We start from the raw sequence: 72,089 nt of genomic DNA, 5'->3' as shown, positions 1-72,089 counted from the left end.
TGCCTGGATGAAAAATATGCTGTGGAACTGAAGTCCAAAATGACCAAGAACCTGCCTACAGTAAAAAATGGCTCACATGGCTGTGAACCAGGAGTTGCACCAATGGCCTACATGGTTTAGAACAGAAAAAGGTCCAACCTCTCAAAAGATAGAGGACAAAAAAATAAAAACAAACAACAACCTTGTAAAAAGGTCTGCTCTCTTTTTCAACTCCCTCGTGCAATAAACACTAGATTTGAGAAGGGGGAAAAGAGAGACAGTCATTACCATCCAGTTGATGTACATCTGAGAAGCTGTGGGGGTGGAAAGGAAGGTGGATTTGGTATTTCCTCTTTCTTATAGACTGGGATCAGCTGTTGCTGAATCCACATTATTACTACAGAAAGCCATATTCAGCTTATCCAGGATGCTTCACAAACCAACCGATTTCCTTCCTACCAGACAAAACATTTTCTGCTGACACCTCTGAATTAGAATTTCTGGATTCCAAGTTCTGACTTCTTTAAATCCAGAACAGATTGCCAACTCCCCTTTCTTTTTGCAAAATAATCACTCTAGAAAAGTAGCTATTACAATGAGCAAAGAGCGCCTCTGTAGCTCCCAGGAACATCTGAAATCTAAGCAGACACTTGCAGGCAAATCCTTGAAAAAAGATGGGCTAAGCACTGCAAGGCAGTAACACAACTATCAGAATTTCACAGCCACTGTTGATTCCCTGCAACAAGTCAGAACCCACCATCAATAAGGAATGTCCCAGTATGGTCCCAAGAAGAGTGAACACCAACATAAGAAAAACAAGAAAATGAAGTGTGAACTACATCTGACTCATCAGTGTGCACTCAGTGCTTGCTGCCTGGAAAAATTCTGCTTGGTCAAAAGAACTGGAACCCAATTATGTTCTGCTATAGAATGCAGGCCACATTGCTCACATTTCCCTAAATTGAAACTGCATCCACTGCAAGGAAATTGCTCGTGATTTATGACTGACAGCAAATGGAGAATTGAGGTTTCTTTCTCAAAATTGGTGGACAGATGCCATCATCTACTAGCTTTAGAAATCACCAAGGCATGTAGGATTTCAGCAATCCAAGTTTTAAATAGTGAGAGGCTACCACGTAGAACATGTGCGAATCTCTAAACAAACTAGAGCTCTGAAATCAGAAAGAAATATCACCATATGAAAACGCAGCAGACATACAAGTTTTATTGGCTTAAATGCCCTACTGTCTGCACTTACCAAAGCCTGAAGGGATGACTGCTCAGGCTGGAGAAGCAACCAGATAATTACTGGCAATGCACAGCAAAAACACATTGCCCTGTAGTTCAAGAATCTGCACAGCTTCAAGAAATAACAGGATTATTTTACATTCAGGCAATTTTTCTTTTTAATAGAACCTAGAAGACCATGCCATCCCCAGAGCAGCTCTGCCTAACAGCATTTGTTCCAGTTTAAAAGAGTAAGAAACCAAGCCTGTTTTAGACGAGGATGCTAAAGAGTGGCCACACGGGTCAGCGGATCTGACACTTGACAACATATTACTTAAGGTGGAATTTTAAAAGGGCTGTAAAAACTATTCTAAGATGGTGAGAACAAAAAAAAAGAAGGAATACGCTGCTTGCTGGTCAGTGCAGCTGAAACGTGATATAGTCCTTTCTTCCATTTTAAGAGAAACAGTACCGCAGACTCTGTTACAAAAAGCAAGGTTTTCTTTAACCCTCGTTAAGTAAACTCAAAATAAATTCTCCTTTGCTCTTAAAAAATAAAGCCTGTGTAAGAAGTCCAGAAAGCTCCATGAAAACAGTGCCAAGCGAGACCAAATCTCATGGCAAAATTGACAAATACATTTAAGGCAGACTAGGTTTCACCTTACAGAAACACAAGCTGCATTAACTTCAACTTCTCAGACTCCCACCCACTTACCAATATCTATCCTTCCATCAACCTAGCAGTGCAGTCATCTGCCTTCAGAGAAATCCAAAGTGGTACAGAAAAACAACATAACAGAGAAAAAAGGTAAGTAAAGAACTTTTGCACAAGAGCATGCATGGATTCCCACTAATTCATCTGCAACTATCTTACAAAGCAGCTTTCTAGCACAGAAATTATTTCCAGTCCCAACCATTCATATACCAACAACTAAGACAGGTAAATTCTCCCCAGATTCAGAAATCTACTCCTCAGAACAAGTAACAGCAAACAAGCCAACCCTGAAACACTAACTTTTAAAAGCAAGTTTATTTTAAACCATAATCTAGACTTCATGGCTGAAAGACAAAATTAAGCACTCCTCAACAAGTTTATCATTTTGTTTGTTTTAAACTAATCTACATTTTACTCTGAAAAAAAAAAAGAAAAACTAACACTTTTCAGATATAGCAGCTCTGCTGATAAGCATGCCACTAGCAGAGCATGGAAGACAAAAGCTGAGGTACTATCCTTTTTGGAAGGAGCACAGACAGACTGATATTAAGAAGGTCACCGACAGCTAGGTCAGAGAGGGATACCACTGTTTTATCTTTTTTTTTTGGCTGTGACAGATGCACTGTGACATCTGACTTAGTCACCACTACTGCGTATCTGAAAGATTACCTTATTTTATGGTTTACTCTGATTTCTTCTTCTATTTATATATCTCTACTAGTGCACCAACTTGACGAAACCTTTAAGCTCATTCTGAGTCAAGCCAGTTGTGACCTTGCTGGCAATTACGCAAATACATGCTCAAAAAAAAAAAAAAAAAAAAGATGGAAATGCTTGCATGTGCCTCCAGCTGCCAGGAAATGTTCCATCTTTTATTAATAATTACTTCAATACATTCCAAACACCACCTGTACTTGTAAAATGTAAGATCCTTCACCTCCTCTTAGAACTACAGATCAGGTATTTTATAGAAAAAAGTACAATATCAGTGTAATATCTTTATTTCTGTCACAGGATCAAATACCCTATCCACACCAAAGTTTATCCAGCAAGGAAAATTGCACCTCCACGTATAGATTTGCAAAAGAGTTCTAGAAGAGGACGAAAGAGGATTCTAGTCTGTTTCCAAAACGTTATATCAGCCCTGCAAACCACAAAGCCTGCTCAGCTATCCCTTTGTGCAGCTGAATGACTCAATAACTAGGTTTGAGTGCTATGCCCCTTTTTGTCTGGTTTCACCTAGGAGAAACTGCCTTCTCCACATTATTTCGTATTATGACACACTTCTGGAAAATGCAGGTACAGACCTGAGCATTTTCAGACTGAGGAAAGAACAGTAACCAAGTCTCGCTTCCTCAGGAAGGGTTCTCCATTACAATAAATGCATCTTCTTTGTAAAAGAGAAAACCCTATCACACTAAAAGTCTACCCACAGAAAGATGGATCAGAGCTGTGGATTCTCATTGTACCTGCTGCCCATACACGAGAAATTCAGTCATATTACTCTGCTAGTATGCCCATTTTAGCCATGTAGAAGACACAACGTAATACAGGATGAGTGAGCTTTAAATGTTACTTTAAAGGTTAGAGCAGTACAGAACCATCAAACTGGTTTCCTGAGCTGCAAGTGCCTTATCAGCCACCTCCAGGGCAGCACCTGCCCTTCCAGAAAGGCTTTCCTCAACCACAAACTTCACAGGAAACATACCAAGAAAACATCACAGCTGGCAATGAAAAGCAGGACAGCAGAAAGCAAGCATCGGTTATTCTAACCAAATTACTCAAGATGCATCAAACAAGGGACAATAAAACATCACTAAGCACACACATCTATTTTCAGACTGATAAACTTCTGAAAAGGCCCAGAAGAATCCCAAAGCTGTCATCAGAAACTAAAAAATCAGTAATTCTCATGCACAAATTCTTAAGCCTTAGCTAGGAATAATTATTAAGACAGCGACAGAATCTGCTCTATTCTGCATCCTTGTGAATTGGCAATAATTCTGGTGAAGTTAATGAGCAATTGATGGTGGAGAATGGGCTTTTGTTCAGTGTTCGGAGACACAAAGTAGAAGAATCATATGCAGTGACAAGTCACTCGGAGTCTCCCATACTTAAAGCTCAGATGCATTTATATTCAGTATGTCTGTATAAGGGAGAAGCATATGTTAGACAAATGTCTATTTTAGTCTCCACAAACTTACCAGTGTGCCTGTTACGGGCCTCCTTGTACAAGCCAAACCAGAGTTTGTCTCAAAAATCAGGCTAGGAAGATAGCTGGCCCAGCAGAAAGGGATGTAGCACACAACTCTCATTATACAAGATAACCAGAGGGCAGCTGCCATGGGAAAAATATGCCTTTGTGTCCCACGATCAGATAGAAAGTATCTGAGAGTTAAGTGCCATGCTGTCACTGAGTCAACATAGATGACACCAACGATACTTCTCATCTACAGCTACAACAAGAGGGAAAATGCTGAAGGTCAGCCCAGGAACGCTCACATCGTGCTCCTGTTACACACTGATACAGCAGCAACAGAGTGTTAAGCACTAATGAAAAATGTGTCTATAAGCAAACAAACTGCAATTTGTCAGTAACTTCCCCAGGTACCAGAGAGCAGTGCTAAAGAAGGCCTCCCCTCTAAACAGATTACATAGAAGAGGGCAATGGATTAAAATTTAATAGAATTTGAGTATGAACCAGAAGATACTGCAAAGTCATTTCAAATTTCTGCCAAATGAATATCAGTGATATTCAACCTACTAATACATACTTCTAACTGAATGCTTCCACGTACAAGATGAAAACAAAACGTTTTATAGCAAGGTAAAGTTTTAGATGAACACTTGTTACTCGTGCAGCTTAAAAAATAAAAATAGAAAATCTCTAATCGTGCGTCACTACAACAAGGCTAAGAACAAGGTTAAATATTCTGAACAGTAATCTGTTTAAAAATCAATCTAATACCGAGGTGCAAGTAATGCAATCATTAAAAGATACTTTAATAAACACGGTATTTCACTCTAGTCATAGAATACGGCAAGAGAGTAAGTTCATTTTCTTACATAAAACCAAGCAATTTTAGCTATGTTTGTGGCATTTTTCTTCCACTTTCATCAACATTTGCAGACTTGATCTTCTACAGCCCTTTAAGGAAAGAGAGTTTTGAAAATAAGTGAATGTGTTCAAGCTGCACATCACACATGCATCCTTGTGAAAATGGTGATTTTCCCATACCTTCTCAGGGACTTTAGTCAGAAGCAGAAGCTGAAATGGTATTGAGTTGAGTGTTTCATCAGTAATATTCCAGATACTGGCAAGAAAGCTAGATGGATCACTCAACACATACGCTACTGAAAGCCTTTAAATTACCTTTATTTAGCACAAAGTATGATTTTGTTTTAAATAAGCATTTTTATCGGACTGCTTCTAAAAGAGGATTGAATTAATTCCTTTTGACGTGTAGCTGTTGCTAAAATGTAAGCCACGCTACATTCTAAGGGCACAAGTAGTAATTCCCTTCAGAAGCACTCTTCACGAGGGAGGTGCCATCAGCAAGCTTCTCAGCGAAGCCATCAACTCGGTGCGATCATGCAGTGACACCTAGCGAGAACTTGCAGTTAGGGAAAGCTGCTCCTCCTTGTCTAATCGCCCGAGCAGGACAAATGTCACCACTACAATTATGCCGACAAGATGCTTCACGTACTATGTTTTCCTTCTAATTAGAGACCTTAAGATGTGTGGGATTTATTGTACAAGAGCACGAAAGCGCACATACAGTACAGAAAAATGTTTCCATCCCCATAAAGCGGTCACTACCTCATTGCTTCCCGCCCACCAGGACAGCCTGGTGAGGAGCACACAGCACAGTAACAAAGCCAAGGCACACGCTCTCACTGATGGCACACGTCTGGAAATCTCCTTCACTGCTCAGGGCTCCACGGCGACTCCCCACAGCAAATGGTTTTGTTTCCATTACGCAGCAGATGGTGACAGAGATGATCTGAAAAGCCCGTAAATGTGAACAGCAGAGATGGCAGCTGGAGGATTTACAGCCAAGAACGACCCAGGGTGTCACTGCCCTGCCTCCAGTGTGCCTCAGGAGAGGCATCTGCTGGCTGCATGGCCTCCGCACCCAGGGCTCCACAGTCACCAGCCACACAGCCTCAACACGTACAATGGAAAAGATGTGAGACCACAACTCACAGCTCCTCTCATTTGTTAACTGCATTTAAGGGATGCCCTCTCCCAAACTTCAAGCATTTCTCAAGCCTAATGCCCAAGCAATCACCTTCTCTTGCAAAAGTCCACAAATTGTGAAGGACTCCAATGCCTGGCATGACAAGCAAAACCAGGCAGACAGATCTCACAATAAGCTTTCACATTCACACAAATGAGCTGAGGTGGGGAGCAGTGGCAGACATGGTATGCAATGCACTGCCAGATGCTACTTGTCACCATGCACAGCTGCACACTCATTGCCATAATTTGTACATCTCAGATCTGTCTGAAACCCCAGATGTGAAGATGCCCATACACCAAGCAAAGCATCCTGAACGATACACTTTTGCAGACTAGGAACTGTTGTTCAACATCAGTGCTCTGCTGATTTAAAAGTTTTTCTTTGTGAGAAGGATAGCACAGAGAGCCAAGCTACATGCCTCTACCTCATTTAATCTACCTCCTAGAAAGGAAAAAGAAGAAAAACTCAGCACTTTTGGGGCAGCTCAAGCTTCACTTGTAAAACCCGGGATCATCTCACGCTTCAATGCACCCGTGTAGCACCAGCAAGAGGCTTTCTACAGATGGATGTTTGGGTGAAGTTATTGCCCAAACACTGGGTTGCTGTTCTCCTTACAACAAAACAAAAACCGCACACAGCTGGACAAGCAGCTTTGGCTGCAAAGTTCAAAGCAGCACAGCTCCATTGCCATGGTTCCATAAAAACCCTGCATGCCTGGTGATGGAGGAAAGGAGAGACTGTGGACTCCCAGCACAGACCATGTAAAAAACAGCTGGTCTCTGGGAACTGCCTTTGCTGCTAATGCATTCTGAGATTGCCTTTCAGACACACAAAGACCTCACAAAGACCTGTAGTATTCAGAGGATTTTACAACACAATTTGCACACGCTGCTTCCTTCAATAACCACATCATTCCTATTTTCTTCTTCATCACTTACCAAAAGGGGAGGGGAAAGGATCACAAGAGATGTGTGGGGAGCCCAGTAAGTTAGAAATGGATCCTTTTTTGGAACAGGTTCTCAAAAAAAAGAAGTGGGAAACAACCCCAATTGTGAGAGAAGATGTAACTGTGAGCAAGTCACCAAAGAATTTATCAGACTCCTTGACAGACTCTATCACTGTGAAACCCTGGGAGTGTGGAGTGTAAGACAGAGAGCAAAGGTATCTGTTTGTGTCTAGGGGTAAAAAGGAGGTTCTGTTTGTATGCACTGTTAATCTTATCACACTTAAGAAACCTTTCATCCTTTACCACTGTTGTTTGGGACAAGCTATGCCCAATTAACCGATTAGAGGGACAGGAAATCCTTGTAAGTGAATGGTATATAAGATGTATGTTGAACACAATAAATTAGAACTATTCTGAGGCTACAAGAAACTGTGAGAGCTCTCTAACTCGACTGAGTGTCAACACCCGACATCCCATGTAACCAGCAGAGGAGCAGCTGTGGAGGAAGACATGATGCTCCAACTTCCATCACTGCACCAGCACTGCTGGGAGGGCAGCTCCGCATGAGATGGGCTCAGTAGGTCCAACGCTCTGACCGCAACCCCAGGCCCCACCCCACCTTCATCAGTTCTGGGCAAAATCATTAACACTTTCATTTGAATAGGCCAGTAGTCAGCACGCACATGAAAAACCACATTACTGCAACTGTTACAAATTTCTGTGCATGGGTTAGAATGTTGATATTCTTGTGTTAAAATGCGTAAGCCCATTTTAACATGTGTTGGAAATCATGTCCAGCAAGTCAAAGCAAAATGTGCAGCAGCCAATGCAAATCCTGAGCAACTCTACTCACAGTGTTTTACGTGTATACATGTAAATGTTTACATTGTTTACAGCTGAGGCCCTTTCTGCCCACCTGGAAGCAGCAGGTTTCTCACATAATTACAGTGAGCCTTAACCAATTTTCTACCATACAACGTCAAAAATTAAAGCTAGCCCAGCCAAAGAAAAATTTGCTTTTCCATGTCATCTTACAAACAAGATGCAGATTATTAAAAGGGGGATGGGATGAGGCGAGGACACGAGGGAGCTTGCCCAGCTCCTTTCTGCATCAAAATAGCATCTGCAATAAAGGGAATGTACAGCTCCTCAAACCGTATACAGCGTTCTGTTTTGCAGATCAAAAATCCCTGTTGCCATGGGAACTGCAGAACGAGTCCATCACGGCACAGCCAGGCAGGAAAAGGAACCTCTGCCAGGCTACCACCGCCCCTGGGCTTCTCTGCACAAGCGCTCACAAGTGCTCAGCCTGAAAGCAAAAGGCTCCCTCAAATCTCATTCACAAACCTCCTCCCACAGATACCTGGCAAATCTTCAGGATAAATAAGTGACATATCTGTCATTTATACGGAGTAAGGCAAGCAAACGAGAGTTTAAAACAGAGGTATTATGAGCAATACAGGAATATCAACTTATGTATGCCTCCCAGATAAGCTTGGTACAAAACATGCACCAACAGCTCATACTGTGCCCATAGATGCATGTGCCAATAAACAGATCTTAAATAAAAGACTAAAGTGCTTGAGACATATAGCAAAAAAGAGCACTGCATAAGACAGATTACATAAAACAAGACTTAAAATGCAATTGTTTAAAGCAGCATTTCAGGATTAGTTATACACACAGCCTGCCCTCTGTGCGTCTGTGCCTGTTCTCACCCAGTAACAAAAGAGGAGCCACCCCTTTGGGACAGCTGCTAGCACTGCAGACCGAGGTTAGGGACCAGCACCAGGCCGCACCACACGATCCCCAGCTGAACACAAGCTGCTCCCACAGGTGTGAGTAACAAGCAGCAAAACAAATGCCAATCGAAAGATCCCCACAACAGCACAGAATCACCACACAACCAAACACACCTGTTGCAGCACTCCACTGCCTTCAGAGTCCACTCCACTAGTCCTTCAGAGAAGCTAGACTTATTTTTCTGTTAAATATGTACAATGGCACCAAATGTCTGAAGAATGCAGAAATCAGTTCGTTAATCTTCCCAAACACCTCTTGCTTATCAGACAGCGCGCGCCCCTGCCCGAAGCGGTGACTGCGGCTCGCTCTCCGCACCACCCACCCCACGTGCGGCTCAGGGCAGCTGCCGCAGCTCGACTGCGCCCCTCCTCCGGGCCGAGGCCGCCCCGCTGCAGGGAGCCGCTCCGGCAAAGCGCCCGACAACAGCTGGGCGGGTCGGAGTAAAAGAAACAGCGACGGCCAGTTTGCAAAAACTACAAATATATTTAAGCTGTGCTGGAGGTCAAGCGATTTACAACAACGGAGTGATGGAGTTCTGTGTGCAACGCTTCGAAGGGTGACGTTTTATAAACGTAATGGTGTGTTCATTTGATCATTTTTCAGAATTAGCAAAAATAGAAGCGTCTCTGCCCCAGTCGTGACAGTGAGGAATAGGGCTGCTCAGTAAGAGAGCGCCTCACATAATGCCACAAATCATACCACAAACTGTAAAAACAGAACCAAACCAAAGCAGGAAAATATTTACTCTTTCAGATCGTCTTACCCGCACCTATCAGTCCTTCACATGAAGCTCATTTCTCAGATTCACACAAGCACCAGCAGACACCAGGGCCACCAGCTGTCCTTCTCTCAGGCCCGTTATCCCAAATTTAGTCACTACTGACCACCTGTAAAGACTCCCCTACTTACATTTCACTATTAAAAAAAAGGGAAAGAGGCCAGGGCAAAGCATAGCCCCGCTCTGTCCCTCTCCACCCAGAGCACACACACACACGGTGACCGCAGGAACACATGTCCTTGCAGGACGGAAGCTGCTGCTGTGCCATCAGTGCCACCCGTACCAACTCATGCTGTGCCCTCTCTACAAGGCATCTTGGTTTTCAATTGCAGCAATTAACAGTAGCGGATGTGTTACAACAACACATCTACGATCTCTCACAGTTGTTGCTTATTTCTGAAATTGCTATGCAACGAGAAAGGCAAGAAATAATTTAGCAGAGCCCCGGGCAGATCGTGCTCACGTGCCTCACGCCCGGGAGGTGCGCCGTGGCTGGGAGCCTCAACCCCACTGCACACAGACCGCCCCCTCCAGCCAGGGAAGCTCCGCTCTTAGCAGAAAGCCGTGTTCTTTTCAGGTCAAAAGAGTACACACGTTCAACCAGCTGAATTTGAGACACCCATAAATAAGGGCTTGTGTAGTTACAAAGATAAATATAAGCCACCTCTGCAGGCTCTGATTTTCTTGTTTCGCAGTGCACTCCCTGTTCTAAACAAGTAGGGGTCAAAGTGTTTGGTGACTTATCCTCAACTAGCAAAGCGTGCTGCCGGGCCGACCCGAACCACGCTTGGTACCAAACAAAGGAGCAGCGGAGCAGCCGCGCGGCCACCGGTCAGCACGGCAGGGCCGCCCAGCGCCATGGAGCTGCGGCTCACGGGGTGCGCTGGACGCGAACACCTTCATTCCCGTGCATTTATTTCCTCCCCGGAGTAGCAGCAATAACACCCACCAGCTTTACAGCTAGTTTTCCTCGTACGCCCTGATTTAAAATCCCACTCTCCCGTCGGCACACCGAGAAAAAAAGAGGCTCGCCGCTCTCACCTGGCGGCCATTTGCGGCGGCCGGCTGCAGACGCCTCTGCCCGATGCCCCGCACTGCCGAAGGGACGCGCACGCAGAGTCCCCGCACCGCGGCCGGCGCAGCTCCGCGCCGTGAGGCAGCGAACGCGGCGCCCGGCGCCCCGCGGCCACCCGCGCGCCCGCCCCGAGCAGCCGAGGCCTCCAAAGGCGCTCCGGTGAAGAGCTACGCGCGGCTCCGCACAGCCGCCCCCGAGCGCTCCGGGCACCGAACGGCGGCCACCCACATAGCCGCCCGGGAGCTCCTGGCGGAACGCGACTCGCCCAGCTTTCACACCAGGAAGCGTTCGGCGCATCTCTGGCCGTCGCCTCCTGCGTGAACGCGCGACACATCTGCAGGTCCTCACCGAATCCACCAGCCTCGCGCCGCTGTTACGTCCCACGCAGCCACGCCGAGCGGCTCCCGCAGGCCGCCGCCTGCGCCGGGCGGCCGTTGTGCTCGAGCCGCCGCTCTGAGGCCGCCCGCGGGCGTGTGCGGCGCCCGCCTCCTCCGCCCGAGCTCGCGGCCGCCTTCCGCCGCGCGCCGCTCACCTGGCCCTACGGCCGCCGGCTTCTGCTACCTGCCCGCCGCGTGCCGCTCTGAGCGCCGCGCTCCATGCGCGATGGGGCGGCGCGACTGCAGCGCGAGGAGCGGCCGCGGGACGGCGCCGTGGTGCGGGGCGGGTGGCGCCGGAGCGCTGCCGCGACCCCAGGGGGAGCGCGCGAGGTGCCTCGGTGCGATGGCGGTGTGGCTGCAGCGAGGGTGCGGGTGTACAGGCAAGGCGGGGGTCCTCGAGCGAAAGCGAGCCTACTTGTATTTTTATTGGTCCTAGGCTTCTAGTAAAGAGCCCAGGTTGTTTCTAAATGCGGTAACTCATATGACACGTGCCTTTTTTATCATACCTCCCCTGCCACAAAACCAACCAGCCAGAACTTTAAGGTGTTGCCCATATTTCCCAGCTTTTAACGTGCTTAAGGCAGCACTTCACAGTTACAGCAGAGCAAATTTCTTTTCAGGAACAGCACTCGAGTGCAATCACTACCTCAAAATTTGGCTCTTTGGCTTTTGCTATTGCAAAAAAAAAAAAAAACTTTTTTCAGAACTACAGAGGACTTCGCAAGGATGTACACTAACACTCATTTTAATGCACTCAGAGAATGGTCATACCTTGCAATCAGAATAAAGCCTCACGACAGTATCTGGTTCCTCCACTGTACAGAAAACAGCTCTGTTTCTGTACAGGCTCCACGGGTAGTCTGGTTATAAAGACCTTGATCCAAGGCACAAATTCTTAAAACAAGAGCAATTGCAAATAAATGACCAAGCACTTAGGAATTGTCAGGTAACTGTTATTTTTTTCCTTATAAATGTGTCACTAGTGTTTTAATGCCAAATTTGAACTTTTCTTCAGATTGTAAGAATTGACATCATGGGACTGGCTGCAAACAACTGAGATTAGTTTCCATAACCAGTTCAAACTCCGAAAGCTTTTTCTGGTGAGTAACTTTATGAGACCTTGAGCAATTTAATTATCCCATGCCTTGCTTCTCCATTAAAGAAAAAAAGCAATCAAATACCTTATTGTTACTTATCCCACAGTTGCGCTCTTAGTGATAAAAAGAACAAAGTATGTGCGACACCGCCAGCTGGAGAGGACCTGCCCAATCATTTGGAAAATTATTTTCCAAAACTGTTAGTAACAAAAAAAAGTTATAATGGCAAATGGAAATTAAGAAAATTTAAGTCTCATATGAACTTCACATTTCTGTTTATGTCTAAGTAACAGCAGTAGGTGGATGGGAAAGTACTATTTCTTCTGATATCCTATCACTTGAACTTATAAAAAAGTCCCTCAGATAGGAAAAGTTTAAACAAGCTAGCATTATTTTCGTATACACAAAGCAGTTAAAAGCCATTTATTCCTCTTCTCATCTTGATGGATCCAATCTCTTGATGGATTCCATAAAGCTGAGACACAATGAGGAAATCTGCATGACAAGACTGATGCCATCAATGCACTTTTTTTCCTCAATTCCATTGCCACCCCATCTGTTTAATGCCTGCCTCCTACATCCCCATACCAGTGCTCCCACAAGCATGTGCTCAACACCCGGTATGTATGCCAGCTCCTTGGCAGCACCATGTATAAATTCACCATAGAAACATCACATTATAGTATTTTTATTCATTCTAATTCCATTCAGCACCCTAAGATTTAATTTTGTCCTTCACCAGAAGTTCAAACGAAGCTTCTGCTGGCTTCCACCCTAACCTGCCTTGAAGTGAAAGAACTATAACTATTTACAAAACAAGATCTTCCTTATAATGCAAAGATAATTAGTGACTTCAAATGTAAAATATCACTGAAATACATGGAATATCACTGAAATGATACATACTGTTCTGTAGTGTTGGTCGCTGGTTCCTTTAACATCTGTTTTCCTAGTTCTCTCAGAACACCTGACATAAAAAAGGGTTTAACATATCAGGCACATAATGTCATCCTATCCTAGAACAGATTTGAAAGGATTAATAAGCCAGTGAGTCAAAGTGCAAATCATATTAGAGATCTTTCTGAAAGCATACAGCTTCAACCTTTTACTTTCCACAGCGTTGTTATTAAAATAGTTTTAATCAGTATTTCTTACTTCTAACTTTTACATATTCATATCTTATTGTCGCAGCACCTCTTGATAGCCATAATTGGTAGTGATGAAAACAAAGACAGAACAATTGAATACAATAAAAAATGAAATCTTTATTCTTTTGGCTCAACTGTAATGTGGTTTACTGGTCTTTATGGTATAGCATTTTCCTGCATGCAGTTCACTGACACACAAGTCAATAATTTTTTGTAAAAGGAGGAGTCAACATCGAATTTTTGCTTGTGTAAGAAACACAAAATGTCCTGATGTGATCAGTTATACAAGTTTGCTATTCAATTCCTGTGGAAAAAAGAAACATATTGTGGATCCCATATTATATTTAGAACAGTTCTAGTGCAGCATGAATCAACAAGAATAAGAATAGTTTATGTAAACAAACACTGGTAAAGATTTCATGAATAAAAAGACTACCTTGAAACTTCTGATGCAGGCAGTGCTAGAATTTTAAACAAACCTTCCCCACCACATTTCAATTACAAGTTATACCTATTTGGAAGCAAGTGCATTTTGGACTCAGTTTGAAACTTCACATTAAAATATGTGCAAAAATACAGTACTAATAAAAAAGCAGAAACCTAAAGCTACCCCATCCTCTCCTTTGTTTCTTATTTTGTGAAGTTCTTCAATTAAAAAGTGCTATGGATAGAAAGTAACAAAAGTGACGGTGACATCAACCTGAAGATAATTATAATTTCTTATTATATATACAAAACACTGAAAAAAAAAATAAAATGATATTTTTACAATATTTATATTTTCTTAGAAAATTCTATCCATGTATTTCATCAGATTCAGCAGTTTGCAACAAATCCTGTACAGTCCGACTATACACCGTACAGTACTCACTTAACATTTTAGAATGCAAAGCAAGAAGCTCTTGAGTAGCTGCAAACTATTGCTTGATGTCATGAAGGAATGATGTCTGACTGAACAATTTGTTTCACTTAACCACTGAGATATGGCTTCCCATATTCAACTTTTAACAGTGGAAGGAATAAAATTACAGCAGCAAAGGCAAGATAAACATGCATCAGTGATAGCTTCCAAACTATCTATTATGGTACAGAATATTTCATCTTAGTTCTTGAAAGCTTGCAAACTACACTTATTGTGGTACATATTTGATGCAATAAATATTGTGCATGGGTCATTATTTGTTTGCTCAAACATGCACCACAGGATAAAATAACTATTTACATAGACGGTACTTTTTTAATCAATACATACAATGTCAACCTTGCTGAGAGCAGAAGATGGCTAAACGATACTGCAGGGTGAGGCAGAACAACTTCATAATCCTTAAGTTTTGTGGGGTTTGGTAAATTCAATTTCCCAAGTTCAGGTAAGATTTTTTTTTACAGAAGAATACTTAAAAATGGACTCCAAGTCTCTCACTAAATTTTGTATGCAGAGTTCATTCAACTACACTTAAGTGACTTATGAAAAAATAAAACATCTGTTCTATTCTTGTAGACTATGGGAATTTACAGGCACATTAAGATCTGTCTGGATGAGATACTGGATGTATACTGTTTTTAAGCACCTCAAAATATAGAGCCATCCTGAAACATGGAAGTAGTCAGACTCTGCTGCTTTGTGCGACGTCATGTTTTTCCATGCATGAACTACAAGTGCAGCATGCCTTCATGCAGATCACTTCTGTCTGTACATATAGAGAATCCGAGAGTAGAACACCTGGTTCTCGTACCCCCTTCCCCAACATAAAACCCATTTACAAAAATAGTCACATATAATAGTAAACAACCTGTGAATTAAAAAATGATAAGTTCACCAACACTGATTTTTGTAAAAATATGGCAGATGTGGCTGTTGAAATGCAAACAGTGGATACAATTTTTGTACTGAGTGTTTTACGTTAAACACAGAGATTCCTAGGTCCGCACCTTTTTTAAAACCAGTCCCTACAGTCTGATTGGCCATTTTATCTTCTCTTCAGCAGTGTCAGCTGGTAATAAAAACAACAACCTCCTGTCAAGATGTTACCCTGTTTTACAGAGTTGCAGTTTGATGACGAGGGGTCACTGTCTTGTTATAGGCACTGACCTTCTTTATATATATATATATGTAATTATATATATATTTATATATGTAAAAACTGTCAGTTTGGCATGTACCTCCTACAGGAGTCCTGTGGACACAAATACATATTTTCTTAGGCTGTAAACAGTTTATCGCAAACAGAATTATGTGTTACTTTTTACTTTCCCTGCTGTCTTTACCTTTATCTTCTTTTTCTGATTTGTCTTTTTCATATTTATCCTTGTCTGGCTTTGTTACACTATCATAGGATGGTGGGGAGGTTGTGGATGGGGTCATATCTGTTTTCTCTGGAGTGGAGTTCTCATTTAATTTATCCATAATCATATCTTCTTTCATGGGCAGATCATCCTCATCTTTACCTTTATCCTGATTAAATATACATGAAACTTTTTTTACTTTCTGCCTTAAAAGGTGACGCCTGAAAGCACGTTGAATAACAACAGCAGATACCTCCTCCTGTTTCCGTTTTAATGTGGTTGTGATTGGTTCATAGGAGACTTTGGAAGGATTGGCTGCCATAAATCGGTCTTCCATCTGTATTCTGAGGGCATCCATCTCCCCACTTTCCCCTAACACACGCTTTGTGAAAGCAAACAGGATGTCAAGGCAGTGAATTCTGTCACCGCTTACCATGGGCAGATCCATTGCAATCAGCTGGACCTTGTTTGGTTTTGCTATGAGAAGAGGAGGATCTAATGAAGCTGCAAAATCTGATAGTTTACTGAACTCTATGAATTGTGTTGCATCTGGATCAAACTTCTCCCAGACTTCATAGAACATCTCAAAGTCATCCTCGCTCAAGGGCTCGGCACTTTCTTCAGTTGCAACACTGAAGTTCTCCAGAATGACAGCAATGTACATGTTCACCACCACCAGAAAGGATATGATGATGTAGCTGACAAAGAAGAAAATCCCAACCGAAGGGTTGCCACAGTCACCTTTAACAGAGCTCCCTGGGTGATCTTTATGAGGGTCACAGTCTGGCTCCCCGCTGTTAAGAATTGGGGCTAACAAGCCATCCCAGCCAGCAGATGTGGTAATTTGAAATAGGCAGATCATGCTGTTGCCAAATGTTTCAAAGTTGAACATGTCATCAATTCCAACTTCCCTCTTAACGTAGGCAAAGTTGGACATGCCAAATATGGCATAGATAAACATGACCAAGAAGAGCAGCAGGCCAATGTTGAACAAAGCAGGAAGAGACATCATCAGAGCAAAAAGCAGAGTGCGGATTCCCTTTGCGCCTTTAATGAGACGCAGGATGCGACCTATTCTGGCAAGTCGGATGACTCGGAACAAAGTAGGGGACACAAAATATTTCTCAATCATCTCAGCTAAAAACATTCCTGTTGAAAAACAAGTCATATTAGTCAATGATACTATTATATTTCAGTTTCCCCAGAATTAGCCATTTCATGAAAATGAGTTGTTCTTACCTACTATGGAAAGAATGACAACTACAAAATCAAAAATATTCCAGCCGATGGTGAAGTAGTAATGGCGAAGTGAAATCAATTTCAAGACAAATTCTCCAGTGAAAAGTACAATAAACACAAGGTTAATCCAATATAAAATGTTTTCCATGTCTTCACTCTGGTCATCTGTTTCTACCATCATTGTGACCATGTTAAGGCAGATAAGTATCATGATACTGATATCAAATGCTTGTTTTGTTACAAAGTCAAAGACCATGCCTTGGAATTTGTTCTGGGAAGGAAAAAAAAAAAACAAACAAAGTTGCATTACGTTATGCATGGGGTAAAATTTCTTTCTTTTTTTCCAAATTTCTACAAATTAATTAAATCTAGCATGTAAGGGGATTTCATGTCTTCCATAGTCTTCCATTTGTATGAATTTTCCAGTTTGCACATGTAAACACAAATCAATCAGAAATGCAAATACTATGTCTATAAGCATTAACAGTTAGATTTCAAAATACTCATGGTAGTTTTTAAAGTTGCGAAGGTCAATTTTCTATCTCAAACAAGTTCACTGTAAGATTTTGTGTCACAATATTAAATGAAGTCTTAACCTGGCAAAAGTTGGGGAAAAAAAAAAAAAAAAAAAAAAAAGAAGTGTAAAGAGGCTCAGAGTTAACAGCACTTCATTTGTCCTAAATCTTAAGGAAACACAGAAAAATTTCAAGCCCAAGTTCAGTGTTCTTCATGTTACCAAAATAACCTTTACTACACCTTGCATTTTCAGCTATAGAGAATTTACTGATAGCTGAGTGGGCATCTCAGCTGGTTCCACAGTCCAAAGTAGAACTGCAGAGCTGGAATCACTGCACCATCTAAACTTTGCTCTGAAGTGCCACGGGAGGGCTGGAGGAAAAAAAATTGTATGGATTGTGCAGCAGGAATGAATGTGAGAGGTAAAAGGATGTTTTTTTTCAGGCAATAATATTGTAACTTGCTTCCAGTCTTCCTTGATGACTGAAAAGGCCTATGCCCTAAAACTTTCACATATTTTGACAAATATATTGTCAGAGTTCATTGTTTTAGTCTTTGTTTTGAAAAAATGTCACATATAATGTCACTGCCATTTGTAAAGAGAAAATGAAGGGGAAAAAAGGAAAGGTTAAGAGTGCTTCATGTTGAGGCTACAAAAGATAAATATTCTGTATTTCAGATGAATAAGACTTTTTTATATCTTTTTGTTTGTTTGTTTCAGGTTACAACTTAATTCAGTCTAAGACATACCCAAAACAGTTCTTAAATAAATGTAAAAAGAGAAGGTTTTTATTCTTACTGCTGGTCGTGGTATAGGCTTCTGTGGTTTCTTTGAACCCAACTTTTTCATTGCATTGTAGTATTTCTTCTGTTCTTCTGTCATAAAAATATCTTGACCTCCAAAGTAAAGCGAAGAGACAAAAACTGGTTAAAATCACATATTTCTATTGATTACTTATAAACAGGAATACATATTAATAATAATCACTCTCATTCTAATCTGTGGGAAAATTAGAATAGACATCTAAGTTCCCGTTTATCTTGATTATTAGTATATGAGTAACAAAAAAATTGCTTTATAAATGTCACTTTCAAAGTTTAGGATATTTTTTGAAAGATTCTTGAACTTTAAATGATAGATTTCTTGTTTTTATTTGGGTGATACAGGTAATAAGAACCTTCAGGAAGGAGAAGTGCTTTTTCTTTGTTCTGCTGAAGTTATTATGGAGACACGAATGAACAAAACATTCCAATCCTGTGCTCTTGTTTTTCCTTTTGAGTAAATTTTGGCAAAATATTAGAATTGACTTCTATGATACCAAAGGAAGATGAGAAGTTAGTCATGCAATTAAATCTCACAACTTTTATTTTCTAACCACAAATGCAGGACTTGGAGCAGAAGATCCTGGAACTATTACATGGATTGAGAAGGAAAAAAAAGCCAATTTCTCTCCATCTCAACAAATTTCAATACATGACTCCAGCAGCATTTCCACCAGTTCATTGTCCTTCCAGACAATTTAATTCAGTTTTGTTGCTGAAACACTGCTGCCTTTTGAGGCAGTGTTGACAAAATAAGATGACTAAAGGGAGGACAAATAAATTTATTAAAATACTTACTATTACAGCTCAGAAATCTAGGCTGCTGAGCTCAGAGATTTGACAATAACACAACTAAGAGGTTTTATAGCTGCATTTAAGTATTTCAGTGATTATTTTTTTTTATAATCTTGTTAAAGATTCCAATCTGAAATCCACATCTTTACATCAGTATTGAATATTTCACTAACCATGGAAAGACTTCTGTTGTCACTTGTCTGTCAAACAACATTTATCAAGACAAACTGTACTGCTTTATATCAACTTTATGTATTTAATATGCAAAGTGGGTTATCTTAAAATGAAGCCTGAAAAGAAAATAAAGTTACTGTTTGTGGACCAAAAGGATCAACTGTTAGCTTTCTTTTCTGAGTAACGATGAAATACTTATCTTTTTTTTCTGTTGGTTGAAATTGTCTATGATGACACCAATGAAAAGGTTCAAGGTAAAGAATGATCCAAAGATTATAAAGATGACAAAGTAAAGATACATGTATAGGTTATCTTCATACTTAGGCTGATCCAAAACCTGCAGAAAGGCATAGACACTAAGCCTTAGTTTAAATGTGGACACAGAGCTGAATAGCTGCTGAGTATTTATAAAGTAATATTCTTGACAAAAGACTTTGCTATTGAACTTGATACTTCATTTTCCAAAACTCTTACTCACTATATTATGTAAACATTGAAGTCACAATTTTTTTTAAACTAGGATTACCATCCATTTGAATCTGTACACAACCAGAAACATCAACTTTTAAAGCTGTGAAGATCTTAGTGTATCTTGTGAGAAGCCACCAGTGTAGGCTTGTAGAGCTTCACTACTACAGGCACTAAGTAAGCTTCCCTGGATTTTACTATTTGTTACATATTAATTTTGTACAACTTCTTTTCTTACTGTTTTACATCTCACTGCAATCTACCCTAATTTTAACCTGAGTTTTAACTCAAAAACCTGACCAATGCAGGTTACAACACATGTTCTTTGCAGTGGCCTCGGTAGGCTAAAGAAAGGCATCCAAACAATGTTTAGAGTGAGCATGTTTTTTTGGTACAGCTGTGAACATTTATTATATTATAACAGATCTCCTGCTGTGAGTGTAGCTTACAAAAAACTTGGAGTTTCACCACTATAGTTTATTTAGTTGTTTACTTACAATTAGAGCACAATTTGCACCAAGGAAGGAAGGGGAAGACAAAACAGTATGAAAATTCGCAGGCCAAGTTAAGAATAGAAACTGTGTCCTGAAGAAAAATCAGGCTGTTTGCAGAAGATAGTGAAAATCTCACCTTTAAAAAAAGATTAGTGGTACAAACCATAATCTCTAAGCTGTGTATCCATGCCTGTTTCCAAATGTAATTAAAACCTCAATACACACAATGAGAGGAGGAAAAGGCATTTCATGGCAACAGTTCAGTCTGCTGCGGAATTAAGGAATTTTGGTCCAACTGCACCACAGAGAATTTGGACCTTTTAGGACTGCTCCTCTGTTTTTTTATGTCTCTTGTATTTTTCCTATGGCTTCAATTTTCTCTAACTATAAAACTGCAATAACCCCTTGTTCTCTCGCTTTTACTGTTATTTCTAAAAGATGGTGTTAAAGTTATGTTCTTAAGTCTTACAGCTCATACAGTCAAACTGATGGAATTGAGGGAGTATACTTACATTACGAGAATCCACAGCAGCATACATGATATCCATCCATCCTTTAAATGTAGCCTATAAACAGAACACTGGTGTTTACCTCACGCTTTTTCTGGGAAACGGCTTGTCAGAAACATTTAAGAGCTAAAGACTAGCCACGTTTAAAAATTTAATCCAAAACACCAGCTCAGTGTAATATTAATAGGCAATAAAACATTGTACGTTTTATTCATATATGGGAATCACAAGCAAATTGTAATGTTTGACTATAAAGGACACAACCTGTATTAAATTAAGAACTTTTATATATAATGAGTAACACACGATACAAATTATTTTCTGTGTATGAGCAAAGTAGGTACACTTGATATCGATTCAACACATCCTGGGTAAATTTAATTGCTTGTTTTTCTTATGTTAGTCCCTACAGCCTCTACATTGGTATTATTTATGTAGTGTCACAGACTTATCCACACATAAGAGTTATCCCCAGCTCTTGGCTCTAATGGATGACTCTTATAAACTGTTGAGGTGATATACCACAGAATTTTTGAGCAAGAATTCAAATTTATTTGACTTTATAGCTCACAGAAATGAATACCTCTCTGGATCAGGAATAACTATTTATCCTCTGTACATGACAACAAATTTGTCATGATTAATTAACACTAATTAGAAATAATACAGCCAGGAAGAAATAGCTTGTATTTATGATGAAGGACCTCCCTAAAATGCACTGCACTGTATAAGCATGGGTGATCCCAAATCTAAAGAACATATTTAAATGCTAATAATCAGAAAGATAAGAGAAATATATTTAATTTGGAACATATGAATTCACAGGATTCTTAAAATTGCTGACAAAGTATCTTGGGAAGCATGTTTTCTACAGCAGTTTTAAGTTAGAACCTTGTAAAATATAGTAAGAATTTTAATTATATGTAAATACAATTTTAGAGAGACTTTACAAACAGAAATATATCATTAAAAGTTATCTTTAAGATAAGAGATCTTTATCTCTGCTGTGAGAATTCTGAAAGTATCAAACTTTCACATATGCCCCTGCAAGTTCATCTCTTTTAAAACCAAGCTCAACGTCCAACAAGTAGAATCATACTATATACGTAATCAAACAGAAAAGCAAGGCTGATCTATAATCGGAAGAAACGAGATGCAAGGCTGATATACATTTGAAGAAAGGTTAAAAAAAAAAAAAACAAAACACTCTATATATGTTAAAAATCCACTTCTGCTTACAGTTTTCCACACAGACGCATTTATATGCACACATATATATGTATATATTTTTAAAACACATACTCCACAATTTACTTAAGGATTTTTATAGGCATAATGCCAAACAAAGAAGCAAGGAAAAGTATTTCTACCTGAAAGAAGTGAATAGAAATAACTTTTTCTGTTAGAAGTAAACCACAGAGATATAAAAAGAGAAATAGACATTCAGGAGTGGTGACTTACCACTTGAAGTAAAGAAAGGTAACCAAGGCCTACATTATCAAAGTTAACTTTCACATTCTTCCATCTGGCAGTTTCATTGTTTTTAATGAGCTCCTCACATTGGCTGTAATTGTTGATTTGGCTGATATCAAATCTCTCATCAGTTGTAGTGTTAACACAGTAGTAAAATTTTCCAGCAAATAGATTTACGCCCATGATACTGAAGATCAGCCAGAATATAAGGCAAACAAGAAGCACATTCATAATGGATGGAATTGCTCCCAAGAGGGCATTTACAACCACCTGGTGTACAAATGAAACCAGATACAGTGTAAGAACACAAACACTACAATCTTCATTAGACTGACTTAAATGTACCTCTCTGTTTCAATTCAGTATTAATCTGTATTATAATTTTGGATTATAATACTATACAAATTTTGAAGAAAGATAAAGTATCAGCATAATTAGAAGGAAAACCATACAAACAGAAGCAAATGGAAGCTTTAAGTAATGGGGAAAAAAAAGAAGAAAATATAAAATGAACTTTAAAAACAAAGAGCATTAATCAATAATTTTAAAAATATGTACTTAATATATGTCTACAAAATTGTATCTGTAATATTTCTAATGACTGACTGCATCAAGCACAAAAAAAATTTTCTCTATTACATTTTTATTGGATAAACAATCCTAATCAATGTTTTTATTGGATAAACAGTCCTAATCAATGTTATTGAGCACATTTTTACTTGAAAGTAATTTTAAGACTTCTTTTAAATAAAACTGGGAGATGTATCCATGTTCATTTGGATGGCTATATATAAAAGCAGAAAAGCAGCCATGTTCAAACAGCAGGCTATCTGAACACAAAAATGCTGGTTGTGAAAGCAGCAGATAAGACTTAAAGTAGACTTAATTTATTTAATGCTGAAATTGATGAACTCCTAAATCAGGTAGCTTTGGTCTTAAGCTTTTTTGTAATAACTACGGAACAACTCTGTCCACTTTTCCAAAAAAAAAACCTGAATCAGTTCCATAGAATCTAACACAGATTTTGTTTTTAAAAAATGCAGGATATGAGGTATTACATAGATGTGATTATAGATGACCTGACTCAGGTTATATGACATAGGTACTACAACAGATCTGATAGTACATTAGTCTGTTTCTAATTGTAAAAAATGCTGGCCTTATGTTTATGTTTCATGGGTTTCACAGAATTCATTACTTGCAAAATTAGTCATCTAAGCAAATCAACTTTCATTCATATCTATTTTATATGACTGAAAACCTTCAAATGTTACAGTAGGTGAAGATCTACCATCCTGTACAACATATAGTAGACACGGCCTGAAGAAAAGAAGAAATACCTCTTTGACTTTCAGAGCTCCTTTTATGTCAAAATAATACCTCTTTGAGGTAATCCACACTTTGGACAACGTTATAAATTTCCTATGACATCAATTAAACTCATGTTATGTTAAATTTAGATGCTGGAACAAATTAGAATTAACATAAGCTATTCTCTGATTCCATTAAGGCACAGAACATTAGATGAACTCTCCCATGCTTCTTGAACATTTGATTTTTTTATTTTTTTTTTTGCACAAACTTTAAGTCACGTATTGCAATAAATATTTATCTCTAACAGGGACATTTTAATAATCAAAATAATCTGTTAAACATAATAAAATATGCTTAGCAATATTTATTATAAACCAGTAAGCAACAACAATACAGCATTTTATCACTCATGAGCAGGGAAGAGATCAATGATTAATCTATTCTCACTATTTCAGCAGTGCTCTCTTATGCTGACTTGTATCCATAGATTTGTCAATGATGTGCCTTTGCAGGGCTGTGAGAAGCAGGCCTACATAAAGAAACTATTACCTTAATAATAATGTTGAATTAATTTGAATTGGAGATCTAGGAAGTTATTGATTAAAACTGGAAGTCTGACGGGAATAATGAACGGCTACAGATTTTTTTTCCAATTTTCCAAACATTTTCCAAAAATCTATTAGCTAAGAAAATATTATTTTTATTTAAGGTTATCTCAATTATTCCTAAAAAATACAATTAAAAATATAATTAGAATCTTTAGCTGTAGAAGTATTGTTTATTAAAAATAAATATTGAAATATAAAGAGATAGATAATGAAAATATTTGTTTTCTAGTTTTCAGTCTCATTACACCTGAGAATGCTGTTCCTCGTTCTACTTTGCAGGTCAAGTCATGTTATTCTTTCTATTACTGCTAAATTTCACAAGCGACATACTTTCTCTGGTATTGTCTGAGTCCTGAAGCTATAGCAGAACCAGGTTAAAATATGTATCATTTGAAGACACTCAAAATATAATTTTGAGTATTATGAGAAAAGCTTCTAGATAGCTCCAGGCTCGCATTGAAAGTAGGGGCACAAGAAAGGAGGACAAGTGAAAAGAAAAAAAAAGAAATAATTAAAAAGAGATTTAAGAGCATCCTTTGCTTATTTAAATAAATAAATAAATAAATAAATAAATAAAAAAGTAGTATGGGCCTAGCACTATATAGCAGTGAGTGACAGCACTCAGGACAGAACAGACAGATCATGTCTCACTGTAATTCTCAACTCCCACAGTCCAGTTTCCTGAAGCTTCACATGCAAATTAAAACTTACTTCCATTATCAAGAGTGATGGGAAGATGCAGTGGAAACATCACATGCTACCATTAATTAGAAATAGAGGAATATTTTCTATTAATTATTAATTTGGGTAGGCACAACAAACCATGATCCTAGAGAATACTACAGTGGATTAAAACTTTTAGATACGTAGAAAAGAATTTCTTGTATCTATATAGGAACTATAGTCATAGAATAAAATCATAGAATGGCCTAGGTTGGAAGGACCTCAAAGATCATCTACTTCCAAGCCCTCTGCTGCAGGCAGGGTTGCCAACAACTAAATCAAGCACCAGATCATGTTGTCCAGGGCCATATCCAACCTGGCCTTGAACTCCTCCAGGGATGGAACATCCACAGCTTATCTGTGCAGCTTATTCTAGCATCTCACCATCATATGAGTGAAAAATTTCCCCCTGACATTTAATCTAAATTTTTCGTCTCTTGTCCTATCACTTTCTGTATAAAAAGAAGTTGATTTCCTTCCTGCTTATAAGCTCCCTTTAAGTATTTTGAAAGCCAGTATCTGGTCTACCCTGGGCCTTTTCTCAAAGTTCAACTGTCTCAGCCTGCCTTTGTAGGAGAGGTGCTTTAGTCCTCAGATCATCTCTGTACCCATTCCAGAAGCTCCACATCTTGTGCTCAGTGGAAGTAATTTTAAGTGCCCATGAAAATATGTACACCATACTATAGCGTTATATTTTCAGTTCAAAGAAATTAATATATTATGAAGAGATATCTTGAATTTCCAGGTATCAGATCTTAAAATCATTTTGTAATTAATTCCTTCGCCAACTTGAGCTACTTAGCTTTATAACCTTAAGACTGAGGATTTTTTAAATAATCCAAAATTCTTTATATCCATAAAAATGTTATTCCAATAGTTAATTGCTTAAATAACAAAAACATGTTTATTTTTATTCTAAAGTTAACTTCATGCACTACTTATTATTATATCTATTCCTAAAGTCATAGATCTCCTTCTTATTCAGATGATTTACTAAGAGATACAGTCAGCAGATCCAGATCAAATCTGTAGGCAAAGCATCACCATGAAATTTATGAGATGGAAAATAACTCCCAAATCTTTACAAAATGCACTACTTTTTTTTTTCTTTCCACACTAAATTTCCACTTCATGAATTTGCTACAAAGTTGTGTTCTCAATTTTTTTGCTAATTGTTCTGATTAAAAAGCAACAATTAATGTGTTTTTTAGAAAGATATTTTACACAGGCCCTTTATTTGATAAAACATCCCAAATGTTGACATTTTTCTCAGCATAGTTCTGAAGGATTTTTTTTTTTAACTGAAAATCCTGAATTGTGCCTATTTTAACCTAAATACAGAAGATAAAGAACTATGAAAACTTTACTTTCTTTGCAATTTTCAAAACAAATATTTTTTTTTCAGTTCAGAAGAGAGAATACAGCGGCTGTTCTGAAAGTAATGCCTCTTATTTTATTATGCTGTCCTACAACATAAGGGGCAGATGTTGGGTTTATGGCAGTATAGGCTGAACCTTCCCACTAATATTCCAATACATGTAGTTGCCGTATGACAGATGGCAGCAGAGGGGCAGTTTGACAAAATGATGTGAAGTCTCATGTGCAAGTGCGGATGAAGCAAAGGGGTGTCACTGTATTCCTGTGTAAGGAAAACATTGCAGCCACTGACATTCATTAATGCTTCTTGAATGTTTATGGAGACCAAACAGTGGATGTTAGACAAGCCATGTTCCAGATGGCCATGCAGATTTCTACAAGCGCGGCATGCAGGCTCTTGTTCATCAATGGCAAAAATGCATAGCCAATCTTAGTGACTACGCCGATAAACAGTGTTTGTAGCTGAGAATATGCTCCATCAAATAGAGTTATTGTGCTATTTGTATCTCTTGTAGTTTACATGGAAATAAATAGGAGGTATTACTTTCAGAGCGACCTACGCACAGGTAGCTACTTAGAGCACAGGCATTCTAACTTGTTCAAAAATGCTATAGGAAAAAAAACATATTACGCTGAGGAAATCTATGAGAATTCATATTCTGATGAGGGCTCTCTCAAAATGGTAGTGTTGTGCAGACTAAATTTCAGAAAAAAAAAGAAAAATTAAACTTAATTACTAAGCAGGATAGAAATCTACATTTACTAAGAATAAGGCAAAATACTTTTTAAAGCATGGCAAAAATTTTGTGTGAAAAGTTTTTTTTATGTAATTTTAACAGGCCTTTCCTGTAACTTATCACTGTGGAATTGTTAAGAACAGATGTGGTAGAGTACCAAAGCAAATGTAGAGTGGCTAGACAGCCCACCAAGAAAGCATCTGTGAGATTCAGAAATTTGTTAGAGGCAAGTGCATGGTATTTTCCACTTGAATATCAAAACCTATTTCCTTTTTAGTTGGAAGTCTTTTGATTTCCATCATATTTTCTCTAGAAAATCAAGAAGCTGTAGTTGACTTAAAAATGTACTAATAAGCTTTTAAACCAAGGTCTCAAAGATCAGTGATCACAGCAGGTAGATCACACAAGGACCCTTTTTAATTCATCAATAAGTTTTCAACTCAGGTACATTTGCTGATTAGACTTATAGCTATGTGTTTCAGTTAGACATATAGACCCTGAATGAATATGTCAGACATCTTGTGGCTGGAACTGAAATGCCTTTTATCTCCAGTTGTTGACTACTGCCTATAAGAGAAACATTTCTAGAGTTTTCATATCATAGCAGAATATGTAAGGTCTTTGTCCATTCCAGTATACTGAAGAAATTATTTGAACTAATCACTAATCTGACTTTGCACTAAAATACACTGAGAGCCAATTAGGGCAAATCAGGGTCTCAGCTTTGGTAACTGTTACAGCAATAACTACTGTAGATAGTAACTTCTCAAACTTATCCAGCTCTGCCAGCAAAAATGTCTTCCCATATGTTTTCAGCCTTCTTAGTGCTCTGCAGATTACAATCAACATTTTAAAGTCAATACAGAAAGCAGTAAACAATCAGTTTAAGCCAGAAATCATAAAAGAAAACATCAGCTCCATCTTCAGCGTGCTACAAATGCTGTTTCAAGTAGAATGCAATAGTCATCTACTCTGAAGGAGTGAAGGCATTTTATCACTGCCAATTTTCTTACATATGGATTCATAACAAAGCTTTTAATTTGTAACAGAAATTGCCAATTAATATTTTCATAATAGTATGTTAAAAGATTTTTGATGGACTATGGATATGACATTCTATACTTGTAGGAAAACACATGTATGCATATATATGTATATGTGCTCATACTTTTATGAGGAAACGTTGATTTTTTTAAACTATAGCTGTAAGAGGATTTAATCACATAGGATAAATTCAGTCATGTAGTAAAATTCCAGAGATCCATGCAGTTGATAAACCCTTGGGCCTTCAGGAAAACATGAAATTTGCTGAAAGGCCAGCAAACTTAAATAAATGTTACAATGTGTGCAATAACACATGAATTCATATAAGCAGATGAAGTCTTTTGCTTATATGTTAGTGATAAATGTAAAATATATAAGATGATGGTGCAGCATTTTTGCATGGATTTGTCATTGATTATTCTGCATGCATTGCTTCTGTGTATGCATGCATTACTTCAAATTCTTTCATTTTTTCTTACCCTCATCCCTTCAAATCGCGACAAGGCTCTCAGAGGTCTCAAAGCTCTTAGTGTCCTAAGGGATTTAATCGCACCAAGTTCTGAGTAGCCCAAGGCATTAGCTGTTAAGCTAACCAAAGAGACCTACACAAAAACAGAAAGGCAATAGTGCTCATTCATCTTGTATATCCTTTGATACATATGGTGGGATGACATGTGCCCTGAACTTCAAAGAAGATTCAAGGGTAGACCTCTTTCTCTAGGAATCCTTCTGTAATGCAGAAAGTTTTTAAGTCAGACAAAGCAGAATAAAAGTATATCCTAGGTACCTGTTGATGAAATCATCTTTGTAGAATGGTATACAAATGTCTTCTAAATTCACATAAACCAGCCAATATTTGGTGGTATTTAATGAAAAATGAAGTCGCATGCAAAAAGAAAATTTGCAGAAGTTGGGTGAATTGGAATGCTCAATTTAGGACAAGACTTTCCATGTTATCTTCAGAACTTGAGAATGTAAAAGCTCTCAAAAACTACATCCAGACCTGGCCTTTGGTCAAACGTAAATTTCTAGTGTCCAGAAAATCTTATACAACAGCTGTAGCTACCAGTGCTGCTCAGATTTAGCAAGACTAATCAAAACTGATAACCAACTGTTAGATGATGGTAGGGAACTTCACTGTTAGGCATATCCACACTTCATTACATTCCCTGTGAATCCTTTAACAACTTCATCAATTTTGACTTGTGTAACGCTGACACGGGTCTGCAGACAGATGATTAAATAAAACAGAATAGCTGTAAAATAAATAATACAATTACCTTTCATCAGTAATCCTTAAAAATGTATTTATAGTAGACCATTTGGAAGGAATGGTCCCAGTAAAGAAAATTTTTTAACATCTACTGTAATTTAATGCCTCTTTCGGCCTTCCTGTTCTCTCATTTCTGTCATTTCCACATTAACCTCTTTGCTTAGTTATTTCACTCCTCCAACGTAACACTTGAAAAAAATACTCTGGAAATTGTTGTGGTTTTGGTTTTTTTTTTTTTTTTTTTTTTTTCCATGCAAACAATTGCTATAGAGAAAGATTCCCATGAAAATCTCAGAAAGATATTCATAAAGTTCACTGCAGTAACTAAACCAGAGATTATCAAATAAGAATTGAATAATTTTGATAAATACAGTGAACATAGAGTGACAATGTAAAGTACAAAGCCTCTGTAGAACACTACTGATTGATGATTTACATAATCTTATGCCATTAAATATTTCACAGGGGTTTACTCAACCACAGCATTCTAACATGGCACCTAGACATATTTTAGCATAGGATCTCTAGGGATGGTATGGATATAAAATTAGAATGTTTGCCAAGCTCTGTGTAATAAACACTTCTTGGTCTATCATACTGTAATACTAGGGAGGTATGCAGTGGTTTCTACAGAATTCTGCTGCTGATCAGAACAAGTGAACAAGAGAGTCAAGACACGCTCTTACCTTGCATTCTATGGGAATTTCACATGCAGAACTGAGTGATGCCCTTTTAGCACAGACAGATGTAGTCAGGATATTGAGGATGGAAGGGAAATGGATGTCTGCTACATGGCTAAAGATCTGTAGTCTTCCATTTTTTGCTACCCAGTAATATGCATACACTGTTTGGCAGTTAAGACTTGAAATTACAATACTCTGTGTACTAGGTCCTTCAGAAAATGTGATCTGCTTGGTGGTGCAGCATTTTGAAAATCTCTGGAGTACCCATTTCAAGGGAGCTCAGCTATAGCTCTCTAAGTGACTCTTTAAGGTTGCATGTGTGATACAGTTAAAAGCACAAAAGTACTGAGTAGTACTGAGAGTTCCTAGCAGTATTTTTCTTTCATCACACTAAGTGATAGGATACACACTAAAGCAGTAGAAAGTTAGAAACTTTCAAATCAATTGCTTTCAAATACTCAAATTCCACATAGAGTTAAAACTCATGAAGATCAGCAACATCCATTCCATACAGCAGAATTACCAAAAAAGCATACTTTCAATAAAGCTCAATAACTTCATAAAACTACAGAATATCAGAAAAAAAATATCTAGAATAAGAAGTACATCTGTATAATTTTTCTTTTCCAAACAGAATTATAAAGCAAATCACAACAGCAATTTTAAAACAGAACTTCCTTTGGCTAGAGCAGTATGTTTATCTGAACACGTAATCCTGTGATTTTTAGAGCTTGTGGTACATGATATGGAAAAGAATACATACATCAACAATCAGGAAGTCCAGCCAGCACCATGCATTAGTGAAATAGGTTTGAAAGCCATAAGCCACCCATTTTAAAAGCATTTCCAGAATGAAGATGTAAGTAAAAACTTTGTCAGCATATTCCAGCATGGTCTTGATAGTTTTACGTTGTTCTATGTATATATCTTCAAATGCCTGTGAAAAAGATTTTTGAGGATATAATTAAATGACTTCCTAATTTGAAATGCAGGATATAGTACCCAACAGAGTATTTGAGTTGAAAAGATATACGTGATGATTAGCCACATATTCTTACCAAAATTCTTACCAAAATCCTTTCACTTAATACCATAGTCTTCATAACACTGTAGTACTCATCTTTCAGCTGAGCTGGACAATGGTTCATGAAACTTACTGTAATACTATTCTCCAAATCACATTTTCATTCGTTTCCATGAATAGCAATAGCTTATTGGCATAAGGATTTCCCTTTGACAGTTCCAACTTTGTATCAAAACTTTATATCAAAATTATTCATATTACATTAGAAATTTAATAATGCCTTGTGATATATAATTTTGAGAAATGAGTAATTGAACCCGAACTATACGCACAACCCACAAAGCAATTCTAAACAGAAATTTCAAAAGGAAAGATCTACATCAACAGTGAATCACTGCAACCTGAAATGCAAGTGTAGCAAGTGCACTGTATTTTGCTCCTGCTATGAGACTAATTGCTTCTCTACTTACTCAGTGTACCTGATTTAAGGTCAATTTGGCAAAAAAAACCTGATTGAATCATTATCATACCTTACATCTCATTTTGCAATTCAAGTTGCTGTTCATATCTTCCTAGCTCTGCAATCAAATCATACTCTATGCATCTCTTCTGAGAAAAAAGAGTTACTAGTATATAAAAAGAATATGGAGATGTGAGCACCAGACTCATGTAGCTGATTTCTTATTCTCATGAACAGTAGCTACATTTTTAACTCATCTAACAATTTCTTTCATAGCCTGAGAGAAAACTTACAAGTTCACCACAACATATGCCAAATATTTGTTCAAATACATTGGCATTAGAACATCACTGAATTGGATATCAAATTCTGATGTTTACTGTAGCTATAAAAATGAATTGTAACTCCAAATGCTTGCTAAAATAGACATAGTTGTTCCATCTTAACTTACCAGCGCACCACTGCTGAGGAGAATCATGAAGACAATGAAGGTCTCAAACCAGTTGTGTTCAACAATCTTATAGCATGTTTTCCTAAGATTCCACCAGATTTTCCCTTTCCCATCTTCTACACTGACTTGACAGCACTTGAATCTTCGCACACAGCCTAAGTGTGATAATAAATTGAGATGTCAAAAAAAAGGCTAATATTTATTAGGAATTACAGATGAACAAAAGCAATTTGGCTCATTTCAGAATTACTGCAATAGATGGCTGCAAATAAGTATCTTTCTGAATATTTGAGGGCCTTACTTTCAATATTTGAAATAGAAGTTCTGTAGCTTTTATAATATCTATCAAGGAGAAAGGGAGCACTACAACAGCACCTATGAAGGAGATACTCATACAAAAAAAAATATAATTGTAATCACAAGTCAGCTTATTGATTTTAACTGAGAATAGAACCCAGCCCACACCAACAAAATTAGACCTTATCATGTGAATATATTTTGCTTTTCCTACCTTCTGTAAAACAAGCCTCAGGTTCCAGAGATTCTTCAGGTTCTACTTCTGGCTGCTCTCCTTCTGGAGGTAGTCCAATATCAACTGTGCTACCTTCTGATGAACTGGAGGCATTTAATTTCTGTGAATTAAAACCCACATATACCATTATTTTTTCAAATTTAAATTATTTTGAATAGACATTAATGTTTGAAATGCATATCAAAATATTTTGCATGTATTTCATGCTCTGAAATTAAAATAATAATTTTGATATACAATATATAATGCCAAATTGCTCTACTACAGGTGAGGTCACAAGATTAGAAAAATTGTATTATGTATTCCCCCTCAATGAAATATTTTCATGTTTTCATATAAGGAATTGCTGAAATAATTAGACTACTATTCTGAGCCACATACAAGAAATCTTAAAAAAAATTCCTATAAGTTAGGAATGGGTGCCTTCCACAGTTTGTACTGCTTTATTATTCCAATCGTGTGGCTGCATTTTAGATCACACTTCATATAGTTTGTGTTAATACAAATAACTTTTCCAAAGTCATGACCAAACCAAGAACAAGCTGTATAGATGTATTTTCATGTCCCAAGTAAATGTTATTCTATCAAAACTGTATAATCTAAAAAGTTGGAATATTAACTTTTAATTATCATTGACATGAAAACACATATTATGAATTGTACAGGATAAATTTCTATTTCTAAAAGAGCATCACATTAATTTAAGAGCAGTAGCTGTTATTTTGCATTCTCTATTGCCAATGCATTTTCTGATTTTATTGTGCACTTTGAAACTACTTATTACTTTGTTACAGTACACATACATGTCCAGTAACTATAAAACAACAAAAAAAAACTTTTGGAGGATTCAAGTGAAAACAAATGCTTTAAAAACAATACTGTTATAATACAATACTGAACCAATTAATCATACTGATAATCCAAATCTTCTCTTTCACACCATGATATTGTGTTGGCAACAGACAAATATGAGTACTATAATAAGTAAAAGTAGTTTGATCATGGCATTCTATGACTCTTCTAATGTTATCACTATGTGAAGTATAACATCAGTAAAATGGCTGCACTGATAAGTAGCTAATTTTTAAAGGGAATGATGTAAGCAGAGTTAAAATACATTCTGTGGGGAAATAATATTAGACAGAGGTAAGATCCACGGAAACATTAAAGACATGTTTGCTGACAGTTAAAACTTAAGTTAGAGGCATTATTCCTTTAAAACATGTTCAAGAAGCTCTAACTTCTAAAGGTTTTGTAAAGGAAATGTATACAGTAATAGTATGTGAATACAGAATGTAAAACTTTAAGGTAATTTTACGCTGCCACCCAGATTCAGTACATTCTTTAATCAAAGAAAAAATTGTTTCTTACTCATTCTGAATTTATCAAAAGACACTTGACAATATATCATGATTTTGACATAGGCTTAACTATGATTTCTGTGTACCATGGTACACTCATAGACCACATTTTAGAGAAGGAAGACAAAGCAAACCAAAACATTTATTGTATGGTATATTATGCAGGTAATTGCAGCGATATCCACACCCTTTTCATTTCTTTGAAACGTTTACATATTCATGTCTTAAGTCTGTGCATAAGCATATAGCATCTGTAAGTTTATTTTTTTTAAGTACATGCATGGATGCACACTTTTTTTGCAGATTAGCATTTAAAAGTCTCCCATTGCAATCTAATTCAAACCTGCAGGCAACACATGGCAGTTTGGTCATTATGGAATACTGCCTCTACAATGGTGAAGATGGAAAGTATGGGATAAATACTTATTCCGTAATTAAGGACCACAGCATATAAAAATAAGTGGAAGTCAATCATCAGTTTGAGAAAAGGGCAAAAACACTGTAAACTCAAGGTACATTCCAAATAAATGTACATATGGTATCAAAATTAATGCTTATCAATACTATACAATAAATCACTTTTAAACTGAGAAGCGACTATCTCCTTGTAAACTTTTCTTAAAATATTGCTTGCATCATTCCAGTCTGGACAGCATTTTTAGCAGAATGCTGCAGTAGTAGCAGAGCAAACAAAAATCATGATCTGTTTAAAATATAAATTTGAAGGACCTACTGTCCTGTCCATTCTTTTACAGGAAAAAGGAAGAATTTAGTAACTCAGATATTACGCAGTAAGCTTAATCAACATGTTAATTTTAAGTAGGAATAATGAATTCCTATTATTGAAAACGCTCAAGACTAATACATAACTCAATATGAAAAATTAGGAGGGATCAAAATGATCAGGAAGAAAAGCTAGAAAATGAGACAGTAGAACAGTCAATTATCAGGTACATCAGAAAGCCATCTTTATTTCTGTGGGGCAGTATCTATGGTGAATTTTATCTTACAAGCCTCTTCTCATTGAAAATCTGGTATGCTTCTTGTAAAGAGCTGCAATAATAATCACAGAAATTAAGCTAAACAGAAAAATGCTAAATTAAATCAGCAGCTGATATTTGAAACACAACAATAAAATGCCTTTTCCCACCAACAATTCTGTTAAATCTTCCATTGTTGCTGTAACAATATTTCTTTAGCACGCTGTTCTTGTACACCTGAATTTAAATCCACACAGATCAATAGATGAATGAGTAGACTACAAATATTATTCAATAAATTCAGTAATAATTAAGTATCACGTAGGGAAGAAAAACAGTTATTTTTTTCAACATAAATGGTTATTTTTTTGTTTTTGTTTTAAAACTAAATTCATTATGCAGCATTTTGTATAATTATAAAAAAATGTATGCATTATAAACAGCTCTGAAGGTTCTATGATATTATATCTTAAGATCTCACCAAATCAATTGAGGTCAGTGTGCCTAAAAGAGTTGTCAGTAATAATCATATATTTCCACAGCCAATTTCTCTTCTGTTATAGAGCAACTTACCAAGGGACACTGCACTGATTTCTATGTATTTAATAAAGACTCACCTGGGAATAAGTCATGTTATTGTTGATTATGTCTTGTCCATATGCTTTAGCACATAAAAAGACTTTTTATTTCACTGAACTGGAATTTCAGTGTCCACACAATAAAAAAAAAATCAGCTGTCCTCAGTGGCAGACCCTGAAATGTTGGGTATTTAGCATATGCCCCAGCTCTTCACCAGAACATATCTCAAAGTTACCTTTGCACCCAGTAAACTCTTTTCTTTGCTCAGCAGCATTACAAAGACTGGATTTTGGCAATGCTATACACCACATATGTATACAGCTTTTCAAAAGAATGAACCTGTAAGAACAAGATAATCATCAATACCAAAGTTTACCTTTGATAATGCTAGCAAGTCCTTTCTGAGCCTTTTTTGATACCATGCCTCTAGATTTCAAAAGTATTTAGTCACTCAGAATATAGGATATTTATCAACTATTAGACACTCTTCGAGTACTATGATGCTAGATTATTAAAAAAAAAAAAAAAAAAAAAAAAAGGTTTTCTGGAGAGCATGATAAGGAAATTATTCTCAGAGGAATCTACTTTTCAAAAACTCAGAATCTACTTTGTGTCTTCACAGAAGACAGTAACACATGGTTCAAAAGCAGCGATATACTGATTATCATAGCTACACATATCTTTTATGTCACGCTTACCAATAGCATTGCCAGTCATGCTTTCATCAGCAATACAGTACAGGATGAGAGAGAGTTTTTAGTTTAGCTTTCAAGATAGAAACTAAAAGTGGAAAGCAGCTTGCCTAACAGAGAAGCATTGCAAAAAGCAGCAGCCAAGTTTAGGTCAGGAAGTTTTTGAAATAAATTACTTTCTGAACCTTCACAACATCCCATAGCATCATACAATTCTGCTTCACTTACAGCCAGGCCACTTTGAGCTTCTAATATCTCTTTCTTTATTTCCATGATAATTATCACAGAGAAGTTAAACAGCTCTTAGATAAACTCTTTTAATGAAGCCTGAAATTTCATGATTGGCCAGAATGCAACTAATAGCTGTTAAAATTAAAATTTAAGTGACAGAAGGAGCAAAGAGCAGAATAGACAGAAGCAGTAAGATGGCATTAAGGGAAACCTCTATTTTTGCTTTGCATTAATTTCCATTCCTCCCAAACCTCTGAAAATGTTAAATAATGGGAAATACATGTTTTTATTGCTATTTGTACTATTTGTATGTCACTATAAAGATGAGATGATCTCTGTCTTGTATAGTAATATGATGTTCAAACGTACACAGTCTGTTTCCCGTACAGCTACATAACCTACAAAAATGGCCAGGTGGCTAAATATCATTGTAGTTCCACTGGTATAGCTAAGTAGAATTTGGATGTCACTGTTTCTAATGCTTATACAGTAAGGCATAATAACTCCATCAGTTCAAGAAAACCCAGAACGTTGTGAATCAAGGCTTAATGATTATGTGCTGATTTTGCAAATACTGCAGAAAAGCATGATCCTTAAATTACAGGTCCTCTCTGAATTGTAGTGATATTCATATTTACTTTATCCTACTCATTCATGAGCACTGATAAATGAAGATATTTGCAAGGGTGTTCAGTGAAGGCAAAAGTATCATAAGTAACAGTGCAAATATTTGCAAAAGCAGACCTGTTGTTCCACAAATAGTGGAAGGATATTTCTGAAACAGCATGGAACTGCTGTCTATAAAGATTAATTAAGCTAACTACAAGGTGAAACAATATCTCACAATTTAATATCATTCCCTATGACACATAATATGACAGTGGGATGTGATCAGTTCATAAACAAACCAAAGACTTAATTTTTCAGAGTAGGAAAGAATTTTGAATAATGAGTATTTGTAAATCAAAGTATGATTAATCATGTAAATTATCATTACAAAAGAGAAGATAAAAAGCTATTTAATAAGTGCATTTTAACTCTACTTTTTTACCAAACTGAAAGCAACATTATATTGCACCACGGTGTTATAAATGTTAGGATCACATTTAATATGTGAGATACAAATCATACTGAAACTGAAGACCTTTTGGTCCGAACACTGCAACTCACTCACTGGACTGCTGTATTTGTTACCCGTAAGGTAAGAATAACCTTAAGTTTCTCGGGGCAGACAATTTTAGATGTCTGGGGAGGTAGTCTTTTGTAAGCATAAATTAAAGAGCTATGGAAAGACTGAATTGGGTCAGATTTTTGTCATCAGTTTTCTCTTTGCACCTCTACACTTGTAAGTGTGGGTGTAAGTAAGAGCAGAACTGACCTCTGAATGTTTGACCAGCCAAACACCCATTTAGTATAAGCTTTTTTTTTTTTTTTTTTTAAACAAATGATGGTCACATGCTTTGACTGTGGAAATTAAATGATTTCATGCTTAATGGTGCTTCAAGTAGTGTATATTAACCTCCAAACTAAATAAATGCTTACATGACTACTGAAAAAAAGCATTTCTAAGGAAACTTGTAAAAAAATAATGACGGCTATCATGAGCTTGCAAGTTACCAACGTTACAATCTAGAATACAATATTATGAAAGTTTTCCAAATCAATTAACAGCTCTTCATTATCAACACAATTTACAAATGGTCTTATTAAGATTCTTAAGAGAAAGTTGGTGAATTATATACCCTGTCTTCCTATGAAAGGAAAGAAAACCCTTCAAAACTAGAATCCTGAAAATTTTACCAACAAGATTGGCAAAGGTACATAGCATGCACTGCCAAATACAGTCAGAATATAATGAAAAGTATGGCATCTAAACCGTAGAAATGTTGGGGCTGCCAGTCTCGCCTGACCATGCTGTGATGCAAGTCCTGTGGCTCAGCAGAGAGCAGCTGTGCATGTTTGTACTTTATTGCAATGAATGGGACAGGTTAGCTGAAAAACATGCAGGCCAGTCAATATCCATTAAAAAGTGATTATATAACATATATATGTATAATTTGCTTAGGTAACCTGTGTAAAATTGGTGACACGATGCTCTGCCTCGACTAAAAGTACCAGAGCTGCACTCTTGACTGATCCAGCTTGGTTCTACTCCTGTGAGAAGTAAGAATGGTAGGAAATGAAGTTCAGGACACAGCACCTCTGCGGGTTTTTTTGCGCTGGAAATTCTTATACAATTATATTGGCTGAGTAAAGATCCAATACATTTACTTTTCAGTAGTTCAGAATAATATGAATATATGTGAGAATACAAGACACTAAGTATCTTTTAGATTACTGAATGCTGCCTAAAGTAAAATATACACTATTGTGATGTCTGCAACAGAACTAGGAGATATCACATTCTTTAAGGCATTTAAAAATACCTTGTAATTCTGCACACCATAATTGTGAGCCTGAAAGTTATACTAAGAATAAAAATCTAACTATTACACAAAATACATGCACTTCAAAATTTTCTACATATACCATCCCCATAGTACTTAAAAAGCTAAAAATGAAAAAATATATTTATAGCTTTTATGCTGGAAAGCAGCAGGGCGTCTCAAGTCTACATAGTTTCATGAGCAGGATAACAGTCTCAGCATAATGCCCCATATATGCTAATGAGCCTACTTTTATGATAATGGTTTATTTAGGGTGTGTTCATTATTGCAATGTATTCAACCAGTAAAGTTCCTATGGACACAATGTTTTCATAATTATTTCTTTTTAGGTTTCAAATGCAATCTTCTAGAAAATTCTGGTCAGCTTTTCATAACGTAAATTCATACCTACTGGCATATACAATATTGTATGTATTGTTTCTAGAAGGGTATAAGCAAGTTTTTATTTTCATCAAAATATTAGAAAAGATGTATGTTATGACAATGATTCACCAAACGTTAACACGCTTAATTAAAACTTGCTAATAAATTATAATTATTCTGTAGAAATTCATCTTATTGCCCTACATCACAAGGAATACATGTATGCATGTTTATATACAGACACGCATAAAAGCAAACAGACACTCTCTCTCATCAGGATCTGGCCAGATGACCTTGCAGCCTTTAGTTAGGTATTCTGCTAACTGAAGGCGGTTTGGTGCCAATTTCTATCTTGAGCACCTCTAATTTGCATATGTAAGCAATAAGGTGTCTGCAGATCAACAGTCAGCAACAGCAGATTCACATAAATGGGATCACATGAGAGGGCACGTTAGGGCACATGAAGGCACATCATGGCATGACAAAAAACATGAGGTCTTGACCAAAAAGTCATTTGCTATCACTTTTTCATTTAAAAAAAAGAGTCATCTTTTACTAATGTCATGACCAGAGCTTTAGTTGTGTAATTAATACGTCTCTATTCTTCTCATCACCAAAAAACATAGCTGATAAGAATCATCTAGTGAAGAGTAGGAATTAGAATTGAGATAAAAAACTGCAGTATTTTATCTACTATTTGATGTTAAAATTTTAAAAACAGAATTTGTAGCAGAGAAAGATTTATTTCTCAAAACAGATGTCAGTGTTTACTGGCACTGCCATAAGTCATGTTCCTTCTTGCTCAGTGAATCACAGATCATTTTCTGTGCAATAGTTGCAGATTCAACATGGAGAATACTTCCCTACATTTTCAAAAGTAGATTTCAGATTTCATAAAAATAATTTAATAATCACTAATGAAAATGTTTAAAGTACTTCTTCCTGTTATTGGAATGACAGAGAGTATTTAATTAGTGCAATTCAACTACATTTCCAAATTACTTTTCACAGAGAAGTAGTCAATTAAAAATTATCAGAGCTATAATTCATTTTGATAATATTTCAGCTACTATGTACACAGCTTCAGAACCTTAAAAAGAACAAGTGCAGGGAAAGCATTACAGCACACCTTAAATAATGGTTTACTAATACGAGGATGTGGGCGGGAGAGCACAGAAGTGAGGAGAGGGGAGTTTAGACTAATGTTTTCCTGAGTGCAAGCTTCTGATCCTATCAGGACTTAGCAGTTAACATCTCAATACTACACCTGTCAGAAAATTTTCTTTCAGTGCCATCATGCAATAATATCATCTGAAGCGTCACTGTCAGTTACAACATATCTGCAAAATAAACTAACAATATCTTCTTCATACTTTCTAACTGCAATATTTAGAATATTCTATCAATAATGTCTTAGTCTACCATCACTGTTGAAATGGATTGAAATACTACGCTAACTTTACAAACCACTGCAGAATACAGTCTAATATTTGTTACTCCACTAAGGTAGCAATAAATATTTCTTCTTGTGATGAAGAAATCCAAAGTATTACATTTCCTAGTACTGAAATTTAACTTACGGCCCTTTATTCCCAAACTTTCAGTACATCCTCTGGATATCACTAGTTGTTAAGCAATGAAAAGACTGAAAATCATAGATCTACTTGAAGATGATAAGAAAGACAAAAAAAAAAAAAAAAAAAAAAAACCCAGAAGGTAAAGGCCTGTGCCAAGAAACTACATGATTTACAAGAGAGAAAAATAACCTGTGCCATTATTATGACATGCAAACATAATAGGAAATCTCACTGTCAGGCAGAATTTAATTACATTGGAAGTGGAATTTGCTGTTCCTTAGTCAGCAGTAAAGTTTGAAATGCTAACAATGGAGAAAGGAATGACAGAACAATATGCTAGCCCTATTTCTCATAAGGTGCCTGAAAAAGATTCTGTTTTTCATCCTAAACAGGATAGAATGGAATCTTTGATACTAGACTGAAGACCAAGAACTTTTTCCATAATCAACCTCTTTATTACACAAAATAACTAAAGGCCAAACTAAAAGAACTGTTCTGTTGTACATGCAATGCATGGTTATGAAAAGTAAGATAGACAGTAATGCAGACAATCTGTAAAAAAATATTTTTCAAAGAACAATAAAGAATAGTCTGAAGAGAGACAAAAAAATATGACTAAATGTGTGATGCAGACAGTGCAAGAATCTTGGAGTAAGAACTAATAGAATCTTATCCATATTCATATCCTTGCATTCAAATGTGAAGAAATCCGTTATGAACATCTTTCTGTTTGTTTGTGTCTATATCACAGCATGCAGTACTGTTCAAAAATGCCCATGCTAATCCTGAATGAACTAGCATTAGTACTGAGCATAGCACAAACTAATTACAGTTGACGTGGTGTGCCTCCACCATACACAACTGCACAGAGCACTGGGTTAAAACAGTAATGAAAGCTTTGACATCCTCTGCTACTCACTAAATGTTAGCTTGGAGTCATCCATTGGGCACCATGTTGTGCCACAGGTGCCTTTTATTATTTTCACAGTAGGTAACAGATGCAAACATGTTAAAGTTTAAAAAATGAGAGTGAGTGGATATATGAAAGGATACTGTACTGAGAAATAAAGCTTTATAACTTTTCAATGCAAGAACATCACTTCTTCAGCAGCTCAGCTACTGTCAGATGGTTATTAGTGATACATATCTAATGATGTCAGTCCAGAGCAGCAATATGATGTATCCAAACGGTTGTGTTTTTTTTTTTTTAATTGTATCAAAAAGGTTAAAAGCATCAGAATAAACTATTAATTTGATAGGAAGCTCTCCAGAAAGCAGGAAGAAGCAAATAACTATACTGATTAAGTAAATATGGAGAAACTTGCACAACTCTTTCCAACATTTTGTAAGACTTCCGTTATCCAAGGCTATTAAATTGGTCCTTGTTCTTCTTAGTGAATAAATACAATAAAATAGGGGGAAAAAGAAAATATTATTGAAAATATATATATCTTAGCTTGATTTTTAAGCTAAGTACAATACTGCACTATCATTCAAAATTTGCAGTCTTAACATCAGTTTATCTCAAATACATTTACAAGTGTTCATACTCTTATGTACAGTAATTAAGTATAGATTTTTATTCAACACTAGTAATTTTAGGAAACTAACATGAATCAGAGAATTTTTAAGATAGAAGTAGTCTTACCTCTTTGCTTTCTTCCAGGTCTGACTCGCTGCTAAACTCCTCTGTATTTAAATTTTCAAAATCAGATTCCCCAACAGCAATTGGTACTGTCACAGTGAGACTTGGGTTGTTTATGAAGGACATGTAATCACTTTCATCAACAACATATTTTTCCACACTGCTGCCTATGCCACTGGTAGTTCCATTCCCTTCTTTAAGGTAGGCAAGGTTTTTTCCTATTTCTACTATCGTGTGGTTGGAAATACAGCTGTCTTTTTTGTTGTTTAGGTCTTCAAGAGGTTTGATTTCATCTAAAACTTTCTGCTTTCTAACAAAGGCTTTTTGGATGAATTCACGCACTTTTCTCTTCACAAAATCTATTCCCTTCTGAATCCTTGCCACAGCAATCTGGAGATTGTTCATCTCATTATCATCATCTGTAGCTGCAAGGTTGTCTGAACTAAAGGAGCTCAGGAGCAAGGCCAGAAACAGGTTGAGTACCTGAAAGACAGTAAGGATATAATATTTTGAATCTCTTATTTTTAAGTCATAAAATAATTTGACTAAGCGTTATTTGATATGACAATTTATATATCACAACAAGCACTTTATCCAATCCACATTCTTGCTACTCTTATCTCTGGTATTTTTTTATAACTTGCTGAAAATATTTTTAAATTACATATCTTGATCAATATAGGTGAAAATTTAACCCTCGAATTTCTCCTTTCTACTCCACACTGGAAGACTTGCATGTATGCTCTCTAAAACGCCATAAGGAAAAAGGATATAACATGATGTAGTATGCAAGAGATGCAAGTTATTTCTTCAGCAGTGTTCACAGACAAGGGGAATGTAGGCAGACTCCAGTCTTCTACAGTTCAGAAGACCATAATTTCAGTTTCCTAAATTCAGGATACAACAAAATATACATTTGTCCTGAATACTTGTACCATATCATTTTTGTTTTGTGCCAGAAAACTGCCTACAAGGTAAAGAATCCTTAGATATACCTTGGTCTTAGGAAGCTTTTTCATACTGTCATTACACAATACAAACACAGCAGACGAATTTGGGCTATATGTAATTATGTTAGAATAAGTGAAAACTACACTAAAAACGATAGTTACAAATATTTATCAATTATTTCTGTTCAGTTTTGCTGTATGTTTAGAAGGTATGACATAGGAGTCTCAAATTAGTCTGATTAAACTCGGTATTTTGGTATCTCTGTGAAAAAGCATATTTATAAAATTTAATACATATTTATAAATTTTTTTGCATGGTATCAAAGAGAGAAGTGATGGTACTACTCAATAAGAAAATACTACAATTAGGAATAACTAGGGCAAGCTGCTTTTTACTCAAAACCAGTATGTCATTTAATGACATACATTAAATATTGGAAATGTTGGTAGGAAATGTTGGGTAGGAAAAATAAAACATAAGTATATACAGAAGGGTTAAAAGCTAGCAAGGCAGAAGTGCTGCAGAAATAGACATATAGAGTGCATCAGGAAAGCAATACCAGTGCTGAAATGTCATTTGGGGATATATAATGAGGAATGTTGTGTGTAAGACACGGAGTGGAACTATTCCATACTATTTAATACTTGTGTCTCTAGAATGCTATTTGGGAGTAATTAAAAGGCCAGCAGTGAAAGAAATAATTGATGACTTCTAAACTACTTATGAGAAAAAATTGAACAGCCACGTTATTTTGATTCAGAAACAAGACTGAAATTGGAAGAAGCCGTCCAGCAATATAAATATTATCATGACCAACTATTTCTCATAACTGTTTGAGACTAGGCAGTTTAACTGGCTGCAACAATGGTCTAACTTGGATTTTTTTAAAGGCCTTTTAATGGAAATATTAAAATAATTCAGCTATGATCTTACTGAAGAGGTTACAAAATCACTAAAGATTTAAAAGAAGTAAAAAAAAAAAAAAAAATACCCACTTTTCATAGCTTATCAAGGTATACTTGAACCTGGCTTTCAGAAAGGGCAAATGAATCACTTGATTTCTTAGAGTCTTCATTTCTGATTTCTAAACTGCGAAAAGCAGGAAATACATTCTTACATGTTTTAAAAATTTCCACTGATTACATACCACTAAGTTTCCAATCACCATGACCATCATGAAGACAGTAAGGCACATAGTTTGGCCTGCAACCTCCATGCAGTCCCACATCGTTTCTATCCATTCTCCACACAGCACTCGGAATACAATCAAGAAAGAGTGGAAAAAGTCATGCATGTGCCAGCGTGGAAGTTCGCAGTCGCTAGAGATCTTGCAGACACATTCCTTGTAGCTTTTCCCAAAAAGCTGCATCCCAACCACAGCAAAAATGAACACAATGATGGCCAGCACCAGGGTCAAATTGCCCAAAGCTCCCACTGAGTTGCCAATAATCTTAATCAGCATATTTAGAGTTGGCCAAGATTTTGCCAACTTGAAAACTCGAAGCTGCAAAACAGAAGAGCAGTATACAATTATTCACATCATTAACTGTAATTAATCATTGCTATACATCTCATATTCTAATTATGATGTGTTTAGAGCATGTCTCATGCTATTTCTATAAACTTTAGTTACAAAATTTATCTTACCAGTTCTTTGTATAGTACTAAACACTGGTAAGTCCTGATTCAACTCATGAGAAACCAAAAATACTGTCTCTATGCTCATTTCACTTCTGTTAATTCTGTGGAAATATTACTAAAAATAAATCAATGCACGTGAGTTGTGATCAGTTCTACAAGATTATAACTGCTTAGGCATTCCCAGATATCTTTCTTCTTAATTGTCAGAGAGCTGGAAGAAGTGGTTTTTCTAGAAAGATAAACAAGCTAGAGTTGTTAATGACAGGCTCAGAAGTTCCTTGCAAGAGTCTCTCACAACTTTTCTGTCATGGAAAATAAACACCACGTGTCAAAGTTTGTCAAACAACATTGAAAAAAAGTGGACAAAACTAAATGTTATATCAAAGTGCAACTTGAAACAGAAAAAAAAAGGAATGCAATTGGAAAGAAATAGCATATATTCAGACAATCAAAGGAATCTAAATGTAAATCCTATTTAATAGAATAAGACATAAGTAATACACATAGATTCAAAGCAAAATACAGAACTCCATTACTGAGTGAGAAGTCAATCAATATAGATACTGAATTCTAGGAAAATACAACATAATGATTACAGATAACCAGAAAGGGGATGAATTTAAGCCTCATGCTTTTTAAAGGGAATTTACTTAAAAATTTTCAGGCTTGCTTTATGTAAGGCAGGAGGTGATGACTAGGAACTTTAGTTTCATTTCTCTTACTGTGCATGTCTTTTTAAAAGAGCATTTGAACATTAAATTGTCTGCTAGCCTAGCCTTCAGCAAGACCAAGACTTTTCAAGTTCCCATTCATGACAGAGCTATTTAATAACTGACAGAGATAATGGAGAAAGATAGAGGCTTTGGAACAGAAAATGTGTTACACAGTAGAGATACCTGGGGAGAAGATGATAAAGAAGAGGGAAGAAAGGTTACTACTGATGAAAAGTCCCTATCCAAGAAAAATCTTAACACTACTTTCTTCTAACCATGCAAGCAAACTGTTAATGGAAGTTTATCAGCTAAAACTGTCAATAAACTTTTATTAATTAATCAGTTATTTAGTAAGTGTTTTACTTATCTTCAGTCACACGTACTGAGGGTCTGTGCCTCTTGCATTCTTTATTCCCTCATCTATATTTTAAAAAAGACTCTAAAAGACTATTTAAAAAGGTAATTCTTAAAGCACGCTCACTGCAAACAGAATTGATTTTTACAATGTCTTAAAGAAGAAACAGACATTATACTTGCCATCTAGTGGGTATGCAATTTAGTATTTAATAAGTTCTTATACAGGGAACTTCTGATTCAGCCAAATATACAATATACTGCTGAAAAATGAAAGACATAACTGCATAAATATAAAAATATAACATAGAAATAGATATTAATTAGAATATTTACCAATCGGAATGATCGAAGGACAGATAATCCTTCTACATTTGCAAGGCCAAGTTCCATTAAACTAAGACTCACAATAAAACCATCAAAAATATTCCAGCCCTCTTGGAAATAATAGTAAGGATCCATGGCAATTATCTTGAGAAACATTTCTGCTGTGAAAATTCCAGTAAACACCTGCAAGGAAAATACAGTTTCTTACTCCATTTTAATAAGAAATTATTATTATTATTTTTAAATGTAACAGCATCAACTTTTTTAAAAGTTATATCCTCAGTAAGCAATCCATGGTGGATCTGAATACCTTCTCTATATTTTCATACATTAGGTTAGGAATTAAATTCAAATTTAAGCTCACATATGCAGTTCCTGCTTATCTCACAAGGAAGAGATAAATAGGATGCTTCCTATCCATGTGTGTGCTAATATGCACACATAAATAGTGATATATTGTATCACTTCTGATTTTAGTACTCCAATTTCCTCCTCAGATCTCATCTTTGCTCTTAGGACAGCTTTTTTCTTCTAGGGATAAAAATAAGCTTATAAGAAGGAAAAAAAAAGTTAAGAAAAAAGCAACATTGAGCAGAACTATTCTTCTTCAGGATAGCCTGCAAATAGCACTGTCACACATTTTCACCATCTCCTGTTATGTCACAATAAATATTCTGTGCTCACTGGATCTTTCCTCTCTACATCCCCTTGAACATCTAGGACACCAGGAGGAACAAATAAGGTGCATAACAGGTGTGGGAAGGTTCCTTCCATTTATAAGTATTCATTCAAGAGAAAACATTAGATTAATTTCTATAACTATCTTCCATGAGGGAACTTGAAGGATTTAAAAATGAAAATGCATTTTGACTTAATAAATCTTCTGCAAAGGAGAATTAATCTCCACACAACACGAATGGAAAAATACACAAATGTCAACAGAAAGGCATTCAGCATAGCTTAAATATAAATTCAACCATTCCAAGCCTTTTAAATATTTAGTCAGCATTTTCTTTTAAACATATGTACATAGGTAACACGAGTATCATTTAAGAAAAATGTATTTGACATACATGGTACATCACAGAAGACTTACAAGGTTTCCCACTGAAAGGACACCACTAAACTGTTCTGTCATTGGATAGTGCTCCATGGCCATAAACAGTGTGTTTAGAACAATGCAGATAGTAATGGCCAGATCAACAAAGGGGTCCATCACAATCAAATTTACAATATGTTTGACTTTCAGCCAGGGAGTGCAGCAGTCCCAAATCAAGCAAGTGTTAGCAAATTTATACCAGCATGGTGGGCATTTCTGTCTTGATTCCTCAAGTTCTAGAGAGAAAAAGGTAAATAACATTTTAATATATTTCTCATAAAATTTGTCTATTCTATTAGTAAAACTTGGGTATTTCCATTTGGCCTCTGCTATTTCCAAGTTATTTTTGAAACACTGTATTGATGTAACAGTCAAGGCTAATGTCCATTCAAAAAAACCCAGCATTTATCAATTACAATAATCTGTCCCACTATATTTTACACAGAGAAAGAAAGAATACTAAATATTCACTATATAGAATGACCATTCACAATCAAATGCTTCGCATACGATGTAAAGTAGACATATGTCTTAGGAATCCAGTTATATAGAATAAAATATTTCAAATTTTGCTTCTAAAGCATAAACACTTAAAAAGAACCTAAATTTAGGATTGCTTTTCCAAATATATCAGTCATACAGGAAAAAAAAAAAAAAAAAAAAAAAGACAGTCTCCAGGCACAAATCTCACCTTGTCTGTAACATTAGGCCCACTGAAGCTCCATTAAAAAAAAACAGTACTAATTAGTGTATTTTGAATTCACTAGCACTTGCATTACAAAAATTCTATTTCACATACCTTCCATTGTGTTTGTGAGCATGCTGGCTATACTCATTGCTCGCTGCCTTGCACTAGGATCTGTTAGGTAGTCCATAGGAACATGGTAAGAACTAGACCTTCTTTTCCTTAAGTCAGTTTCTGTAGTAGTGCCCTGAAAATAAAACACTGATAAAATAGACTACCAAATGTTCACTTCATAAGAATAACACTGTAAATCATTATAAAGATATAATGGTTTTAAACATTCTGGTGATCTGCCTGATGCTCCATTTATGTTATGATTTTGCAAGAGAATGATGTGTACCTAACTCACTAAATAGATATGTGAGTAGGACTGCTCTTTTGCAAAGGTGTTTGTAAGTATTTTGCTGAATTGGGAATGAAACATTAGAAGAGATTCAAGAAGTCTGTGAACTACAAAAAGTTTCATAATGCTTGTCAATGAGCTCAACCATAAATACCTTTCTTATTAGGCAATAAAGTAGTCCACACAGATAGCTATAAAAGCACAAAGAATAAGTGTATTTTTTTAGGATAACTCATGTTATTTTCTAATGCGTATTTTCAAACAAAATAAGAGAAAAATATTCATTAATGTTGTCAACACAAAATAATCACTAAAAAAATTAACTGTTTGATAGGAATTCTAGCTCATGTAAGTTGTCTTATCATACAGTATTATATCAAAAATATAATGTACGGTCAGCAGGAGATTAAATACTCATTTAATATATTCCATTAAGTAATTTCTTTATAATTATTTTTTCATTTTGATATATTGGTTGATATACAAATACAGAACTTCTTCAGTTACCATAGTGAACCAAGTTATTTAATGGCTTACTGCTATCTTGTTAATTCCCAGTGACCTAATATACATTTACACATATCTAATTAATGAGAGCTAGACAGCTTCAGTTTCTGCTTCAACTTTGAACTGGAATATATGAAAGGAGCATGGACAAAGTGGGAATTATTTCCAAGTTACTAGGCTTTGTAGAAACAGTAGTTGATTATACAGGGAGAGGACACCATGCCTGAGCTATTGCAGACTTTCTTACATTGCTAGCAGTGGTTGCTTTATCAATCATCACCTCTGGCAAAAGCTGTCCAGCAGGTGACGTCAGAGCTGGAGGCCCACCGACTAAAGAAACTACTCCATTACAATCCACAGTGCTGTGCATCTTCCCGTTCACTGGAAGAGGAGGTACCGTCCTGGATGACCTACTGGCCTGACTAATGTTACTGTTGCGCCGTTCACCATGTCTATGAGGAACAAAGAGAGAATCTCTTCTGCTCTCATTGTCTTCAAAAGTGCTGTGCTCATCATCAGCAAAGTCATTTTCAGATCCTACATCCTTTGCTCGACCTCTGAAGCTGAAAAGACTTGTTCTGCTGTTGCGCCTTGGGGAAAACAAGGAGCCACGAATGCTCAGCAAAGACTGTAGGCAAATAAAAACAGCAATTATCAGATGAAAATTCTTTTAGACGTAATGACTTCTTACAGGGAAAAACACAGTGCTAATATGTCTTAAAGGGTAAGATAATCTACAAAGAAATGAACTAGTACAACACCCCCTTAACACACTTCCTTTTGGGTATTAAACAAAGAGCACATAAGTGACAGACATAGACCGTTATTTTACTACATTATTTATATGATACTGACTGGTTTAATTTGATTAAAAGAAACTGCTCAACAGAATTGCTTCCTCTGCCATTCTGCCTGTTTTATTATCAACTGTTCATAAATTGTATAAGCACATCTAGCTACTATTTATCCCTAGCTGGGACAAGTCTGACAGGTTGAATAAAATTTTCTTTGAATTTCCATTGAGTCAGTCTGCACACAGACATAGCTCCCAAATACTGCCCAGTTTACAACAACGTACATATTTTTGCAAGCACTCGTCAAGTAGTTCACTATATGGTTTTCATTTCTTTTTGAAAGTGTTAGCTATCCTGAATATGCAAAGGTGTACATGTAATTTTGCATGAATATCCTCACTAGTCTTCATCATTTTACTCCTGTGAGTATATGTTCTGCTACGGGTAGATCTTCTCAGGATCAGTCATAATAAAGTTCTAATCTTGCAATTATGTTATGTGCTTAACTTTAATTCACGTCAGTGATTCTCCTGACTTGAAAGATTTGATTTTATCATCTGACTTCACCCTCTATGAACAGCAGAGCTGGTACATAACAAAGCAATGTCTTTGTTTCTTTTTCGCAACTTATTTTTATGGATTCAAGCCCATTATTCCAGGCATTGCAAAATGCAGAACAAAAAGGCACTCTGCTATCTAAGTATAACACAACAGATGGATACGAAGAGAGGGAATATGAGTAGGCAAAATTGATGAGTATGATAAACAGTGGTCTTAGCTCACCTGAAGTCACTTCCCTGTCAAGCTTTCTGTAGGCAGCATGGTAAAAGAGAGTTTTAAAGAGGAATTTGAGGAAAGTAATGAAGTGTTCTGTGGAAACTCACAGGAACGTCTTCCAAGCATGAGGGGCAGCATACCAGAAAGAGTTCAAAGAAACTCACTTGAAAAATTAACAGGAGGGTATGGATGCTGTCATGGGTCAGTTAAAGTTGGGACTTGATTTGCTTACTGAAAGTCAAAGTAGGTTGGGAAGAGCTTTAAGCACAGTATGTTTTACAGTATTGAAAACGTCTATAGGTCGATATGTTAACTGGAAGATTAGGTAATAACAATGAGATACCTTTGTGCTCTTTGCAACAATATTCTTGCAGCATTAATAGAGACATGGAAATAAGTCTAAGTTAAAAATAGTTTGCAGTTGTGGTCTAGAGTAGAATTGGGGAAAAAAGGAGACAGAGAAAAAGAAGGAACTTGCAACAGGGCCTTGTGGAAATCCCTTAGGAAACTGTCAAAGCGGTAAAAAGATCTTCTAAAGCACAACTAAACCAGAACTGAGAGGGGACGAAACTATGTTAGGAAGACTAAGTTTTCAAGAAAACATAATAGTCAGTCACACTGAAGGAAAGTGAAATGTCAAGGAAGATGTTAAAGATACAATATAAACCTGCATTTTGTCTAGGAAAAGGTTATTAAAAACTGTAGTGAGTTGAATTTCTGTTGAGCGTGGTAGCTAAAACTCAGAGTGGAAAGGAGCTAGGATTGGAAAACCAGAGAGGAGGGGATCACTAGACTATCATACTACATAGCTGTATATGAATTTTGAAATGAAAAAAGCAAGAGAAGGAAATTGGATGAGGTATGCTCCATTTCTCAACAGATGGATGAACTGAATTGCAGCTGAATAAGGCTGCAGTTTGAATGAAGGCATGAGTAAGAATATGCACCTAAGGGATCAGATGAGACTCCAACATGAAGTAGAAATCAATAGATATAAATGTGAAATTTTGTATATGGAACAGAATGAATCATGAATTAAATTCAGCAATGAAATCTTGACAGTGGTTAGTCAGACAATTAACAGCATAAAACAGTGGCAGACCAAGAAAAAAAAAAGTGGAGGCAGTGCTATGAAAAAAGTATGTTAGGAAGGAAGAGGAAGGACAGTTAACTTGGTAGAAATGACAGTCTAGAAACATTACACTCCCACCACAGTCTGATCAAAAGAGGAAAGTCCTTAATAAGAGTATAACAGATGAAGAGGTTTGAGCTTCTCTGAGAGTGGGAGCTGGAGAAAATGATACATGCAAAGGACATGAATGCGTGTGACTTTTTAAAGAGATGAAATAGGCTTTCCAGAGATAGGAATAGAAGAGGATAAAAAATGAAGGAAGGAATTTAGTAATAGTGGCTAAAAAGGATAGCAATTCATAAAGATCAGGGAGAATCAAGAAGGTGGAGATAAAAGGAAGAGTTGAGGCATAAGTTACACAAAGGGGAAGAGAAAGGACAGAACGGATGGGAGAATGAGATCTGAGTTGCTGAGAAGACAGTCTGAGGCAGGCAAATGAAGAGAAGCTCCTGAAAAGTTTATTAAGTATGACATGATAAAGCTATCAAATGAAATAAATATCTGGATGGGAGATGCAGATGGTACTCTTCTTGTGTCACTGGTGTATAAATGTAGGAGAACAAATGCGAGGACACAGTGCCACATATATTTCCACCTTTAAGATTACACAATTAAAGGTCTCAATTAACTTGCCATATTTCAGGTAAACGTTTATGTTAATTCCAAAGCCCTTACACCCTAAATGTAGCACAAGTCCAACTGAAAACATGAAATTCCTTTTTTGAAGCCACTGTTCATGCTATCTTGATGAGCTCATTTTCATTAACAAAATCAGCAAATACAACTCATTCTAATTAATACATCTTATTTTGATTTTTCACAGATAAATTCAAGAAAATCTCTCTAATTCACACAGTTTCATCTTTGATTGTGTGTATTAACCTGGTCAGATTTTTAAGATTAAATGAATCACCTTGCAAGAACTGACCAAACTACACTATAGGCATTTGTTTCTATGATGACTAGACATTTAATAATACTATGGTACCTGGTGTGGGGAAGAGAATCTCTTTTCATATGTCAGTCTATTCCCCTCAATGGAAAATCGGAAGCCTTTTCTTTTGATGCTGTCCTCTGATTCGGATTTCCGAAATTCTTCCTCATCCTTCTCACCTTCAGCTTGTTCTTTTTGCTTTTTTTTCTTTCTTCTATTCCTTCTCTCTTTAGCACTCTTCGAGCTCAGTTTGGATGCCTCAGAAGAACTTTCAGAGAATCCACCTATTCCACCTACTCCGCTATAATCTCTCGAGTCAGCTGCTGCAGCTGCTGCTGCTGCCTGTATGTACAAATAAGCACATATGCAATTTACAACATTTATATAAGTACACATACTCACTATTTGATTGCTATTTATTGATATTCCTAAAAAAAAAAAAAAAAAAAAAAAAAAAGAATTTTAAGTAAAAGCACTGATCCCATTTCACTGAAACTAGTTTATCAGGAACTATACAGGAACTATAATTTTCCCCTGTCTCCGTTTTCAAAATCACAGAATAGCTGAGGTTGGAAAGGACTTCTTGAGGTCATCTTGTCGAACTCTGCAGCACAGAGTCACCTGAAACAGGCTACCCAGGACCATGTACAGACAGCTTTTGTTCATTTTCAAGTTATCTCCAAGTAAGCAGATTCCACAATATCTCCAGGCAACTTGTTGTTAAATCATTTGTTCACTCTCACACTAAATGAAACAATTTCTATCTCCAATTTGAAATTTTACCTTAATGGTTCTTTTTCATCAGTAGTTATCATAGAATGATAGAATCATAGAATCCTTAAGAGTTGGAAGGCACCTCTGAAGGCCATCTAGTCCAACTTCTCTGCAGTGAACAGGGACACCACAGCTACATCAGCTACTCAGGGCCTTATCCAGCCTCCAAGGCAACCTGTTCCATTGCCTCAACACCCTCACTGTAAAAGATTTTTTCCTTATATCTAATCTGTATCTACCCTCTTTGAGCTTGAAACCATTTCCCCTTGTCATGTCACCACAGACGCAGCTGAAGAGTCTGTCCCCTTCTTTCCTGTAGCTCCTCCAGTATCCTTAGATACTGAAAGGCTTCTATCAGGTCACCTCAGTGCCTTCTCCAGGCTAATGAGCCCCAGCTCTCAGCTTGTCTTCATAGGAGAGGTATTCCATTCTGTGGATCATTTTCATAGCTCTTCTCTGGATGTGCTCATACAGGCTAACACCTCTCCTGTACTAAGGACTCCATATTTGGACACAGTACTCCAGGTGAGGTCTCACCAGCACGGAGTAGAAGAGCAGGATCACTTCTCTTGCCCTGGTGGCTATGCTTCTTTTGATGCAGCCTAGGATACAGTTGGCTTTCTGGGTTGAGAGGGTACATTGCTGGCTCATGTATGGTTTCCCATCCATCAGTGCCCCCAGGTCTTCTTCAGCAGAAGTGCCCTCAGTCCTTTCATCCCCAAACTTCTACTGGTACTGGGGGTTGCCTCAACCCAGGTGCAGGATCTTGCATTTGAATTTGTTGACTCTCATGAGACACACCTGGGCCCACTGCTCAAGCTTGTATAGGCCCCTCAGGATAGCATCCCATCCCTCTTGTGTGTCATCTGCATCCCACAGCTTGGTGATGTCTGAGGGCTGCGTGGAGAGCAGTTATCAGAAAAGACCAAGGCATAAAAGTTGTGAAGTACCTCAGCCTTCTCCTTGTCTGTTGTTACCAGATTGCCTGTATTGCTCACTAGGGGCATATGCCCTCCAGACCTTTCCTTTTCTGGTTGAGGTACCTGTAGAAGCCTTTCTTGTTCTATCTGGCATCCTTTGCCAAGTTCAGTCCAAGTTGAGCCTTGGCATTCCTCACACCATCCTTACACAACCTCACAGCTTCCTTAATTCTTCCCAACAGTACTTATCCCTTTTTCCATTGCCTGTGCATTTTCTTCTTGCTCTTCAGATTGACTAGCAGGTCCCAGTTCAGCCATGCCAGTCTCTTGCCTTCCTTTCTTGACTTGCTCCACCTGTGGATGGAGAGCTCTTGTACCCTGAGGAAAGCCTCCTAGAAGATCTGTGAGCTCTGCTTCGCCCCTTGCCCATGACAACAATGATGTTTTTCCCAAAATGTTTTGTTGACTAATGCCCTGAAGAGCTGGAATTTTGCTTTTCTGAAGTTTAGCTTTCCAATTTTATTTTTTGCCTGTTTCATGTCACTCCAGAGCAGGAACTCAATTACAGCATGGTCACTATAGCCCAGGAGTTCAAGTTTACTCAAGACCACAGAAGAAGTGCTACCTAAAATTTTAAAAATCTTTTGGAAAATGAAAGAATATATAAGATAGGTGGTAATATTTGGGAGTGGGTGACTGAAACTATTCCCATATGTGAACATCCAATTGCAATCATGAGTGGAAAAGGCAGTTTTACTTTAAAAGGATACCTGAGCTTCTTCCTGTTGCTTTTTCAGTTGTTCCAGCATTTGCTGAAATTCTGCTTCTTTCTGTTCTGCTTCTTCCATGGTTGCTTGATTTTGTTCTTCATAGGCCATGGCAACCACAGCCAGGATCAAATTAATCAGGTAGAAAGAGCCCAGGAAAATGACCAAAACAAAAAATATCATGTATGTTTTCCCAGCAGCACGTAGTGTCTGGGAAAAGAGATAATAAAGATTTTAGAAGACTTTTACACACTGTTACATAATCTGGTAGCATCTATTGTATAGATAGAAATACATTGTAAAATTTCTGTTTTATCACAAGAAGATTATGTTAATTTTTCCACATACAACTAGTTAATATTACATCGTAGCTATATGTGCAAAAATCCAAGTTTTGTGTCTGCCATGGCACAGCTGACTATGATTCAGTAATTTAAATAGTTCAGAACTTCTACTAATGAAAATCTCTTATAGGAGTTGCTGCCTCCATTATAACTTTTTATCATAGCCTTTAAACCATTAAACTACTTTAATAGTAATGGGGCTGCTAGTCAGTATCTTACCTTCTTGTCTTATCAGACCCAAACTACAGTGCCACAAAAACAATGCAGCATACAGTATGACATCCTGCACAACATGACACTCCTTCGGGTTAAGGATGTATGTATTTCAGGGACAAGACGTCAGAGACAACATATTTCTACTAGACTGCAAATCAATTTAGCTAGCATCTATCTGCAACATATTTGGGCAAGAAGCATTAACAAGTTCATTTACTCATTTGCGAAAAGGAAACAGTAATTCTTAACAATTATTTCTTATTATGTATTGAGAAGCACACAGAAATCTAAGGCCCCTATTGTTTTAGATAACTTACATATATGAAATAAAAGATGATTTGTGTCCCAAATATCTCAGGTACATGTGAATGAAAAGAACTATGCAAATACTATGTAGTAATGGTATTGGTGATGGTGCTGTTTATTTTAGTAAGTCCTCACCAGCTGGTAAAGATTCTCCCAAAAGTCCTGAGTCATCAATCGAAACAGTGACAAGAATGCCCAACTGAATGTATCAAAACTTGTGTAGCCATAGTTGGGGTTTCTACCAGCTTTCACACATATATATCCTTCTGGACATTGACTACAAAAGAAGAGGAAATGCTATTTTTAACAACTACTCTAGATTACGATATACTGTAAAAATCACAAAATTGATCAGGAGTACTAGCTGCAAAATTTTGAACAAGTAAAACTTTATTCTACATACCTAAGATAAAAAATCCTAGTGGTTTTCAATTTTTAATTCCATTTCCTACTAATATTTCATTGCTATAATAATATAGCTAATAGTAATCTATCCTTCCCTGCAATTTTTCTTATCAGCACATCTCCATCAGCACAAGAGAAGATTGCCATCTAGCACAGCTAATAGTAAATTGTCAGCTGGCTGGCAGTAACTTTTATGCACACAGTATTCATGAGATTACCTTACAAAATTAGTCTAAGGTGCTGAAGAAATTGCCTGGGTAAATTCAAATCACGTAGATGGTTACATTTAGGTATAGTTTCATATCCTACAATGTTGGTAATTTGGAACTCTATGGTACAGCTGATACTTTAGTTAGCCACCTGAGCAATTCTAAGTAGCTTTCTTTCTTCACACAATATGAAAAATGATTTTCTTACCCTGCATCTGAGCTATTGCCACACAGCAGAGCATCATTTTGTCCTTCCAAGAAGTAGAAATGATCTGTTTTTTTTTAAAAAAGGAAAAAGATTATGAAAAAGACCTAAGGAATTTGAGCTATGATTAAAACTTTTACACTTTAAGGAAATAAGCAGAGCTAACAGTTTAATTGTGATATATGATGATCAGAAAAGAAAAAAAAAAAAAGAAGAAAAAAAAAAAGAGAAGTACTGATTTGACAGGAAAATGATGTTTTGTAGAGTCTTAAAGTTGGTCCTTCTTTAGAGAATAGAAAGGCAGTTGTATATGGTATATGTAATTCTCAGTAACCTATACAAATGAATAAGATACAGCTATTGGGTTAATAAATTGTATATGTCAGCAAATGAATAAACAAATACCAGGAAAGCAAGAAAAACAATGAAGTCAATATCCTGATTTTTGTTCATGTAATTTTATATATATATATCACTTAGAGTTACTTCTTATAATTATTAATTACATACTTGAATATTACTTGAAAAATCATGCAAGTGTTTGCAGCATGAAAGCACTGCACATAACAACATGCACAATAAATTTTTAACTAGATCTTGACTTGAGATCAAGACAGTGGAGGAGAAATCAAGCTTTCATTGTACAAGAAAAATAATCAATGTAATCCTGTTACAGAAGACTGTACTTGAAAAATCTACATTCTGTTAAACTAACAGAATTACTGAACAGAACACTGCTAACTATTATAACAGGGTTCAAAATTAATTCAGTGAGTGAGATGGAAGACTAAAAAATCCTTGGAACATCCTTTCTTTCTCTCTCTCCTCCTTCTCCTGCTATTCTGCTTTCCGACCCTCTCCCACCCTTTCTCTTTTCTGCTGTGATGTAAAAAGGAAAAATCAGTTTGTCATCAATTGCTTGTTTGAGATTTATAAGGCAAAAAAAAATGGGAATCTCTAGTGGAAATTTTGGGTCGGGTGACATATTAAACTGAAGTTGCCAAAATTAGGCATGCTCTGGCTGTTCCCCGGAAAGCAGATGGTTCCTTGAGATTCACCGCCAGCTGGCATGGATTAGGTTAGCTGGCATGAACTATCCCAGGGCTAACACTAAAGAGACAAGCAAGGAATTGCAACCAGTTCATAAGGACTTTTTCTACTCTACACTACCAGTATATGATGGAGATAGCAAAAAATGTGCCTATTTTAAAGAGAGAGAATGTGCACATCACTTCTACATCTGCAGTCTATTCCCTGACATCAGTTAAGAGACAATAGGTTTGCAGGTATTTAGGTGCTCATATAGTTATTCCCTGTGAGAGATTTACTTGCACTCATCATGAGTGTAAAAATGCAGACAGGCACCGAGATGGATTTTAAAAATTATGCGTGTAATTCACATTCCTATGTGCCACAGCTCATAAGCAAAGGATCCAGATAAACTATTAAATCAGCTCAGCTCAACTGTCAGCGCAGTATTTTAGAAAAAATATATACATGTATATATATATATCAATTTTTAAATAACAAGATAATGATAAAGTAATAGTCAATACAAATTTATCAAATATATGGCATACATAAAACCATTCCTCTCTTCTCCTTTGCCAACTTACTAACAGGATAATAGCCCCAGAGACAACTTACACATGACACCTTCTGAAGCAAATAAAGATCCTTTTTTAAAGATCCTTAATCTGTTTTATAGCAAATTTCATTAACAACTCAAGCCATGAAATAATACAAAAAAATAACATCAAGTATTCTGAAGATATCAAGCTAGGAGAGAAGATGATCAAAATGTAGAATGACCTTTACAACTGATAAGCTGGTCTGAAAGCACTTGGATTTATGTCAACAGAGAGGAAAGGAAAGCAGAGGAAAAGAAAGGAGGAGAAAGGATCTTTTCCAGAGATTTTTAAGGATGGGTTATCATCCAAAATCTTTTTCAAGCCTGGATTTCTAAGATACTACTAGCATGCTGAGATGATAAGTATATTAAAAGATTATAAGGTAGTTTATGATGCTTTAATCCAAAAGCATTTAGGTGTTAAACTGAGGCTTCCTAATTTTCAGGGATACAAGGATCAGATTCAATATTCATATTCTTCCAAGCTTTAGGATTTTCTGCAAATATCATAATCAGTAGAAGGTTATATATATATATATATATATATATACATAGGTATCCAGTACAATATTATGTTAAACTACAGTATGATGGTTGCTTTATTTAATACGCAAGGTGTGTTTTTTTAATGAATCTGAACTGCTAAAACTATGAGTGCTTTTATGCCTTTTGGATAGGTTACACCATTTTAAATGAAAATATATTCATATGTTTTTGTCTGTCACAAAATCTGTCACAAAATTTTTTCAGAAAAAAAAACAATGAAGTAGTTGATATAATGGATTCTTACTTTTATCTTCTATGTATTCATCCCAGTTAAATATTGTCATTGTTGTATTAATAAATGTACCATTTTCACCTAAAGAGCTATTAAAGTAGGTAATAACAGTTGTTTCAAAAGTAGAATTGTCTGGAGGCCACTGTAGGCATTTATTCCTCAAGTTGCCCATGAACAGCTGCAGCCCTATTAGTGCAAATACACTCAGACAAAACACAGTCAGGATCATAACATCCGAGAGCTTCTTCACAGACTGAATTAGGGCTCCCACGATAGTCTTCAAGCCTGCAAAGAGGAAGGATCTTTATTATGATACTAAGCAGATACTAAACACATACAAACTCATGTGAATTTTTCTGATAAAGATTTCATGCAAAATGATAACTAAATGAGTCTAATGTTTGTGATACAACAGTATCTGTTAAAATATTGATTACTTGTGAAGATGAATGAAAAGCTGTAAGTTTATGCTTATTTTAGAGTGTACAGAAATAAAAGTAGATCTTACCCCAAACATATTCTTTATGCCAAAACAAGTGATTTTATTATTCATGCTATACCTCCACCCTACATAGGAAAGTTTGCTTTTGCTGATGCTTCTTGCCCAAACCTTTCTTACATGAACCATTTAAAATTGTTCTGCATTTATAAACCTGTTATAAAGTTGTAATGAATTCATATTTTAAAGATAACTTCTGATATGAGAGGGCTGATGGTTTGGAGAAGAAAGACATCTTTAAAATAATTCCCCATGCAAGGCCCATGCTATCCTTTAGAATTTAATTTTTTATACATGACATTTGAAACTCAGTTAAAGTTGTATATCGAGTGCCTGCAATAAATGAGAAAATTTGCATCAATATGAAAGCTTAAAATTAACTTACAGTTAAAACATATAAAGAAAAGCTTGATGTCGTAAGATGCAAATCACATAGGCTGTTTACTGCAAATATCTCATGCAAGTGTTTGTTAAACTCAAAGGCTGACTTTTAAAAAGAAAATGCAGCTAAGTAAAAAAAGCAAAAATCAATTTAAATGAAGTCTTGATTCCTGCTTTTTTATTTTATTAAAAATGTGTAACAAACAAGGCTTATGCTTCAAAAACGTGAGTATAGCCTCTGTGGAACAACAGTCAGCCTCAGTGTTTAACCTAGCTCTCACCTGGAATGACTGATATTGTTTTCAAAGCTCGGAGAACTCTGAATGTTCTCAACGCTGAGACATTGCCCAGGTCCACAAACTCTGTCACATATCTGTAATAGGGGAGTTCACACACAAACACAATGACAGCACACAAGTAACAGTTGGAGAAACGAGGGGCCTAACACCTCACACCAACTACGTCTTACCTGGGATTACAGAAATAGTTTTCAAAGCTCTCAATACTCTGAAAGTTCGAAGAGCTGAAACATTGCCTAGGTTTACAAATTCTGTTACATACCTGTAGGATTAAATCACAGTTACTCAGAATTGAGGCAGATTTTATCCTTATTGCTTGGGTCTTTGATAAAGACCTTTTCACCGTTCACTGTATTTTGCCTGTGTTATAAATGTCCTTCTGATTGTAAAATTAAATTAATTTATCAAAATAAGCCACACTGACTTGTTTTTGAAACCTAATTTTGTCAGCTTCTAGTAGAAAGTCAAAATGATTCCTTTAATTCTGATATGCAGAAAGAAGACAGGATATGAACAGTTCAGGCTGATGGCATTCACAATCCTAATGGGCTGACACACCACGTTGGCCTCTGCAGCACATGCTCAGTTAGAAATACTAAAATGTGTAAAAGAGGTAGAAGAAACATATTGAAACTGCAGGAAGTCCAGGCTCCAAATGTTCTGGTTGACAAAATATCAGGCAATTTTTAGTCACTAAGTTCATCCTGTCTGAAAGATTTAAAAAAAAACAACAAAAAACAAACCAAAATAAACAGAAGACTTACGCAAATGTAATGACAGTGAAATCTAGCCAGTTCCACGGGTCTCGAAGAAATGTAAAATCTTCTAAGCAGAAGCCCCTTGCAAGAATTTTAATAAGTGATTCAAAGGTATAAATTCCAGTAAATGTGTATCTGAGGAAAATACGCAAGATAGAGTTTATAGAAACATACTCATGTCATCCCTATTCAGTATGCTCTTTACTCCCATTTTCTACTCTTTGAGAAGCATAAGAATTTAATAGATATAACCAGCTTCAAACATCCGTAGAATTTCTTCCTTAAAGAAGAAGAATCAAACTTTGATTAAAAGACTACATAACAATCCATAAATTGAGTTTCAAATGCTATAACCTATGCTAATGAGTCAGTTGCAAAATTCCCTGTACTTCATTGGTACATATTTATGTCCAACTAATTCTACGTTACAAGAAAAAACTTATAAAGTCATGATTTCAGAAGTTGCTTCCAGTCTTAATATTAATTTCTTCAGTATTATTTTTATGCTGAAATGTTATAGAGTACCATGATCTGGCAATGTGTCAAATCACATCAGCCCTCATTCACTTTGTTAGAGTAGCTGTAGCCAGTAGTTCACCCTTAGCTAGAGAAGCATAGTACTGGAACAAAATCAATGTTTTCAGATGCAAAATCCTGTGCAAGACCAATCAAAACTTTTTACAGATTCCAATGAAATTTAGTGCTTTTTTTGACTAAATAAAGTTTGCTGAAATACAAAAAGTATAAATGCTTAATTTTGGCATTCTGAGTCATTTCAATTCTCTATCTCCAAATGACACCTTTTTGAAATCTAGTTTCATTTATATTTTTAATGGAAAAGAAGGTAAAACAGACTGTTTCAAGCTAAACTGCTTAAAAGGCTCACACTGGTTTTCAGACGCAATTAACCTGAAACCAATTTTCCTGTATGATATTTTTCAGTTCAGTCACTAAGAAAAAGCAAAAAACTTTTTCCCACACACCAGGGCACAATGTGACATGAATAAATATTCAAGCCAGCTATATTTATTCGTGAATATTATATGCTAGATATCCTGAATACACATATGTTCATACGTAATTCAAAATGAGAATGCCTACACTGACTTTAATTGTCCTATGATTTCGTTGTTGATTACTGAAGATTAAACATGTACTTATCATCCAAATCAGATTGAAGTGAAGTTGCATCAGAAGCATAAGATGTTACTACATGAAGCATCATAAAGAGCATTATTTTGCACTGCCTTGGAACAATCACAAAATATGCATTTTGTGCATATTGATGACTGGGGTTGATGCCAGATTGGAACTTTTCTCTTTCTAGCTGCTATTTCCCATGGGAGGACTAGCCAGTCAGTGAAACACTTTTGAAAAAGCTTATTTTTCATTAAAAAAGAAAACATTCAATAACAGATTGTCTTTACTGCACCCTTCATCTATGCCAGTTCCTGCAATGCATCCATCCTTTTTACATACTTGTAAGACTAGAGTCCTGCTCCTACACTACCCACCTAAGATTGCAGAGAATGCAAATTGAACTTTCCTTGATGAAGGAAGCATTGTAAAATATATTGATTCAGTATTACACAGAAGAAGTTAGCATTTGAATGGCTGTTCAAAACATGTTACAAAGTAGCTGCTGTCAGTAGATGTTATCCTTATTAGTGTAACATCATTAATAGCAGTTTATTTCAGATGACTGAATATAGTTCAAAGAAAATCCATTTCACTTACTCTACATTCTTTGTCCAGTCAGGAGGGTTACTCATGGTCATAAATACACAGTTGGTCAAAATAGTGCACATGATAAGCATGCTGAATAATGTGGGTTAAGAGTTAAGGAATGTAAGCCAGAAAATCTCATTAAAAGAACATCAAACAAGATCCTGGTCTGGCAGACATCCAGTATCAGGAGATATTTATCCCTCCACTGCAATGCTGACACTCAGAGAAAAGCACTGAGCATAGTGCTTTCATAGTCACTTTTTTAAAGCTATGACAATCACACACTAAAAATTAGAAAAACCGAAATATATAGAAAATATAGAAAAAAAATAACAATATCATGGATGTTTTTTCTCTTTTTAAATAATAACGTGAACGTTGAATGTAGTGGCTTCTAATTTAGTGGAATAACACCAAAAAAGTGTTTTTATTGGATGATCTAGACAAATACCATCTAGTTCTTGCATATAAAACAATGAAAGGTACATTTTCTTCATTTCTTTCCTTTAATTTTCACCATAAAATTAGGCACATATCAAAAATTTGTTATAATATATACATATATAGAAAACTAGTTGGCACATTTTAATAGAGAGAATAGATAAATTTGTGAGAAAATTATTTTATCTGCATTTGCTTTTTGTAGCTACATTTTTTGTAATATAAAAAGTGGTAGTGAACAAGTCACATTTTATTCTAAAAAAACAAAAAACCCTAAAGAAAATCTTAGAACAATTCCATGCTATAAACACTTTCACTTATTTTGACAGAACTGCTCTGTAGTTACAAACCTTCAATTTCAGGGCTAATACATTACAGATGAAAACAGGAACACAAAAATGAAAACCAATCACACAGATGAAGCATACAATGTCCACATGATGGCACCATCACCAAAAATTAGAAAGATAGCAAAGCCTGTTCTTAGAAAAGCTTTAATTTCTCTAACTAAAATGCAGGTTTCCATCCTGCTACAATCTAGAAATCTGAGTATTATGGTGTGGCAAGTATTGTGATGTTCCCCTCACGTTTCCTCTGTATGTCTACATTAACCAAAAATAAAGTAAAAACTTCAAGCAACGGTAAATACCTCTGACTTCTGAACTGTATGGCATTACAGCCAGCAGATCTCTGGATCTTTCACATCTGTGAAAGTGTCTTAAATCTTTTAATCAGAAGGTAGCCTCTTGCTATACAATTCATATCGAAAAGAGCACAAGAGAAAAGACACTATTTTAAAACATAGCACATAATGAGTACTTACAAGTCTATGTTTACATCAGCTTTCAAAGCCCTTTATGATGAAATATCCTCTCAAAATCCTCACTACTCTTTCATCAGGGAGAAATAACTGGACTATACCTTCCCAAAATATTACAGTTTTTTAGTATTTTGACTTTGGTCACTCCAACTATTCACCACCATCTCAGTTCTACAATCTTCCATTACTCCATCTAATTGCTTGTTACAAGCTATGGAGTGTCACATAACTGTCAAATAATTATTTGTAGTGACACCACTAGCAAGTGAATACCGACTACATAGTGTTGCCTTTTGAATGACTTGAAGTCATCTGCAGGCTAGCCACTGATAACGTTGTCCAGCATTTATTAGACAATCACATTTATCAAACTTCTACACCAGAAGTATAATAGAATCCTTCCAAGGGTTATTCTACGGCATCCTAGGACCCCTCTATGTAATGCCACCAAGAAAATAAAAAAACCCACAACCAAAAAAAGCACTCAAAACCAAACTGATTTCAATGTGTTTGTGTTAGACTCTTGTGAAATATCAGGGTGCAAACATTTGTATATGCTTCCTAAGTAATCAGATTTACTGAAGTCAAAGCCCTCAATGACCCTCTATCAGTATCTGGGATCAGACCACAATAATGATAACTTAAAGATCTCCAGCACCAAATTTAGATTTTTATCACAGTGGAACTGGGAAATCCCAACAACAGTGAGGATGCCTATTTTATTCATATACCAAAATACTGAGAAAGACAAAGTGATAGGTTTGTCATTATGACTACTTAGCTTTATAAATTTCTACCAATAATGTGGAAAATCCAACCTACATAGACAGAAGTAAAAGTTTATAAGGTTACAAGTGCATAAAGCAATAACAATGAAGGAATAGACAGCTACATAGGGCTGAGAATGCAAATAAGAAACCTAAGCTGTTCTATCAAACTAGCTTTGGATCTGAATCAAAAAATGAAAAGGAATAACGAAACAAGATTTTCACTAAAAATTCAACCAAGTACATAGCTGGGATCAAAGATTTCATTTTAACATACGGTGTTGGTGATAAACTGAAAGTATTTAGAGGAATATACCTGCAGTTTGTGAAAAATGTGGTGGAAGTGAAAAGATGAAAAAAAGCTTGAGGATTGCATGGAAAATGAGAGGAAAGGAAGAAAAAAAAGGAGGTGAAAGATGAAGGACAGAGGAAGAAATTGTAAACAGAGATGACTGGTTGTCTCCTGATGTTGCTGTATTATGATCCAGCAATAACAAACAAAAAAGGGGAAAAGAAGAGAGAAACAACAGCAAGAAGAGAGACAAAGCACTACAGATCATATCAACCATGCACACGTGCCAGTGAATGATTTAAGTACTAAGCAACATCTCATTGACAACAGCTTTAGACTGACCACTTGAAAAGGATATGAATGTACCAAAATCTTAATAGCTATTTTTCTAAGAGGATTGAAAGGAGTTAACATGTACAGGGCAGAGGTGGCACTGAATCGGAATATTGCCTTCCCTTTATTCAATACTATGAAGGTCTGGAAAAAGAAACACAGAATTAAAAATTACATTTAAAAGACACCAACAAGTTACAGTTTATAAGGTCAAACTCTGAATCATTTTCATTCCATCATTAACCACATATGGTCAAACTCTTCTATTTGCATTTCCCACTTTGCCCATCTCAGAATCAGAATCCCCTTGTCTAGTTCACATACAATGGAATTGCATTAAAATGTTTTAAGAATTTATTTAGAAATCATAAGCAATCCTGATATTGCTAGCTAGAAAATAAAGACAGGTACATTGAGGCGCTAAAATACATTCTATAGCTTATAATATATCTACTGGTGCATGTAATATTAAAAAAAAAAAAAAAAAAAAAAACCTCATGAAACCATCAGTATTTCCTTAATCAAATAGCCAGAATTAATTATCATACCATAGAAGTACTAAGGCAATAGTACCATGGAGTGATATGGTTTTCAAAAGTGAAATAGTGTAAAGGAAATTGCAAGTGTTCAATAACCAGTTTTTGGTCATAACATAAATACGTGGATAGTTTTCACTGTAATTCAAGAAATAATAAACATATTGCTTCTCCCTGTAACTATTTCATGCGAGAGCTTCATACCTGCAACTCTGTCTACTTTTCTTACACCACACTTTACTTTTACCTAATACAGAATTCAATAATCTACGTATTTTCACTATCTCTCCATGGTTTAGCAATGATTTGTGTATACTGCCAGCATTATATATGCATATATATATAAAATATTTATTTATATATAAATGTAACAGTATTCTTAAAGCCTGAGAAAGAAATATAAAGAGTTTATTTAACATGCAGTGCTTTTAAAAATTATTTAGATATCCACGCATTTGGGTAAATTCCTATCTATTTCTATTTTCTTTCCAAACATGGGTGAAAGTTCACTCTCGCTGAAGATATGAGGATCTACCTACCATTGTGACAGCTGTAAAAAGCCTGAAGGGACATAACCCATAAAAAAAGCTGGAGCACTGCCAGGAGCTATCACCTATCTCAGCTGGAATCAGAGGGCAGTGTTTTCAAAGACTCTACTTTCTGAGAAGGTGTGCCAAATGCAGCAGATGAAATCCAGGAAACACAAGTCCTCCCCGTGCTTGGAATCATAAACTTTAGCTCTTCCAAATGAAACATATGTTCAGATACACAGACACATGTTGATTCTCAGACCATACTTAGGTTCTTAACTGTAAAGGAGAAAGAATTCATCTCTAAAGTGGAATCTTTTCTACCACTGCTTTTCAACTCTCTTAATATTCTCCCTTGAGTTTAGAAACTCTGTTCCAAAATCAGTTTTTCATGTCTTCCGTTTCCTTTGCTCTGACACAACATTTGATGATACATCATTTGAGCAATGCTGGCTTACCAAGACAAATTGAAAAATTAAAATGCAATCTGACCTAAATACACAAGTAGGAATGTTCAAAAATATACAAAGAGCACCAAGAAAAATACCAGAAGAAATTATGATTGCAAAATATGTAATTTGGGGTCTCATGTCTTGAGCTAGAAACCTAGAAGCTATGCTTTTGCAAAAGAACAAGACAACTGCTATATATGCCTAATTCAGGGGCAAGAAATTCAGGACTGTACTTCATTTGCACGGAGAATTCCAGAAGTACTTTTCTGGTTTCCAAATCATGATAATGATAACTTAAAGATCTCCAGCACCAGATTTAGATTTTTACTACTGTGGAACTGGGAAAGGAGGAAGGAAAGGAATCAACATTTGGACCCAAATTTCTTCTGCCTTACTTCTGGTCTTCCACAGGATTACCCACTCGAGTAAACTAGGTAGAAAGAAATATTTAGTTGGAAACCTAATTTTCAAATTTAAGTCACAATTCTCCATAAATCAATTGAGTTTTGGAAATTCTGCAATGAACACTTAAGGTAGAGATGATTTATTTTAAAGCTGTTGTCTCTGTTTAGCATATCCTTAATTCTTGTAGTAAAAATATTTAAATTATTATTATTTTTTGCTTAATTCAGTTTTTCTTTTTCCTAAAAATTCTTCCATGTTTACTGATAGTACAAAAATAATACAAAAAATGTTATGCCAAAAGCTGAAGGAATGGAATTCTGGAGGAAACCCATGGCCAGATGGGTAACAGTCTACAGTTTAGCACTATTGTGTTTGGCCACACAGTTGTTGCTGGGTTTTACCGTGCGTGTTCTTATTTTTTGTATTCTTACTTTTTCCTCTTTTTTTTTTTTTTTTAAATGAACATGTCTATAAAGTATATTTAAAACTACATGAGACTTTCTGGACACTACAAGAGGAATTTCTACCTTCTCTTCATTTATTTGCCTCTGTCAAACACTTCCTTTGTTGGTGTTTCAATCAACGAGGAACATAAATGCGGATATGAAAAATTTCTCACCCAGAGTATCTAAGTTCCAAGTTCTCTACTGAACGGACTGAATGAAAATGAAACACCTTCAACATATCCTGAGAAATTACTTTTCCATACTTTCATATCCTTTATGCATATCCAAGAGAATGCAGCCTAAGCCTTCCATGTGACAATGAAGAAAGTCAGGGAGAAGGTGTCTAGCTGCCTTGGAGATGGACTCCAAAATGATCTGCTACTCACATGTCTTATAGATCAATTGATGAAAAAATAGCATGCTGAAGATAGCCCTTGTGCTACTTTTTCAATAGTTCTCCTGTGAATAAAACACTGAAAGCTACAAATTTTAACGAAATGCCAAATATATTAAAATAAACCTGAATCCACTTCTACCCACAGACTGGATTCCACCAACTTGAATTTCTAACTTCTGTTCTTACAATTGAGATTTCTGCCAAAGAAAGAAATCAGAATATAATGGCAAAGACTTGATCTCTAACAGTGGGAATGCTAAGCCTGCCAAGAGAGTCTGCTGTACTTTCATCTTCTTTCAGTTTCACAGAAAGATACAATACACTCACTTTTTTATTGATGTAATATGGGTCCAGGTCTTCCAAGGGCTCAGATACCATTCCTGGAGGTATATCGCCGTAAATAAATGGCAGGGTCTTTCCTGCCTCCAAGTCGCTGTTTGGCTTTGGGCCATCTTCATCATCATCATCTTTGCGTTCTTGTTTGGATTTTTTAGCTTTTTCTTCATTGATACGTTGTTCAATAGCTGCAAGTGATTCTCTTGTGAAATAGCGGAAGCTGTCAGGTCCTGGTGGTACCAGCACTGACTGTGCCATCTTTTCATCCTGCACCTCTTAATTACTGTTTAGCCTCCCTCATAAAAAAAGCGCTAAAAATATAAACACACACACACACACAAAATTAGGGCAACATAAATAGTCACATACAATGCAAAAGAATATACCTGCACAGAAACTTCTGTGGGACATCTTCCTTAAATACAGTAATTATCAACCAAGAGGAAGTTGCTTTTTTCATTTGCTTTTATTTCAGAATAAACCATTTTCCTTTGCAGCTTGACTGTTGGTGGTAACATTTAAAATTTTATTAATACTTTTCAAGGTAGTTTGGCATAAACAAAACAAAAAAAAATGTATAAAAATGTCACATGTAATACAATAACATCTTTTCTTTTTCAAGGGTAATGAATAAAATAGAAGATATTTTTCCAGCACATTCACTGCGAGGCATGAGCAGTTCTGAACTGTTTACAGATCAGTGTTGAGGAGTTAGAATGCAGTCAGTTCACATCTTTATTATCCTGCTTAAGCTGCACCTTGAACCAACCATCCCTCTAGCTAAAAGGACCAAAAATGACTCTTAGAATCCACTACTGGCGCTTAGGGCCAGAGGGCTCAGTTGAAAGCAACATGAGATGCTCCTTCTGTTCAGGTACAAATATGCTGCCTTTGCAGAGCTGCCAGCTCAGGAAACAAGGAATCAGGCACAAGCACCTGTATTCCGATCCCCTGCCTGGCAACACATTGTGCACTGGAAGAATTGCTGAATTAAACAAAAACTGTATTCAATCATTAGATAACGCACTTTTAGGACTGATACCATACAAAATGTACAGTAACATTTTTAACTTTTCACTAACAAGGGCAGAACATTTTTTCTTAATAGCTCCAGACAGCTCAGTTAAAAAGAAGAAATGAAAAATATTCCTAATGCAAACACTTCAATCTGAAATCATAAACACTACCTCGGCTGTAGCCTTCCATTATTTTTCTCAAGTCCTTATCCTGAGTAAGCACATTAAAAATCCAGCAAATGCAATAAAAAAGTAACTTCTCTGTAAGTCAATATATCCAAGAAATGATTATCAAATTAAAATAATGCAACAGTTAAAATACAATCTGAATAATCCTATTTTACTCTTTTCCTAAATATACACATTCCTGCACAGCAGCAACAAATTCGGATTTTGGAAGCCTGCTAAATAAACCGCAGCACAATGCTTTCCCCTCCTTTTCATCCATATGCATATGGCTCTTTACACCTACACAGACATGCACACACGTCCCAACTTCTCCCTACAAACAACCCCTTCCATTTCAGGCAAAAGCACCTGGGGCATTCTGTCATGGATGGTCTGTAGCAAATTGCTGCAAGAACAATACACAGACTGGCAGCAGCACAAGGGTTAATTAGGAAAATGCAAGTGGTCCTGCTGCAGAATCCTGCCAGATTTTATTGTTAATCACAAACATTTTTAAAAGGCATAATTCTGTCTTAATACTGCTGGAAACAATTAAAAATTCATTACCAGTGTAGAATCTTGCACTTACTGGGTTTGGAATGGCACCCAGGAACACTGCAGCTAAATTCCATCATGTCTTTTCCTTTTTTTTTTTTTTTTTTTTTTTTTTTTTTTTTTTTTTTTTTTTTTTTTTTTTTTTTTTTTTTTTTAAGTCTCCTACAGACCACACCTAACTTCCTGCTGAAGGATCTTGGTTATTGAAGTCAACCCCGGCATTTCCTGGGAGCCTACTAGGTGTTGTAACTCTTTCTGCCACTAGATGGTAGTGATGTACATCCAAAAATTCGCGTCAGAAACGGCAAAGAATTTTTTGCACACTCAAGCACTTGCTTAAACTGAGACTCTGCGACTAAAATATATGACTTTATATAACCAGCCAGGTCTCAGGATACTCACAAATTCTTTTGAATATAAAGCAGCTACTGCTGTTGAGACGATAGCTGTTAAAACTGAAAGGTGACACCGAAAAGAAAGTAGGAGGGATAGCAAAAAGAGAAGTAGGAAAATGGAGGCTGCACAGTGTACAACAAAGGCAGTTGCTGAGTCTCTCTGCAGTCTGGCTTATTTTAAATTAAAGCTTTTATTTTTTAAAACACATTTATACAATATGTTTAATGTTTAATCTAGGAATCTCAGCAATGCAAGGGAAGGACTGAAGTTTTTAATGCTCACTGCAGTAGTGAATTCCTGTACAGCAACTGCCATCCATCAGCAAGAAGCAAGCCGCAATCACCAAAGAGCAAGGAGCACTCCCAGATGGCAAACCAAGGAGATACCATTCCTGGCCCTGCAGCACCTAAATGCCATTTTGCTTCTTGTCTCTCTCACCCTTTCTCTGTATTTTCTACATTTACAGATTTTCAATCTTCTTTCTCCTGCTGCAGTAATCTCACTTTTTTTATCCTCTCTTTCTCAGCACCAGAAATACTCTGCCCTTCCCTCCTACTCCCAGCCATATCCAAATCTCTTTCAAACTTCTTGAGCAACACATTCCTGTAGCTATAGATTCAGACCTGCAAGCAGCCAGTTACTTCTGTCCCTCAGCCACCTCCTTTCCTTGCGCTGTGAAAAGGATTAAGGAAGCTGAGGAAAGTAATAAAAAGCAAAGGGTCACTATGAAGTGAGAAAGGAAAATACAGAAGGTTAAAAGAGGCCGTTTCTGTGGCTTTTAAGAGAGGACAAGAAAGAGAAGGACAAATACCAAGATGATTCTTTGGCAATTGTGGCGAGAGAAAAAAACAGTCTGACTGGACCAAAAGAGAGTTTTCAAAAGTTTGAAGCAATTAAGAACAAATACACCAAACAAGAAATATATTTTAGTTGCATGAGAACTATTGATTTGGTTTGGGATCATTTAGACATTACAGAATATTTAAAGATAATATTAAAAGTGCTTTTTAAATGAAAATTATTCTGATGGAGTTTTGTAATTTCATAAATGATTCCACGAAATCAATAGAAATTTTGCAAACATTTCTTTGTAACCAATTTTTTTTTTTTTTTTTTTTGGCTAAAAAGCTTTGCATGAAAACTTCTGGCTGGTTTAAATTAGTATTGTGGTTTACTTGAAGCAGCTCTGCAGTCTCAAAATAAAAGAATTAAGAGACAGCACAGATTCACAGGAGTAAAAGATCCAACTACAAAAGGATGCTTATTATTTACAGATGTAATTTGTATATACGTTTGTACAGCTGCTTAAGAAAATAAACCAAGTACCTGAAAAGCGTGGCTAATTCACACAATATAGGAAAGGAACTTTGCTCTGTTGTGACTGTTACTCCATGCTAAAT

General features: G+C 36.4%; 1 protein-coding gene across 9 annotated transcripts; it reads right to left on the bottom strand.

Moving 5' to 3' along the window:
• Nucleotides 1-15,625: 15,625 nt before the first annotated feature.
• LOC122181706 (sodium channel protein type 2 subunit alpha) lies at nucleotides 15,626-68,812 on the bottom strand. 9 transcript variants are annotated; one of them, XM_042874350.1, is made up of 27 exons: nucleotides 68,546-68,812; nucleotides 65,478-65,596; nucleotides 62,809-62,898; nucleotides 61,078-61,206; nucleotides 60,484-60,575; nucleotides 59,216-59,419; nucleotides 57,413-57,421; nucleotides 56,730-56,793; nucleotides 56,043-56,184; nucleotides 55,045-55,251; nucleotides 52,635-52,922; nucleotides 49,191-49,571; nucleotides 48,148-48,280; nucleotides 47,346-47,584; nucleotides 46,259-46,432; nucleotides 44,362-44,718; nucleotides 42,267-42,746; nucleotides 32,368-32,488; nucleotides 31,857-32,011; nucleotides 30,685-30,858; nucleotides 28,445-28,567; nucleotides 22,151-22,432; nucleotides 20,693-20,746; nucleotides 19,418-19,555; nucleotides 18,227-18,331; nucleotides 16,912-17,182; nucleotides 15,626-16,821 (listed from the first exon to the last, which is right to left on the bottom strand). In XM_042874350.1, the coding sequence occupies exons 1-27, from the start codon at nucleotides 68,810-68,812 to the stop codon at nucleotides 15,626-15,628; spliced, it is 5,994 nt and encodes a 1,997-aa protein (XP_042730284.1). The 9 variants fall into 9 exon arrangements, with proteins under 9 accessions (XP_042730284.1, XP_042730287.1, XP_042730281.1 ...); XM_042874353.1 differs by having other exon boundaries at nucleotides 49,224-49,571; XM_042874347.1 differs by lacking the exon at nucleotides 57,413-57,421 and having other exon boundaries at nucleotides 59,147-59,419.
• Between the last annotated feature and the right edge of the window lie 3,277 nt (nucleotides 68,813-72,089).

Source organism: Lagopus leucura, unplaced genomic scaffold (assembly GCF_019238085.1).
Source record: "Lagopus leucura isolate 7727_CA_CO unplaced genomic scaffold, USGS_WTPT01 Super-Scaffold_100012, whole genome shotgun sequence".
NCBI classification, from domain to species: domain Eukaryota; kingdom Metazoa; phylum Chordata; class Aves; order Galliformes; family Phasianidae; genus Lagopus; species Lagopus leucura.
The sequence above is the reverse complement of the archived record's forward strand: the minus strand, read 5'-3'. Positions and strand labels throughout refer to the sequence as shown.

What these genes read in the sequence shown, in the direction of transcription:
- LOC122181706 (XM_042874347.1), bottom strand. Translation starts at nt 68,812, where the DNA reads ATGGCACAGTCAGTGCTGGTACCACCAGGACCTGACAGCTTCCGCTAT. An exon ending in AGCAACAGGAAGAAGCTCAG is followed by an intron (nt 52,923 to 55,044) that starts GTATCCTTTTAA and finishes TTGTACATACAG; the next exon opens with GCAGCAGCAGCAGCTGCAGC. An exon ending in AAGCAACCACTGCTAGCAAT is followed by an intron (nt 48,281 to 49,190) that starts GTAAGAAAGTCT and finishes TTTTATTTTCAG; the next exon opens with GGCACTACTACAGAAACTGA.